Source organism: Mus caroli, unplaced genomic scaffold (assembly GCF_978045245.1).
Source record: "Mus caroli unplaced genomic scaffold, Mus_caroli_1 scaffold_3, whole genome shotgun sequence".
Classification (NCBI taxonomy): domain Eukaryota; kingdom Metazoa; phylum Chordata; class Mammalia; order Rodentia; family Muridae; genus Mus; species Mus caroli.
In genome coordinates, this window is record NW_028227258.1 from 74,118,963 (window position 1) to 74,189,218 (window position 70,256).

The 70,256-nt window shown below is 46.3% G+C and overlaps 2 protein-coding genes and 1 pseudogene across 5 annotated transcripts; 2 read left to right on the forward strand and 1 right to left on the reverse strand.

Annotated features, from left to right (window-relative positions):
- Positions 1-1,912: 1,912 nt before the first annotated feature.
- Positions 1,913-30,347, forward strand: Prcc (proline rich mitotic checkpoint control factor). Its single transcript, XM_085835783.1, has 7 exons — positions 1,913-2,705; positions 17,373-17,420; positions 19,554-20,120; positions 22,088-22,183; positions 26,644-26,787; positions 28,713-28,778; positions 29,924-30,347. Exons 1-7 carry the CDS (start codon positions 2,244-2,246, stop codon positions 30,008-30,010), a joined length of 1,470 nt encoding a protein of 489 aa, XP_085691909.1. The 5' UTR covers positions 1,913-2,243; the 3' UTR covers positions 30,011-30,347.
- A 6,380-nt stretch (positions 30,348-36,727) lies between these two features.
- On the reverse strand, positions 36,728-42,430 carry Sh2d2a (SH2 domain containing 2A). Of its 4 annotated transcripts, none has more exons than XM_021158925.2 (7): positions 42,342-42,430; positions 41,653-41,807; positions 40,904-41,085; positions 40,296-40,385; positions 39,969-40,137; positions 37,567-37,695; positions 36,728-37,351 (listed from the first exon to the last, which is right to left on the reverse strand). In XM_021158925.2, the coding sequence occupies exons 1-7, from the start codon at positions 42,373-42,375 to the stop codon at positions 37,010-37,012; spliced, it is 1,101 nt and encodes a 366-aa protein (XP_021014584.1). In that variant the 5' UTR covers positions 42,376-42,430; the 3' UTR covers positions 36,728-37,009. The 4 variants fall into 4 exon arrangements, with proteins under 4 accessions (XP_021014584.1, XP_085691462.1, XP_021014583.1 ...); XM_085835336.1 differs by having other exon boundaries at positions 36,728-37,342; positions 37,543-37,695; XM_021158924.2 differs by having other exon boundaries at positions 37,543-37,695.
- Positions 42,431-49,147: 6,717 nt separating this feature from the next.
- On the forward strand, positions 49,148-50,071 carry LOC110291618 (elongation factor 1-delta pseudogene; annotated as a pseudogene).
- The last annotated feature ends 20,185 nt before the right edge of the window (positions 50,072-70,256 follow it).

The window sequence follows — 70,256 nt, forward strand, 5'->3', positions numbered from 1 at the left end:
TCTTTAGAAAAAAACAAAACAAAACAAAACAAAACAAGTTGGGCAGTGGTGACATGTGCACTATGCCCAGGCAAGGATTTGTAGTTTTCAGAAGTTTTCCTAGGGCACATTGTCCTTATATACATTAAAATTTGTTTTTGGGGTGGCACAGAGAGATGGCTGGGTGGTTAAGAGCACTGACTACTCTTCCAGAGGTCCTGAGTCCCAGCAACCACATGGTGTGGCTCACAACCATCTGTAATGGGATCTGATGCCCTCTTCTGGTGTGTCTGAAGAAAGCTTCAGACAGGGGTTTCTCTGTATAGCCCTGGCTGTCCTGGAACTCACTTTGTAGACCAGGCTGGCCTTAAACTCAGAAATCCACCTGCCTCTGCCTCCCAAGTGCTGGGATTAAAGGCATGTGCCACCACTGCCGGGCTATAAATAAATCTTAATTTTTTGGAAGGGGGGGGACAGGTATCTGTGGCGTGTCAAATTCTGGATCATGTACATACGTGCATGCTAACTAAGCACTGTAATGTTGAGCTGCCTAAACTCAGTACAGTTTAAACACAGGTGTATACAAGTTATTCTGGGAGATCTAAGCAGATGTCTAGAGAAGGTAGTATAAGTTTGCGTATGAAGCCAAATGTTCATACACATGGCGAGGATGCTGGTGAGGAAGAGCCACATCCTTTCACGCTGTCTTTACAATCCTCATCCTTCGCTCAAAGCACCCTTTCCACGTTCTTTAGCCTCCTCCCTACCAAACTCCAGCAGCTCTTTTGTTGTTGGCTGACCTCAAAGGTTTTCTGCTTTTAGGAGCAGGGAGGTACTCACAGAGAGATGGGTTCATGTATAAAGGACATGGCAAGTAGAGGGCCCTCAGTTAGAGGGTGACAGAAGTGATCCAGAATCACAGGGAGCCAGGGAAGAGCAGGTGCATCATAGATGGGCAGTATGTGAAAAAGTGGGTGGATATGAGGGCCATACGCAGAGGCAGAGAAGACAGCACATCCAGCCAAGAAAATGAAAAGACACATGCACTGTAGGGTGGGCACAGGTGATCGATCCCTCAGAACTTGGAAGTGTACCGGGCCATAGTCTGTCCCTTTACTGAGGTAAAGTGATGAATCTCCAATACCTTGCCCTAGTTTCCCTAGCTTCTCACTAGTTGCTGCGGAAGGAGCCCAAGTCCCCACACTCATTGGGGATAGCGTTCATGGGAGGTGTGTACTGTTACTAGATGTATACTGGTGTACTCACTGGTTAAGAGCATTGACTAATGAGATCACATCCTTCCTTTTTTTTCCCCTCGAGACAGAGACTGGATTTTCTGTGTCACCTTAGCTGTTCTGGACCTCATTTCATAGTCCAGGCTGGCCTCGAACTCAGAGCTCCGCCCGTGTCTGACTTCCTAGTGCTGGGATTCAAGGTGCGTGCCACCACCCTGCCATGCTCTCAGATGCCTGCGGCCTCGTTTTCTTTCTGGCTTCGCAATCTTAATTTTATAAGGTACCCTAGAGCTTTGCCTTTCTTGGGGTGCTTTGTTCTAACACCCAGGTCGACTCGGAAGCATTACCGTTTTATTTACAGGTAACTTTCCCTTTAAACTATTTACTCATCCACTTTCCCAGACTTCATCACTTTCCCGACAACACTTGCAGTTTCTAAGGGTACCACAGCTCCCATAATCCTTAGGTGCTCTGAGGAACTTCAAGTACCGAAATGCTCTAAAAGCTTACGTGCTACCGCGCTGATCCATGGGGCTTGTAGTAACATAGGACTTGAAAGGACACAACAACAAACAAACAAACAAACAAACTACGAATCCCAGGAATCCCTGCATCAGAGGAAGCTTTCGCTCAGTCTTTCTGCGCACCCTTTACACCACCTTCAGACTGCAATTCCCGCCATGCTTTGCACTGAGTTCCCTGAGGTAGAGAATGGGGTTGTTGATAAAGTCTTCTCTGGGAATTGTAGTTCTTAAGTCTGTGAGGCGAGTAGTAGGCGGAGTGACTCGGCGGCCATTAGCTGTGTGTAGTTGCTTGGTGCTAGGAGCTTAAGTGTAGCGGGAATTCTTACTCGGTGGAAATCAACCCTAGCCATGGGTTCCTGCCGGGGATAGTTCTAGAGCACGGAGCAGGAGGCGCTTTTCGGTTCCCCGCCTTGCCCGCTGGTAGGGCCTACTAGGCCGCCCGGACATCCCGGGTCTCAAGTAGGCCTAGTCTGCCAGCAAGGGCGTCCCAAAGGCGGGAGGCGCCATGTCTCTGGTTGCTTATGCCAGCAGCGACGATAGTGAGCCGGATGAGCCGGAGCCGGAGCCGGAGGAAGAGGATGTGGCGGCTCCTATGCCGGGGCCCACTTTAGGAGGCCTGTTCGCTTCTCTTCCTGCACCCAAAGGCCCGGCCTTGCTGCCCCCGCCCCCCCAGATGCTGGCCCCAGCCTTCCCCCCGCCGCTCCTGCTGCCCCCGCCCACCGGAGACCCCAGACTGCAGCCGCCTCCGCCGCTGCCCTTTGGCCTGGGCGGCTTCCCGCCACCTGCAGGAGTGAGCCCTGCTGAAGCTGCGGGAGTTGGAGAGGGGCTGGGGCTGCCATCGCCTCAAGGCCCCGGGCTCAGTCTGCCCCCAGCTGTGGGCGGTGTCGGACCCCCCTTGGGCCTTCCCAAGCCAAAGAAGAGAACCGAACCGGTTAGGATAGCGGCGCCGGAGCTGCAGAAGGGCGATGTGAGTATGGGGGGGCACCTCAAGTCCCATTGGGCTGGAGTTTAGGGGTAGGAGGGACTTGTAACCATAATGGAGCTCAGCATCCGTTGACTCCGAGCCGCTGGAATCCTCTTAGAAGGCGGTTAAATTCACCTGAACTTGTCTGCTTTGGGGAGTTAGGGTATTGGCCATGAGGCATTCTGGAACCTGGACTTCCTTGCAGAAAGGGATGCGCGGTATCCTTGGTACTGACAGGCTAAGGCGCATGCATGGAGACAGTTCTTTCCTTTTCAGCATCTTCATCTCAGTTGGGCTTCTCTTCCCATATTGAGGGCAGGTTAAAAGTGGCGCCTGAAGTGACAGCTGGTGGGACTAAAGTGCTTCTGTTGAACATCCAGGACCAGCCTTATCCTTTGCCCCATCTCTAAAATAAGAAGGCTGGAAGGAGGTAAAGGACATGAGTGGAGTTAGAGAAGAGATAGAATGTTTATTTATTTTGAGATGGTTCTAGTATTGTAGCCCAGGCTTTTCTTGAATCACTGTGTAGCCCAGCTTGGGCTTCAACTTATGATCCTCTTGTCTCAGAGTCCTAGTGCTGGATTAAAACGTATATTACACTATCCCTGGTATAAGAAATTGAGTATTACCTCTCCCTCACCCCCCACACACAATGGGAGTTGGATTGTAGCCTCCCTCACACATAGTAGGTAAATGCCCTTCCACTGAGCTTTCCATTGTTTATTTTGAGGAATGGTTTTTCTAGATTGTCTAGACTGACTTGAATTTTAGATTGTTCTGCTTCAGTCTCCCCTGTAGCTGGGATTACAACCTATAGAAGCAGGGCTTGGTAGTCCAGGCTGGCTTCAATTTCAGTAGCTAAGATTGTCCTTAAACTCCAGATCCTCCTCCATCTCCTTCATGCCTGCTGTATGCAGCTTACATTCATGTCTAGGGCTTTGTGCACGCTAGGCAAGCATTCTTATCAACTGGGCCATATCCTCAGCCCTAACATACTGTTTACAGATATGAAAATGGAATCCAGCATGTAGTCTTACAGGAGATTGACAACTGGATCTGTGTAAATCTGTTTCACCATCTAGATACTGTCCAGGCTAGGTGAGCATTAGAGTATAGTTTCTAAAAGAGGCAGCTAAGATTACAGTGTTTTCTTGTTTGTTTGTTTGATGGTCTCTATGTAGTCCTAGATGCCCCCCTATAACTTGCTCTGTAGACCTGGCCTTGAATTCAGAGAGATCCTCTTGCCCCTGCCTTTTGGGTTCTGGGATTAAAGACTTGTGCCATCATTCCTGACTTAGGTTGTTTTCAGCTGTCTAAGCAGGAAAAGACAAGGCCTCTTCCATGAGGACTTCCATGATAAAGGAGGCAGCCTGTGACAGTTCTTTGCTTTCTATCTTTTAGTAAATGAATTGGTCCACCCTGGGATCCTTTTGCTAACTCTGCTTTTCTTTAGTTTTTCCAAGCTACCAAGGGCCATCTTTATCTTTTGTAGGTAAAGTTCTTTAACTCAGTTCCCCCCCCCCCCCCCCGCCCCCCAGTAGCTGTCTTGGTCTTTTCATCATGCTCTGTTATTCTGGCCCACCCCTCCCTGCTTTGATTTTTTTGGAGACAGGGTCTTACTATGGAGCCCTAGCTGGCCTGGAATTTGGCCTCAAACTCCTCCTGCCTCTGCATTGTGAGTGCTGGATCAAAGATGTGAGCCACTATATCTGGTCTTGCTTTGTTTTTCTCTGTAGTTTAACCACCTTACTACATTACATTATATATTTAGCTTTTCTTCATTCTCTGGTCTAGAAACTCCATGAAGGCAGAAGTAGGACCCTACATTTTGTTGTTGTTGTTGTTTTTACTTCTCTTACTTTAAAAATTATAATTATGATAGAATTATATAATTTTTCCTTTCTTCTCTCCAAATCCTTTCATATATATCCCCTTTTTGCTTTCTTTCAAATTCATGTCCATTTTTAATTTATTGTTGTTAATATGCATGCATGTGTGTGTATATGTGTGTGTTTGTATATATGTGTATATGTATCTCTAAATATGTAACCTCAGCTTGTATGTGGTTCTGTGTATATGTTTTCAGGGATGATCCTTCAGTATCGAACAACCAGTTGGTCTGCTCTTCCCTGGGGAAGGCTGCTACTCCCACTCTAAGCATGGTTGCCTGTAGTTCTTTAGGTAGGGTTGAGACTATTGTCCTTGTTCAGCTCAAGTTTAGGCAGTCATGTGGATGAGAATTTATGGGTGTAGTTTCTTTTTTTTTTTTTTTTTTTTTGGTTTTTCGAGACAGGGTTTCTCTGTATAGTCCTGGCTGTCCTGGAATTCACTTTGTAGACCAGGCTGGCCTCGAACTCAGAAATCCACCTGCCTCTGCCTCCCGAGTGCTGGGATTAAAGGCGTGCGCCACCACGCCCGGCTTGGGTGTAGTTTCTGATGTTACTAGGAGACATGGTGTCAGAGCAAACTGCCCGATTATCTGCCTGCCTCCTTTAACGTCACCTCAGCCTTGGGTGCAGGAGTTGTTGACAGATCAGGGTTCAGGACTCTGCATTTTAATTAGTTGCTGTGGTTTTGTTTTGTTTAAAATGTTTATTTATTTATTTATTTAATGTATGTGAGTACACTGTAGCTGTCTTCAGACACACCAGAAAGTGGCATCAGATCTCATTACAGATGGTTGTGAGCCACCACGTGGTTGCTGGGATTTGAACTCAGGACCTTTGGAAGAGCAGTCAGTGCTCTTAACAACTGAGCCATCTCTCCAGCCCCCATATTCTTACCATTTATACAAAGTTTTCTGCTCTTGTAGGAGCATGTGGCTTAATTATGGAAAACAAAGCTTTTGATAGTTTTCTGTCACTCTTATCCAGCCCCGCTGTGGTATTCTATGGTGGTTCTCCATCTGTTGTGAAGAGAAAATTTCCCTGATGATGGGGAGCACTCTAAATTTTTTGTTTGTTTGTTTTGTTTTTTGTTTGTTTGTTTGTTTGTTTTTTGTTTTGGTTTTTCAAGACAGGGTTTCTCTATAGCCCTGGCTGTCCTGGAACTCACTTTGTAGACCAGGCTGGCCTCGAACTCAGAAATCCACCTGCCTCTGCCTCCCAAGTGCTGGGATTAAAGGCGTGCGCCACCACACTCGGCTTTAAATTTTTTTCTGAATGAGTAAACTCAAATGGATTCTTTCTGGAAGATCTCGAGATCCTAGAGTCTCCAGTCTGCTTGAAAACTTTCTTTCATATCACCTGTCCTTTATTCTCACCTAAGTTTGTCATTTCTTAGTCTAAGATTTTACAAAAGCCTTCTGTTTCCCCATTGAAACTAACCTTGGTCTTGATTTAACTGTGGCCAAAGAAAGCCCATCCATGAGTGGATCAGAAACACAGTCTGCCTACTGCTGCTTTCCTCTTCTCTCATTTTCCCCCAAGACTTAATTGTTTTATTATATTTGCTATATTTGGGAATGCTCCTCTCCTGAGTGACAGATGTGGAGAGGCTCATCTCTTGCACAGAGAGATTAGAACAACTTGCTGGGATATATTTCTAATCCCTGCTCTTGAGAGGCTGAGGCAGGCCTTGAGTTTGGGACTCCCTGAATTTATATAGCCAACAGGGCTACATAGCAAGACCTTGTCTCAAATATCCAAAAAAGAAAAAAAGATGTGGGGTGGAGGTTGTAGTTGTCAAAGTGGCAGAAAACAGAAGGATTTTTTATTTGACTCACTGAGGTTCTGAAGTGTGAAGAAATTGTAGTCTATTGAATGCCACTCCCTAGCTGTTTGTTTCCCTGTTGTGTTTTATTCACATTGGTAGATTTGTTCTTTGAACATAACTCTTAGGGAAAGGCAGACGAAGAATATTGAAGAATATTGAAGATTCTCAGGTGTGTCAAGTGTCTCTGTCTGTCTGTCTCCTTCTCTCTCTTTTGAATTTTTTAGATAGGGCTTCTCAATCCAGCACTCAAGCAGATTTCTGTGAGTTGGAGGCCAGCCTGGTCTACAGAGTGAGTTCCAGGACAGCCAGGGCTGCACAGAGAAACCCTGTCTCGAAAACAAAAACAAACAAACAAACCCAAGAAAGACAAGGTTTCTTAATCTTAGAGGTGGCCCTGCCTCTGCCTCCTGTGTGCTGGGGTTAAAGGCTGGAGCCATCAACTATTTGTATTTTATGTGGATGGGCACTCTGCTTGAGTGTCTGTACACCACATGCATGCAGTGTCCATGGAGGCCAGAAGAGGACGTATAAATCCCAGAACTGGTATAGAGCTGCTTGTTAGTTCGTGTGGGTACTGGATGTTGAACCTGGGTCCTCTGGAAGATCAGCCAGTGCTTTAATTGCTGAGCCATCTTTCCAGCCTGTGACCTGGTCCTTAAAGAGCTATGTCACTTCTGGTTCTAATAGCTCTGGTTCTGAGCACATGTATGTAGAGAGCCCTCTGTGCATGTCTGCAGAATGTTTTAGGATTTCTATTACTGTGCAGAGACACCAGGACTATAGCAACACTTTTTTTTGTTGTTGTCTTTCGAGACAGGGTTTTTTTTTTTTTTTTTTTCTTTTGGTTTTTCGAGACAGGGTTTCTCTGTGTAGCCCTGGCTGTCCTGGAACTCACTCTGTAGACCAGGCTGGCCTCGAACTCAGAAATCCGCCTGCCTCTGCCTCCCAAGTGCTGGGATTAAAGGTGTGTGCCACCACTGCCCGACCATATAGCAACTAAAAACATTTAATCAGGGTTGGCTTACAGTCCATTATTGTCATAGCAGCAAGCATGGTGGCATGTAGGCAGACCTGGTGCTAGAGGGCTAGCTGAGAATTCTACTTCTAGATCCATTGGCGGCAGGAAGAGGCTGAGGCATACTAGGTCAGGCTTAGCTTCTGGGACCTCACATCCCACCCCAGTGACACCCCTTCAACAAAGATGCTGCCTACTCCAGAAAGGCAAGCACAGTACTGCTCCCATGAGCCTATGGGGGCAGGTTCTTTCAAACCACAACACATGGGCAAGCTCACTGCCTTAAAGAAAGTTTTTGTTTTGTTTTTAGAATTTTAGTGCTTCTAAGCTTTGTTTCGGGGGGGAAAAAGGAAAAAGCCACCTACAGCATCTTGTTTGTTGTTTTTTTAGGATTTATTCATTTATTTTATTTATATGAGTACCCTGTAGCTATCTTCAGACACACCAGAAGAGGGCATCAGATCCTATTACAGATGGTTGTGAACCACTATGTGGTTGTTGGGATTTGAACTCAGGACTTTCATAAGAACAATCAGTGCTCTTAACTGCTGAGCCATCTTTCCAGCCCTGTTTGTTTGTTTTTAAGTTTCCTTTTATTCATAATCTCAGTAAACTGTAGTCTAGCCCTTGATTTGACATCGGCCGGGTTATCTGTTGTTCATGGGGAGAGGTGTCCAAAGTCAACTGAGACATCTTTCCTTTTCCTTGATGACCATCATTTCCTCCCTGTCCCCATCTTGTGTGTGTGAGTGTGTGTGAGTGTTTGAGACAGGGTTTAACTGTGTGTATGGCTCAGTTTCCAAATATTCTTTGCCTCAGCTTCCCTAGTGCTGGGATTATAGGCATGTGCCACAAGCCTGGCCTCCCTGGGCTTCACTTGGCTTCTGACTTAATTGAGAATGATCTGTGGAGTGGTTGATTATCTCTTTTCTTCTTTCTCCTTTATTGCTCTTTTGGTTTGTTTGTTTGTTTGTTTTGAGACAGGGTTTCTCTGTGTAGCCCTGGCTGTCCTGGAACTCACTCTGTAGACCAGGCTGGCCTCAAACTCAGAAATCTGCCTGCCTCTGCCTCCCAAGTGCTGGGATTAAAGGCGTGCGTCACCACTCCTGGCACCCCTGCTTTTCTTGTTCTTACTGAAACTTTACAGAAGTCATTGGTTGATTTTCCAGGCTTGTGGGATGAAGATATTGAAAAAGACAAACTTAGGATAGCAAGTCTCATGTTAGAATTTTCAGTCTATTCTGACACAAAAAGAAGTTTAGGGTTGATTCCTTGTGGAAATTGGCCACACACACCTTTAATTCTCAGCACTCAGGATGCAAGAGCAGGTGGAGCTCTGTTTCTGGCTAGATTGATCTTCATAGTGAGACACTATTTCAGACAACATAGACTGATCTTCATAGTGAGACATTATTTCAGACAACAGATTCAGGGGTGGGCCCTGTAATGTTTGTGGGTCCCTTCTGAAGGTGCTGGCATAGCATTGAGCTCCTTTCTCTCCTCTTTAAAAAAGGTCTAACCTGGGCTGTCAGCAACTCTGTAGTGAAGGGTGACTTTAACTTCTGATCCTCCTGCCTTACCTCCCAAGTGCTAGGTTACTGGCATGCACATGCCTCCGTTGCTTTTAGTGCTAGGCTCTTAACTCTAGTTTACCTAGAAGGAAGTGGGTTTAGAGAACACTGACAAGTTTCCTCAAGCCATATAGTTTTTTTTTTGTTTTTTGTTTTTTGGTTTTTCGAGACAGGGTTTCTCTGTATAGCCCTGGCTGTCCTGGAACTCACTTTGTAGACCAGGCTGGCCTCGAACTCAGAAATCCGCCTGCCTCTGCCTCCCGAGTGCTGGGATTAAAGGCGTGAGCCACCACGCCCGGCAAGCCATATAGTTTTGAAGTGGAGGCAGAGGTTAGACTTGTGCTTAGCTCTGTTTTGATATTAATTGAAAAGATAAGGAGAAGACCCATGGGCAGGCACAAATCAGAAGGGAAGACAAACAAGAAGCAAAATAGAGAAAACAAAATCTTAACCATAGGGTAGATAAGAGACCCCAAAGAGTTAAAGAAGTTGATGAATCCACCTAATGAGATAATAGTATAATTCATTTGGAGTCTGGAGAGGTGGAGTGCCTGTTTTTAACCTTGATTTCCTACTTGGCTCCTGGCCCTGATAGCCAGTGATTGCTTTTTGGAGAGAGTCTCAGAACCAGAGCCTGAGAAGATAAGAGGAAGGCTGCCATGGGGAATGAGGACTGATAGATGCATAGATCCCGCTGGACTTGGCCTAATGGAACATGTCTGCTTCCGCTCTTGCTCAGCAGTCTCTGGGTGTGCATATTGTCACTCTTGGCAGCTAGAGAGGACAGTGGTGGCCACTGAGGTTTAGGGTTTTGTAAGGCTAAGAAGTATAACAATACCATCCCCGTCCCAGTTTTACTCAGTAGTCCAGGCTGAGAGAGACAACAGTGCTATGTGACATTATTCCTCGGGAGTTGTGAACAAATGTCTCCTTACCTCAAATAGGGGACCTACAACAGACCAAAAATACTACCAAAACCCACCTTGGTAAATCATGGAGTTTATTGGGGTTGTAAGTATTCACAACTGGGGACTGTTCTTTCAGAGGACCCAGGTTCTATTCCCAATACCCACATGGCAGCTCATAACTGTCTGTAGCTCCAGATCCAGGGGTCTGACATCCTCGCACAGATATGATATACACAGGCAAAATTACAGTGCACATAAAATAAATAAATAAATGAATATATAAATAAAAAGTATTCACAGCTCAGTTCACAACCAGAGTACCATTGGTGGCTGCCACAAAACTTCTGCAGGATGTGTAGACAGCTCTATAGGTTAGAGAGGATATCTTTGCTGCTAGCTGTGCTGTCTGTACTGCTTATATAACCTTGGGAAGGGAGAAAGTCTTGGTATATACCTGATATATTTTAGGGACTTCCTAAAACTTTTTTTTTTTTTTTTTTTGGTTTTTCAAGACAGGGTTTCTCTGTGTAGTTCTGGCTGTCCTGGAACTCACTTTGTAGACCAGGCTGGCCTCGAACTCAGAAATCCGCCTGCCTCTGCCTCCCGAGTGCTGGGACTAAAGGCGTGCGCCACCACGCCCGGCAAACTTTTTTTTTTTTTAATTTTTTTTTTAAAGATTTATTTATTTTTATTATATGTAAGTACACTGTAGCTGTCTTCAGACACTCCAGAAGAGGGAGTCAGATACCCATTACGGATGGTTGTGAGCCACCATTTGGTTGCTGGGATTTGAACTTTTGGACCTTCGGAAGAGCAGTCGAGTGCTCTTACCCACTGAGCCATCTCACCAGCCCCCCTAAAACTTTTGAGTTCTACTTTCTGAAAAAAAAAATTTTTTTTTTTGATGTTATTGTTTTCAAGACAGGGTTTCACTGTGTAGCCCTGGTTTTGAACTTACTCAGTAGACCAGGCAGGCCTCCAACTCAGAGATCCATCTGCCTGCTTCTGCCTCCTAAGTGCTGGGATTAAAGGCCTCCAGTACCAGGAAAGTTTTATGTATATGTATATGTGTATATATAAAACTTATGTGTGTCTGAGTGTGGTGTGGGTTTGAGCCCTTGTGTAGAGGTCAGAAGAGGACATCAGATTCTCCAGGAACTGGGGTTATAGGCAGTTGTGAGTCACCACTGTGCCCTTCCTTCCTTCCTTCCTTCCTTCCTTCCTTCCTTTCTTCCTTCTAAATCTAGGTTGTAGATATTAAACTCAGATCCTCATGCTTGTGTGGTAAGCACTTTATCTATAAAGTTACCTCAGATCTTCTTATTGTTGTTGTTTGTTTGTTTTTTAAGATTTATTTCTTACCAGTGTTCTACCTGCATGTATGCCTGAAGGCCAGAAGAGGGCACCAGATCTCATTACAGATGGTTGTGAGCCTCCATGTGGTTGCTGGGATTTGAACTCAGGACCTCTGGAAGAGCAGTCAGTGCTCTTAACAACTGAGCCATCTCTCCAGCCCCCATATTCTTACCGTTTATACAAAGTTTTCTGCTCTTGTAGGAGCATGTGGCTTAATTATGGAAAACAAAGCTTTTGATAGTTTTCTGTCACTCTTATCTGAGTGATAGAAAAAGTGACACAAGGATCAGATTAGCATATCTTAGTTTTTTGAGGGGAAAGTGGGAACAGTGTAGGCATACATTTTGTACAACCTACTTTAATAAGTGTTTAACCTTTCCTCTTGCCCACCACTCACCAGAGGCAGTGGAAGATAAAAGTTAATAGGCTCTGGGGGCCGGCCGTGGTGGCGCACGCCTTTAATCCCAGCACTTGGGATGCAGAGGCAGGTGGATTTCTGAGTTCGAGGCCAGCCTGGTCTACAAAGTGAGTTCCAGGACAGCCAGGGCTACACAGAGAAACCCTGTCTTTAAAAAACAAACAAACAAACAAACAAACAAACAAAAAACCCAAAAAAAGGCTATGGAGGAAGTGGACATTTAGCAAAGCTGCCACAGGAACCCCAGCTACAATGCAGTTTTAAGATTGTTACATGAGCCAGGCAGTTACATGGCCCATAATCTAGCATTTGGGAGGCAGAGGCAGGCAGATTTTTGAGTTCGAGGCCAGCCTGGTCTACAGAGTGAGTTCCAGGACAGTTAGGGCTACACAGAGAAAGAAACTCTGTCTCAAAAAACAAACAAACAAACAAACAAAAGATTGTTGCATGAAGGCCTGGAGTGGTGGTGCAGATATACCTGTAATCCCAGTACTTTGGTGGTGGACGAAGGAGGACTGGGAGTTGCTAAAGGACACCTTCCCTGGCTGTATACTAAGTTTAAGGCCGGATGGTGGTAGGCTTTAAGGCCAGCCTAGATGACATGAGATTCTGTCTCAAAATAGAAAAGAAAAAAAAATATAAATGAAATTTGGCTTGAGATTAGAATAGAATTTTCAGGGTTTTTTTTTTTTTTTAAGATTTATTTATTGTTATTTGTAAGTATACAGTAGCTGTCTTTAGACACACCAGAAGAGGGTATCAGATCAGATTACAGATGGTTGTGAGCCACCATGTGGTTGCTGGGAATTGAACTCAGGACCTCTGGAAGAGCAGTCAGTGCTCTTAACTACTGAGTCATCGCTCTAGCCCCACAACAAATGCTCTTTTTATTTTTGGTGTTTTGTTTTGTTTTGTTTTGTTTTGTTTTTTCGAGACAGGGTTTCTCTGTATAGCCCTGGCCTGGAACTCACTTTGTAGACCAGGCTGGCCTCGAACTCAGAAATCCGCCTGACTCTGCCTCCCAAGTGCTGGGATTAAAGGCGTGTGCCACCACTGCCCGGCTCAACAGATGCTCTTAACTGTGGAGCCTTCTCTAGGTCTTGAGAATTTCAGAAATATCTCTAATCATACGTCTTCCATTTTATATTACATAATATGTGAAGCTGTATTCATGGCATCCTACCCCCACCCCTTTCTTTGATGCAGGGTCTCATGAAGCCCCCAGCAGGCCTCAGAATTACTGTGTAGCCTAGGATGACCTTGAATTTATGATTTTCCTGTCTCTCTACCTCCTGAGTGCTGAGATTATTAACCTGCGTGTACCACCATGCAAGGTTTTAAAATTCAAGGCTGAGATTTAGGTCCTAGTGCCCAAGGTACTCCAGCAACCAAGCTGCAACCCCAAACCTAGTACTGATGCTTATAAAGTCAAAGTATGGATCAACCCTGAAGAAGATTGCGATGCCTACATTCTCAGAAGGTTGTGTAGGGTGGCTCTTACTTTTAATCCCAAAAGAGGCAGAGGCAAACAGATCTCTGTGGATGAGTTTTGAGGTCAGCCTGGTCTACAGAGTGAATTCCAGGTCAGCCAGGCCTACAGAGAGAAACCCTGTCTCAAACAACAACAACAACAGTAACCCCCCTAAAAGATACGTTTCTTCATGGCTTATTATAAAGTATTTTAATGAATGCTTTTTGTATACCTGTATACTTGGGAGGCCACATAAAAATTTCCCCAGCCAAAAGGGAGAAAGATGTTTAAGAAGCCCGGCTGTATTCTAATGAACTTACACCCATCAAACCCAGGTTCTCTAGTGCTAGGTGAGTGCTTTGCTACTGAGCTACAGCACCAACAGCACTAAATTTTCTTTTTTCTTTGGGTTGTTGGGATAATTTCTTTCTGTACTTTTGTTTTTCTTTAGTCTGTGGTCAGGTTCCTAGGTACCTAGGAGTTTTGAGTGGCACCGTAGCTTCTCTGCATAGTGTACAGTGGAGTCCCGTGTTTCCAGCTACTCCTGGGGTCAGATTGGTGAGGTTTGTGAAAGGGCCAGGAAGTGTATCTATATTCTGTAGTCATCTTTGTGGCTGTCACTGAGCCTTCTCCTGCCACCCTGTGAGATCTAGTGTGCTCCTCAGGCCTGGTTCTACCTGTTAAGCCATCTCACCAGCATTCCATCTTATTATTTATAACAAGGTGCCTCACAGAACCCGATACTGCTAAGCTGGGTTAGTTTACAAGCTCCCAGGATTTGCCTGTCTCTTCCCTACCATATTGGGGTTACAAGGTTACAAGCACAAGTAGCTGTGCCTGGGTTTGTGTGTGGTACTGGAGTTAGGAACTCTTTCACAGCAAACACTCTCACCCACTGGCATCTGCTCAGCCCCTCAGCATTTCATTTATTTATTTATTTATTTATTTATTTGCTTGCTTGATGTGTTGTGTCTGGGAGTTTGCCATAGTGGTCTATGTCACAGGATAATTTATAAAGGGCTCTCAATAGAAGCTCAGAGAAGAAGGATTGTGAGGAGTTAGACCAGAATTAGTGGCATATTTGACCTGGTGAGTCAGTAGAGATGATTGTGTTTGTGTTTATATAATAGACATCAGTTGGGAGTAGTTCACACCTTTAATCCCAGCATTCAGAGGCAGATGTAACAGATCTTTGTGAGTTTGAGGCTAGCCTGGTCTACATAGAGAGTACCAGGACAGCCAGGGGTAGGTACATAGAGAGATCCTCTTTAAATAAATACACAAAACCAAAAAAAAAAAAAAAAAAAAAAAACCCAAAAAGTTAGGTTGTCTCTACTATATTGAGAACAGTCTTTTTTTTTTTTTTTTTTGGTTTTTCGAAACAGGGTTTCTCTGTGTAGCCCTGGCTGTCCTGGAACTCACTTTGTAGACCAGGCTGGCCTCGAACTCAGAAATCCGCCTGCCTTTGCCTCCCGAGTGCTGGGATTAAAGGCGTGCGCCACCACGCCCGGCTCGAGAACAGTCTTTACATTTAAAGAGAAATTGAGTTTTCTTCTCACTGCTGATCTGGTCTTCATTTCTATTAGTAGAAGGACAGTTTGTTTCCACTGTGACTGTGACCCCTGTGTTTCACAGGATCTAAGAAAAGAGGACATACTTTACAAGGCATATAATCCCAGCCCTGGAAAGCTGAAGCAGGATTGCTGAGGGCTCAATGCTAGCTTGTGCTGCAGAGTGAAACATTGTCTCCAAAAAACAAACAAAAAATGAAAACCCACAAACAAAAAGACATGGTGGTCTTGAGTTACCTCAGAGTCGCTCATAGATCTGTTGTGGCAGATGCTTTGGTTTAGCTGCCCAGGACCAGGATAACACAGGGAACAAGGTGCTGGGGTTTCTTGAGCTCTCAGGATCAGAATGCAAGAGTGTGTGTGTGTGTGTGTGTGTGTGTGTGTGTGTGTGTGTGATGGTGGTGGGAGTGGTGGGGGTATAGGAAGGAGTGGGGATTGAAGAGAGAAAGAGTTACACATGCTCAGATGGTGATGTTTATGCCTTTTTCTTGGTTGAGTGTTTCTTGTGGTGTGGGAGAAAGAATGATAACCCTGAGCTCTGCTAGGAACCTTGGTTCATATGCATTTTCTTGGACAGTAGCCCTGTCTCAGCGTCACTGTGACAGGGGTAATAGTATTCTAGCTAGCATTGGGTAGGGTGAGTAGCTGCATTTCCCACTCAGTAAATGACATGGCTGCCACAAAAACCTGTGTTCTGATTTGTTGTCCCAGTGTGACTTTAGTGTGGTCCTCAGGCCCCTGTCTAAACTGAAATGGGTATGTTTTCTTCAATACACAGCTTTTGACTCTGGGGGGAGATCCCCAGTAGATTGATAATTAGGGCCATGCGCACACTGATGATGTGCTTTCCCCACACCCTGAAGTTTTCGTTTTATTAGAAGTCTCTGTAACCAGATGTGGAGGTGTGCCTCAGTAAAATCCCAGTATTCAGAAGGCAGGAGCCAGGAGCATTACAAGTTCAAGGCCAGCCAAGGTTACCTCACACAAATTCCATACACAATAGTACTGTACTCATAATGGCTATGCTCACTGAGGGAAGCTTGAACTACATCTGATTTTTCTATTATTATTATTTAATTTCACAGTTATTTGGGCATTTGTCAGGCTCGTTGGCATCCAAGTTCTTTGTGAGCAGATCACACAGAAGACCTTCAGGCACATTAGAGTAAATGGCCCAGGTTGTATTTCTAAAAATTAGTGTCTAATACTCTTGATGCCTAGGCCTTGAAAAAACAATACAGGGTCAGGTTGGCCTCAAACTCTTAAAGAATTTCCTCCCTTGGCCTCCTGGGTGCTGGGATTAAAGGTCACCAAAAGCTCAATCACCTTTACTTTACAAATGCCTAGACCAAGACCATGGAAAGGTGGATTTGAGAAGTCATTTTTTGTTAATGGTGGCAGTCCTTTTTTTTTTTTCTCCAAAGATTTATTTATTGTTATTTGTAAGTACACTGTAGCTGTCTTTAGACACACCAGAAGAGGGCATCAGATCTCATTACCGATGGTTGTGAGCCACCATGTGGTTGTGGGATTTGAACTCAGGAGCTTTGTAAGAGCAGTTAGTGCTCTTAACCGCTGAGCCATCTCGCCAGCCCCTCTGACCAATTCTTGTAGGAATGCTGGGGTTACAGATGTGCTCTATTGTATCTGGCTTCCCACGTGGTTCCAGGGGATTAATTTAGATTGTCAGGCTTGCATGCCAAGTGCTCTTACCTGCCGAGCCACCTCTATGGTTCTAAGAAGTACTTATTTAAAACAATTTTTAAACATTTTTTTCTTTTAATTATGTATGAGTATGGATATGTGTGCCTAAAAACAGTGTAAGCTCACAGAGGTCCACCTGCCTCTTGTGCTGTGATTGAAGGCAGCCACTGCATTTGGCAAATAGCTCAGGCATGTCTTTTCAATGTGGTCCAGTCCTGGTAAGTCCAAAGGCTAATATTAGTGGCCTCCTTTTTCAGTCAGGATCTCCGACCCATCATTTTCCTGTCTTCCCCAGCCAGGAAGGATGGTATTTGACACACAATAGATCAGACTTGGAGAGAGAATGGATTTCTCCAGCAATTTTGACCTTTAATGCCTCATAGAGAGGTAGTTAACCCACCACTTAATCCCACTGGAGCTTCCCGCTGTGTGGTCATGCAGGCAGTGTAAGTGGTTTAAAAGTGAAGCTGAGATTGGGTGAGATTGTGGGCCAAATTCCATCATCTAGTGAATGCAGTTATAAGACTAGGTATAGCGTTGCTTTGTACCAAGGATCAAATGGAGGAAATAGTCTCATTTTAGCAGAAACTGAGGTGATCAAGGTGTATTCGTCCTCAGTAGCTGCTGCAGTGCCCAGGGACTGCACTAACTTGACTAGGTCTGGTCTGGCTGCAGTTCTGCAGAGGTGCTCACGGGCATAAAGGCAAGTACACTGTAGCTGTCTTCAAACACCCCAGAAGAGGGCATCAGATCTCATTACAGATGGTTGTGAGCCATCATGTGGTTGCTGGAATTTGAATTCAGGACCTTCGGAAGAGCAGTCAATGCTGTTAACCACTGAGCCGTCTCTCCAGCCCCTCAGTCTTTTATAAATGTTTGTTGAGTAGGTTTCGTCTACTGTGCTAAGACAATTATGCTTTACTCTGGTTCTTTTTCTCTTAGTCAGATTCTGAGGAAGATGAGCCTGCGAAGAAGAAAGTTGTCCTGCAGGTAAGCTTGATTGCTATTCTCTCTCTCTCTTTTTTTTTTTTTTTTTTTTTTTTTTTAGATAGGGTTTCTCTGTATAGCCCTGTCTGTCTGTCCTGGAACTCAGTCTGTAGACGAGGCTGGCCTTGAACTCAGAAATCCGACTATCTCTGCCTCCTAAGTGCTGGGATTAAAGGCGTGGGCCACCACTGCCCAACCTTTAATCTCTTTCTGTATTGTTTCTAGAAAGATAGGACTTAAAGGGCCCTAAGGTTTTCAATTGAGGGCAGCACGTTTGCAGGTATTTGAGGACTGTTGTTGGTCTAACTTTGGTTTCCAATGTAGCTGCTCTGACTCTAATTCACCCCTCTTTTTCTCATTCTTTCCTGGCATTAGCACAATGACATTGACCTTTCTGGAAGGACAGGCAATGGTAGGAGTAGAGACTGTCACTTAATTCAGTCCATTACATTTCAGGTAGAAGAATTGTTTAGGGAGAGTTATGTACATCGGTGAGATGATGATTGGGACCACTTGTGTTGTAAAGTTGCCTGCTTTTCCTGTTGTGTTTCTAATCTGGAAATAGATATGCAGACAGCACTTACTTGGTACTAGGTATCATTCATTTTAAATGCCTTACTGGTATCTAACGGATTCCTTCTTCACTGGAGGGACTAAATCCTAGGTTATGACCATAGTTTACAAGAGGAAACCGAGGAATATGCCCAAAGTCAGACAGCTAGTGTGGGTGGAGTACACCTGTGTCAGGTGTTCTGACTCCAAAGGTCAGGTCTGGTCCTGGGGAGTCCAAGTAGCTGTTGTACTTGGAGAGAAGCAGCTGCAAGCATGAACAGAAGTCTCAACTGGTCCGGCAGTGGTGGCACACGCCTTTAATCCCAGCACTTGGGAGGCAGAGGCAGGTGGATTTCTGAGTGAGAGGCCAGAGCCTGGTCTACAGAGTGAGAGGCCAGCCTGGTCTACAGAGTGAGTTCCAGGACAGCCAGGGATACACAGAGAAACCCTGTCTTGATAAAACCCCCCAAAACAACAACAACAACAAGAAAGAAGTTCTAAGGTGGCCGGAGCAGGGCTCCTGACCTCCCACCCCCAGCACCTCACTCTGGTCCTCCTCCAAATGAACACCTCTCCTCTGCTTGGCCTGCTTATCTCAGAAATCCTGTTTCACTCACTCTTTGTGGGAATTTCTTGGCTGAGAAGATACCCTGGTGCTCCAGGACAGTGACACAGTAATCATATTCCACTGTCCTTTTCCTATTGGTACCTCTCTATACTTAGGACAGACCAGCCCTTTTGCATACAGAAAGCAAAATCCTGCAATTCATATGAGTAAGAGCAGCTCTGCAGGGGTGGGGCCGATTAGTATAGAAACCGATAAGCTAAGTGCTTGCTTATGGCATTAGTCGATGTACCACACAGAGGGCTTTCCTTGGGTGGGTTGGCAGAAGGAGCTTTTAGCAACAGGTACAGATATCTCTTAAGCAGAATAATGTTCTTGAATAATTACCACTTCAAGGGAGGGAGAAGGTGAATATTTGGTTGTTTTTAAGATTTATTTTTATTTTGTGTATATGAGTGTGTATACATACACACACATATACATATACAATATATGTATACATATGTACATATATGTGTATATGTATATATGCATCATGTGTGCCTGATGGCTGCTGAGGTCAGAAAAAGGTATTGGATCCCCTGGAGCTGTAGTTACTGGAGGTTGTGGGCTGCACTATATGTGCTGGGAACTAAATCCTGATTGCTTGGAAGATGAATAGTGCTCTTGATCACTGAATAATTTCTCTCAACTCAAGACTTAGGTTTTTAAGAAGGGCTAATGTGAGATTGAGGGCATGCACTGTATTTACTGAAGACTCTCGGAGTTCAGGTAGGATCCGTGTCAGATAATCATGGATCGAGACTGGGCAGAGCCGAGCCAAGATGGCCTTTCATTGTGGAAAGAACATCTATATAAGTCCTGGACAAGGAGGGCCTGAGTGCGTGATGTAACAGAGCATCAAGGGCCTCAGGCCTCAGAGAAGTGCAGAACTATGATCTTGTTTGTCATATTGCTGCTGTATAACATGAAGTCTCACTTGTCTTTCTTCCCTCTCATTCCAAACTTGGGCTCACTAGGGATCCGGCGAGGGGACTGGTTTGTCTGCCTTGCTCCCCCAACCTAAAAACCTGACTGTGAAAGAGACTAACAGGTTGCTCCTGCCCCATGCCTTCTCCCGGAAACCCTCAGATATCTCCTCAGATGCTAAGCCCTCTAGATTGGCTTCTAAGACCAAGCCCGCCTCACTTGCTCCTGTTTTGGGTACCACAACCACCACTCCATCACCCTCTGCCATCAAGGCTGCTGCCAAGAGTGCTGCCCTGCAGGTGACCAAGCAGATAACACAGGAGGATGACGACAGTGACGAGGAAGTTGCTCCTGAGAACTTTTTCTCCCTCCCTGACAAGGCTGAGCCACCTGGAGTTGAGCCATACCCTTACCCTGTCCCCACTGTCCCTGAAGAGCTGCCTCCAGGCACAGAACCAGAACCAGCTTTCCAGGACGATGCAGCCAATGCCCCCCTTGAGTTTAAGATGGCGGCAGGGTCAAGTGGAGCTCCCTGGATGCCGAAGCCTGGGGATGACTACAGCTACAATCAGTTTTCCACATATGGCGATGCCAATGCTGCTGGTGCTTATTATCAGGTAGGTAAGGACAGAGTGGGCAGCCCAGGAATATTGGAACATGGTGCTGAAGGAGGGTTTGAACCAGTGATATGGCCTGTGGGTCACTTTGCTTTTCTTTTTCTTTCTTATTTTTAAAGATGTATTTATTGTTATATCTTAAGTACACTGTAGCTGTCTTCAGACACACCAGAGGAGGGCATCAGATCTCATTATGGATGGTTGTGAGCCACCATGTGGTTGCTGGGATTTGAATTCAGGACCTCCAGAAGAGCAGTTAGTGCTCTTATCCGCTGAGCCATTTCTCCACCCCTGCTTAATATTCTTATATCTACTAGGTCTGAAAACACACTGCTTTTATTCTGAACAGATGTAAATTGTCTGAGTATTACAGGGTGACTCATGCCGCTAACCCTTCGTTCTGCACGTTAGCTTTCTGTCACTGTGCTGGAAGCCTCAGGTGATATGCTGGAGGGTACTAGGTTATTTTCACTCAGGGTCTCAGGCTTCAGTCCGTGGTTGCTTTGCTTTTGGGCCTGTGAGCATCTGTTTGCTGCGTTACTGCTGGACCGTGTGTCATGGGACTGCAGCAGAGGAAGCGAAGAGAAAAGAAGGCTATGGGATCCTGTGGGATTACACCACCATTGACCTTTGTTCCTTCCAGGAAACTCCACCTCCCAATAGTTCCTCTATCTCCTGTCCGAGTCTTTAACACAGGGATCAGCAAGAGACACTTACTGAAATAGAGAATTTTGAAAATGGAAGTTTATTGAGGGTTGTGGGAGATTTAACAAACATAGGAAAGGAGTGGTCTCTAATCCTAGAACTAAGAGTTGCTGCTTTGAACATAGATGTTGAGGAATGGGGACGTTTGGTGTAAGCTTCTGGGTACCAGGCAGTGTCATATAAGGGAGCACACGAACAGAGTCAAAGTGACTTGTCAAGACAACCTTTTTTTGCAAAACAGGTGCCCTAGAACCTCAGCTAGACAGCATGCAATGCCAAGATGGCCTCTGTCTTTCATCCTTAACTGGAGTAGTGACTTGTATCTTTTTTTTTAAGATTTTATTTATTATATGTAAGTACACTGTAGCTGTCTTCAGACACATCAGAAGAGGGCATTAAATCTCATTTCGGATGGTTGTGAGCCACCATGTGGTTGCTGGGATTTGAACTCAGGACCTTTGGAAGAGCAGTCAGTGCTCTTATGAGCCATCTTTCTAGCCCAAGAATACAGCTCTTAACCTAGTTCATTCCCAATTTTGTAGCATCTTATTTATTTATTTATTTATTTGACAGCATCTCACTATATAGTTCTAGCTGTCCTGGAACTTAGTACATAGACCAGAGTAGCTTTGAACTCATAGAGATTCACCTGCCTCTACCTCCTGAGTCCTGGGATTAAAGGTGTATGCTACCATGCCCAGCAACAAGTAGCTCATGGAGCATGTTTGTAGTCAGACTGCCTGTGATTCTTGAGTACAGGCAGTCCTGTACTGCAGGACTGCACATGACCAGGCAGCCCCCTGAAACTGTACAGCAGAGAGGAAAGGGAGTGGAGGGTCGGGGAGGAGGGGAAGCAGGGGAGAGGATGGCCTGGTCTGTGAAGGGATGTGGCTTTTGATCTAATAGCACTGCCTTTCCTCCCTGTTCACGTCAGAGGTTGTTGTGTCTGAAGAACAGGTCAGGTCTGTCTAAGGGCACTGGAGAGGTGATGTGGGAGTTACACAGGGAAGCAGCTAAGGGAGCAGGGCACAGCAGGAGAGAATGTGCATCCTTTGTCACCTTCTCTCAGGCAATAACTCTCTGCCTGGATGGTACTCATGAGGGAGCTGCAGGGACTGTTGGTGACCCAGAGGGTAGGCCCTTGAATAGATCTGGGCTGGTCCGTCTGAGGGGCTTTGGTGCAGCATCGGCCTTTTCCATGCACTTTGCTTTGTCTTGTCTTCATTATGCCCTCAGTCATTTGTTTTCTGTTCTGACTATAGGATTACTACAGTGGTGGCTACTATCCTGCACCGGACCCGGCTCTGGTCCCTCCCCAGGAAATTGCCCCTGATGCCTCTTTCATTGATGATGAAGCAGTGAGTTACAAATGTATTACTTACTTCTCTGTTGCTGTGAGACAATACCATGACAAAAACAACCTATAGAAGGCGTATTTGAGCTTATAGTTCCAAAGGGATGAGAGACCATTGCAGTGGGATAGGGCTATTCCATGCATAGGGTCAAGCAGCTTGCATGGCAGTAGGGACAGGTGGGAAGTTGAGAGCTCACATCTCCATTCACACACAGGAAGCAGAGAACAGAGAAAGTGGGGCAAGGCTATATAAACTCTCACAGCCCAGCACCAGTGTTCCAGCAGACTGGACCATCTCCCCAAACAGTGCCACCAGCTACGGACTGTGTTCAAATATCTGAGCCTATGGGAAACACTTCTTCTTTAAACCACCACAAAGGCAAAATAGCTTTCTATTTTCTGTGCTAGGGATCAAGCACAAGACCTGTGCTTGTTAGTCAGGTAGTAGACTACAGAGCCCTATCCTAAGCCCATAAGTGATATGTAAGCACACTGTAGCTGTCTTCAGACACACCAGAAGAGGGCATCAGATCTCATTTCGGATGGTTGTGAGCCACCATGTGGTTGCTGAGATTTGAACTCAGGACCTTTGGAAGAGCAGTCAGTGCTCTTAACGGAGCCATCTCTCCAGCCTGCCTTTCTATTTTTTTAAATTTAAGATTTATTTTATTTTTAGTTATGTATATCTTTATGTGTCTGTGTCAGGGTAAGTGCACATAAGTGTAGGTCGCTGCGGAGACCAGCGGAGTCAGGCCCCTTTGGAGCTGCTGTGGATGCTGGAGACTAAATTCATCCTCTGTCAGAGCAGCACTCACTCTTGGCAGAGTCTCTTCAGCCCATCAATGGCCATTTTTGATACCAGGTTTCAAATCTGAAGTTACAAGATTTGATATGTGGCCAGACTGGTTTTGAATTTGCAAGTTTTATGTTCTGTCTTCTGACTGCTGGGATTATGGGGAGTTTACTTTTATTATTTTATTTATTGTTTGTTTATTTGTTTGTTTGTTTGTTTTGAGGCAGTTTTTCTGTGTAGCCTTGGCTGTCCTGGAACTCACTGTGTATACCCAGGCTGGCCTTGAACTCAGTAATCCACTTGCTTCTGCTTCTTGAGTGCTGGGACGAAAGGCGTGCACCACCACGCCCGGCGGAAGTTTATTTTTAATTAAAAAGAATTTTACTACATCTTAATTTTTTGTTGTACGTATAACATATAGACACATTGTCTTAGCCTTTTTATTGTTGTGATAAAATACCATGAACAAAACCAAACCAAAACAAAGCTGTGGAAGGAAAGGGTTTCTTTCTTCTTTCCAGCTGTAGTCTGTATTATTCAGGGAAGGCAAGGCAAGGTAGGAACCTGAAGACCAGCGCTGACACAGAGGCCATGGAAAAGCACTGCATCCTGCTGTGCTGCTCATGGCCTGCCTGCATAGCCTGCCTTGTAGCACCCAGGACCACAGCCACAGTGAGCCTCTCACATCAGTCACCAATCAGAAAGTGTACCCCAGGCTTGCCCACAGACTGATCTAGTGGGGGTATCTTCTCAACTGAGGTTTCCTTTTCCCAAATGACTCTAGCTTGTGTTAAGTTGATCTAAAACTAATTAACAAACAAACAAAACCCCAACAATAGTTTGTGTAATAGCAGTTAAGTTTTTCCTTATGAAAGAAAGTTTGGGGCAGGCCAGGGCTGGTATCACAGCTCCACAAAATGGTTTCTGCTGAGTTGTGCTGCTATCTCTATGCTGTTGTCTTGGTTCTCATGCTGGCAGCTGGAATGTTTGCCATCCCATCTGTGTGGGCTCTCCGCAGGATGGAGAACACAGGAGAGACATTTCCAGTCTCCTTTGAGGACTTCTCAAACTCCCTAGGGTACTTGCCCTTGTGACTAGGCAAGAGTCTGCTCTCATGACCAGATCTGTTTTCAGTGAGGCTCATAGCTTAGTTTTTTAGTTGAGTGATCATCTGGCTGAATTACTGGTTGATTTACACTGAAGAAAGGGAGAATGTGTTTTTGAGTATTACCTTAAGGCAAGTGCAGCGCCATGGCTTCTCAGCTCAAGCAGCAGCTAACAATTCCCTGAGTAACCATGGTAGTTCCTTGTACAGGCCCCACCAGCTCCTGGGTCTCACGGAAGCTGATCAGTGCTCCCGGTGATCTGGATTTCTTCCTCCTTTTTTCCTTCTGTTTCCTCTCCTTCCCTACCCAGAGGTTCTGGCCTCAAAAGTCATGGCAGTTCTCCTGCCTTGCCCTCCTCACTGTAGGGATTACAGGTATGTACCTACCATGCCCAGATGGCGGTTGTCCTGTCCCGTCTTTTCCTTTTCCTTTTCCTATTTGTTAACTCCCCTGCCCCCTTTCTTCCAGAGATCAAAAGAACAGGAGTTTTATAAGAGAATTCTTTGACCTTTTTTTTTTCTTTTTTCTTTTTTTCGAGACAAGGTTTCTCTGTGTAGCCCTGGCTGTCCTGGAACTCACTTTGTAGACCAGGCTGGCCTCGAACTCAGAAATCTGCCTGCCTCTGCTTCCCGAGTGCTGGGATTAAAGGTGTGCGCCACCACGCCCGGCATTCTTTGGCCTTTTGAGGCTCCCTTACTATCCACCCAATTTTCTCTTCTTCATGAATTCTTTGGGGTGGAATTTGATGATGGCTGATACCAATCCAGTGAGAAAGACAAGGTGGAAAGAGAACTGCTGGGTTGTCTGTTTTTTGTCTGTCTTTGAGGGTGACCTTGAACTCGTGTGTAGCCAAGGATTACCTTGATTCTCCCATTTCTGCCTCCAGAATGCTGAGATGACACATGTGTGCCATACAGGGCTGGGGAGATGAACCAGGGCTTAGTACACACTTAATGTAAGTACATTAGTGAATCACATCCCCAGTCCTGAAAGAATTTTTAGAGGAGAAATCTTAGAGTTTTTCCCCTCTCCCCTTTATTTTTTGAGACAGGGTCTTGCTATGATTCTTCATGCTTCATTGGGCTTAGGAGGTGGGTACAAGGCAGTTGCTAAGCCTCGTGATTTGAGTTTTACTTACATTGTGAAAAAAGGGAAGCAATTCCCACAAGCTGTTCTCTGATTTCTGCCTGTGTGCCTTGATCTGAGTGTGTGTTGTCTTTGTCTCTGTCTCTCTCAGTCTCTCTCTCTTTCACACAAATAAAATGCAATAAAAAAGAAAAAGTGACACCAAGTAACAACAAAATCAAACAGAAAGCAAACAAACTTCTGAACATGAAGGCTTCTGTCTCTGCCTCCCAAGTAGCTGGGGCTACAGGCCAGACTCAGTTTACCCTCAGTTCCTTTAAAAAAAAAAGCCACACCCACCTACCTTTGATTTTATTTATTTTTATTTTATGCGTTTGGGTGTTTTGCCTGTATGTTTGTGTACCATATACATGCAAGTGTACATGGAAACCAGAAGAGGGCTTCAGTTACCTGGAACTGGAGTTAGATAGTTGTAAGCCATCATTTGGGTGCTGGGACTGGACCCTGCAGCCAGTGCTTTTTAGCTGCTGAGCCATTTCTCCAGCCCCTGACTCTCAATAAGTTTGTTTTGTTTTGAAGACAGAGTGTCTCTGTATAGCCCTGGCTGTCCTAGAACTTGATTTGTAGACCAGGCTGGCCTCAAACTCACAGAGATCCATCTGCTTCTGTTGGTTAAAGGTGTGCATCACCATCCCCTGGCCTACCCTCATTTCTTTATTCTTTTTTTCCCCCCGAGACAGGGTTTCTCTGTGTATCCCTGGCTGTCCTGGAACTCACTCTGTAGAGCAGGCTGGCCTGGAAATCAGAAATCTTCCTGCCTCTGCTTCCCAAGTGCTGGGATTAAAGGCAAGCAGCACCACCACTGCCCACCCTTCTCTCTCTCTCTCTCTCTCTCTCTCTCTCTCTCTCTCTCTCTCTTTCTTTCTTTCTTTCTATATATTTATTATATGGAAGTACGCAGTCGCTGTCTTCAGACACTCCAGAAGAGGGCATCAGACCTCATTATGGATGGTTGTGACTCACCATGTGGTTTCTGGGATTTGAATTCAGGACCTCCAGAAGAGCAGTTAGTACTCTTAACCGCTGAGCCATCTCTCCAGCCCCCTACCCTCATTTTGAAAGTTGTAATCCTAATCCTTGGGAGACTGAGGCAGGAGGATTTTGAGTTTGAGGCTTCATGGTTGTGTCCAAAACAGAAATGAAGAATAGACCTTTCAGGCAAGCAGTCTTCTGGTTTGCACTTATGGATTTCCACAAATATTCTTGGCCACCCTGGCTCTGACTCCAGGAGACCTCCTGAGCAGCAGCCCTCACCTGGCTCCATGGGAGCCGGTAGACATCTATTTCACAGAGAGAAACCAAGGGCACAGAGCCCTAGCACTGCTCTAGGCTAGCGGCGGGTCCTTAGCAGTGTCTCCTGCTCTCCTCACCCACTTCCCAGACACCTGCACTCCTGTTTTGATGACTTTTATTTTTCAGTTTAAGCGGCTGCAGGGCAAGAGGAACCGAGGGAGAGAGGAAATCAACTTTGTGGAGATCAAAGGTGATGACCAACTCAGTGGGGCTCAGCAGTGGATGACCAAGTCACTGACAGAAGAGAAAACCATGAAGTCCTTCAGCAAAGTAAGTGTGAAAGACCATTTGGATGGCCTACTTGGAAGGCCTGCACCTCATCTGACCTACTGTGATCTAAATATACCTCTATATTTAGCAAATACTATTGCCCATGGGAATGAAGTGTACACCAAGCTGCATGGCAACAACGCTTGCCTTCCGGACCTTTACAGAATTTAACAGCTATCCGGCTGCTGGTGCGCTCTGGTTGTTGAGAATGAACGATTGGTCGGTTTCCCAGCTGCTGTGTACGTCTCTTCCCACCGATCAGCCAGCATCTACAGATGCTCTCTAATCACACCAGTCTCCATGCTACTGATGTGGGAGCTGGCTCAGCCTGTCTTTGGGGAGTGGGCACAGCAGATCTTCAGAGGTTCTAGGCCCTGGATCCCAAGCATGCTGCTCTTCTTTTGCTACTTTTCCATAGATTGTTGTAGCTAACCTCTGTCTCTGGTTGTTCTTGTTTCCCACACCAAGGGCCGTCCCTGTGCTCATTTTCTTCAGTCAGTATGCTGAAAGTCTCTTCACTTAGCAACTGAGTAGTATGGATACTTATGAGCTGGCCATGGGTGGGGTAGCTGGATATGAGCTGCATGCCAGCAACACCAAGGTCGAGGTTTTATGACACCCCACCACCACCAACTTGGCTTTTCTTTGTTCTATGGTCACAGATGGCCTTCCAGGCCCCCATCATTTATTTTAACTGAATGTTGGCGGTCATACAGGATGGAGCAAAGGATTGTGGTTAGAGCAGCATAGATCTATCATTGTTTACTGGAAAAACCACTTAGGAGAAAGGGCTTTGCTAGGTTGGGCTTGAGAGGCATCATCACAGGCAGCTGCCGGTGTGTGCTTACTGTGGGAGGCATGAACGTCCGTGTGTTATCACCTTCAGTTGTAACATTACAATTACAGTTGTAATGCATTGAGTAGAAGCGTTAGAGTTGGTCTTTTCCCAGCTTCAGGGTGTTGTCCCATTTCATTTTGTTGAGCTTGCTTTTTAAGAGAAGAAAGGATAGAGTCCCCTCTCTCCCCAAGAAGTTGACAGCAGAATTGGGATGAGGTTTAAGGACACTTGAGTGTAAATGATTACAGTGCAAATTGATTACATAAGTGCTGAGGAGACTCTGGGGAGGAGTTCTGAGAGTTGGGTGGGGCTGGCGAGAAAGCTTCTAGCCCGAGACAGCTCTGGCAGAGGACAGAAAAACCACACAATGAAAGCTCAGACCAGTATAGATCTTGACAGTAAATCGTTTGCATCAACGTGTGGTTTGGAGTTGAATGTAGTTACTGATGGAGGTTGGAAGATAGATCGAGGAAGAAGGAGCTTGTGAACTTTGTTGTCCCAGGGAAGTGGTTGACATGTCATAGGATAGGACAGTACAGATTCGGCCAAAGATGATGGATGGATGAGGGTTTAGTAAGTGGTAGGTAGGAGCCAGACCAGACATTTGCCCAGGCTGGAGAGAAGAGGACAGAAATGAAGAAGGTTTAAGAGGCAGATGGATAGGAAGTCTGGAGAGAGGTCAGCAGATCACATGCCTGTGGTATAAAAGCTGTCCTAGACTCACTACAAGCCAGTGTCCACAGGCCGAGCCTGGAGCTCAGGCTAGAAGGAGAGTGGGGTTATCAAAGAGACTAACTCCTGCCCTGACCTCAAAGAGTAGCCAGTCTGCTGGGGATTAATGGGCTGCTTCTAGCAAGCATTCTCATTTTAGATTTGTTTTTCATAATGGCTCTAATAAAATGTTAGCTTTATAAATATACAGACACAAAAGCAGCTCCAAGTTCCCTTGTTCTCCCTAAAGATTTGGGCTGTATGTCTAATGCCTTGGTTTGTCAGCTTTATACTGTCTAGGCATATGAGAGATTTATGTCTTTCCATCTGTGAATTAAGGACTGCTTTTTGTTTTTCTTTTTACTTTCTCTTGTAGAAGAAAGGTGAACAGCCAACTGGCCAGCAGCGGAGGAAACACCAGATCACATATCTGATTCATCAGGTGAGGATGCTCAGGGCTCACAGCATTCCATAAACTTGGGAATGGGAGGGGAGTTAATGTGACCAGAGCCAGGCACCACCCTTTTGGTAGGCCTGCTCTCTTGTTCTCCATGTGGCCACTAGGGGGAGGCTGTGTTCTTAATATCATTCCCCCCTGCCTCTGGTTCACAGGAGTCTAGTCAGGTATTTATCATGTTATGTAAGAGGGAAGCTTTTTATAGGATTCTTTTGGGTTTTATAAGGCAGGATTTCAAGCATTCCAGGCCTAGGATGACTTTGAACTTCTGATTCCCTTGGGTCTGCCCCTTGAGTGCTGAAATTTATGGGCACGTGTCTCTCTGGTTTCTAAGGTGCTAGGGATAGAACTGAGTGCTTCCTGCAAGAACTCTACCATCTGAGCTCCATCCTTTTTGGTTTTTTTTGTTTGTTTGTTTTTCGAGACAGGGTTTCTCTGTATAGCCCTGGCTGTCCTGGAACTCACTTTGTAGACCAGGCTGGCCTTGAACTCAGAAATCCGCCTGCCTCTGTCTCCCGAGTGCTGGGATTAAAGGCCTGCGCCACCACGCCTGGCTGCTCCATCCTTTTTATTCTCTTTTTTTTTTTTTTTTGGTTTTTCGAGACAGGGTTTCTCTGTGTAGCCCTGGCTGTCCTGGCACTCACTTTGTAGACCAGGCTGGCCTCGAACTCAGAAATCCGCCTGCCTCTGCCTCCCGAGTGCTGGGATTAAAGGCGTGCGCCACCACGCCCGGCCCATCCTTTTTATTAAAGTTGATAATACATTTTATTTATTGTTTGTGTGTCTGTATTTACATAGATGTGTACCACAATGTGAGTATAGCGGTCAGGACAAATTTCACTGTTTTTGTTGTTGTTGTTTCTGTTCACCATGCAGGTCCCAGGGGTTGAACTCAGCTATATCAGGCTTGGTGGCTGGCACCTCTACTCACTGAGCCATCTTGCTAGTCCCCCAGAAGGCTTTTTCAATAGCAACTTTATCTGTTTTATTTAAAAAAAAAAAAAACAAAAAACCTCTGGGTCTGGGATGTTCAGTGGTACAGTGTGAGCTTAGCGTGTCCAAAGGCTGTGGGTGTGATTCCTAGTCTGTGTGCCCACTGTGACTCTCCCAACCCCTCCTTTGTGTTGTAGGCTAAGGAGCGGGAGCTGGAGTTGAAGAACACCTGGTCAGAAAACAAGCTCAGTCGCCGGCAGACCCAAGCCAAATACGGATTCTAGGGCCCAGGGACTGATGGCCCAGGATCTCCGTTGGCATAGAGGCCCAGCCCCAGCTTCACCTCCAGGACCCCAGCTGCTCTAAGTCCAGGACCTCTACCCTGAGGACTCAGCCCTCAGCTCTGGGAGAAGGAACATATTTGATAGATTTTTCTTAAGTTAGAAAATGCAGCTCCTTTCTGTGCTGGGCTGGAAAGACTGGAGCGCTGCCCCGAGGATCTACGGCCTTGGTTGGGAGTTGTGCTCCTTGTCGGGCGTGATGAGATGGTGAACTCCCACCATTTTTTTTTTTTTTTTTTAAAACAGGGATGTCTGTTGAAATAAAACATTGAGTGTGACAGATGCTGCCTACAAGGTGTCTGGATCTCAGTTGAGCTTGTGCAGAGGTCCTGCCACGCACCCCAGGGGCTTCTCTGTGTTTTGCCTCCTCCTCTGACCACCCAGGACCTGTTGGTGGCTTATCTGCGACAGGATGATATCAGGCGTTTGATCCCAAGTGCAGAGTATTGCTGGTCTCGGGTGTCTCAAGATGGACTTGTCAGTGTGGGTGTGGTGTGGCATGTCTGTGATTTTAGCAATCAGGAGTTCAGGGCCAGCCTGAGTTACAAGACCCTACCTTTAAAACACAAAGAAAAAGAAGCAGTAGATATAAAGGGACACCCAGCAGGTTGTGGCAAAAAACCTGTCCCCAGAGTAGATCAAATTTACATTGAGGTCAAGGGCATGGACTGGTTTGGAGTAAGTTGTGTTCATCACATGGCTAATTTGCAAGCTAGGCATCGAAGTTGAAGGCTAGAGAGCTCTCCATGGAGACGTCAAAATCTCTGTGTGAGGGAGGAATATGGAAGGGAATACAGGCTTAGGAGCTGTAGGGTACTATGTGCACACCAGGAACAATATGCAGTGCAGTATCTTCCTTTCAGTTCAGGCAGGGCTCAAGTAGGGAATATCACAAAGTGTACAGCGTGCATGAGTCAGCTGCCAGGGATCTGACAGAGCCCTACCTGCTCTCCAGGAATGGCGTGATAAAGACTCCAGAGCCTGTCAGTTCCAGGCAGAGGAGCTATGCAGGGCACCGGCTTTGGCCCACTGCAGATGGGGAATACCTGGTAGGGTTTAGTAGTGTTCAGCGTACCTCCACAGGCAAGCCTATGGCCAGAGGAACAGTTTGGAGAGGTTGTGGTGGGACCAGGGTCCAGTAGACTGAGACATCTCAGTTTCTGGTTCTGTGTGCAGAGGTAAGTTGAGGCGTCTGTTTCTCATTAAGTACATTGTAGGGTTTCATCACTTACAGGAAAACTACCAGCTTATCTGAAATCTGACCTACTTCGGGTTGGAGCCAGACAGGGCTCTGAGTCCCACAGGGACTGTAGTTGTTCCGATGTGTACATCCAGCCATTCTCAGCAGGGAGCATCAGCTATATCCTGCTGTCCACTGAGGTTCAGGGCCAGGACTGAGGTCCGCCTCCCATTGGGGATCCTGAGAGCCCTTTGTGCCAGGTGCTCTCTGGGCCTGGCATACTCTAGGTGCAGCTCTTCCCATCTGTGTTGTCACCACCCTGTCTGTTGAGTAGCTTCTCTTCAGAGTCTGTACTGTGATGTAGTAGGAAGTGCCTTACCCTGCAGGGAAGCAGGAGGTGGACCTTTTACCTTCAGTGCTCAAGGGGTCTGCATCTACCTTTTAAAAAAAATGTGTTTTGAGATAGTCACTACAGCAATTGGGTTGGTCTGGAGTTTACTGTATAGCCGAGGCTGACCAAACCTAAATCTTGTATCCTAAGAGCTGGGATTATAGGCATGTACCACTATGCCCCCCCTCTAGAAAAACATTTTTAAAAATTTTGCCAGATTGGAGAGATGACTCAGGTTAAAAGAGCCCTGGCTGACCTTTTGGAAGACCTGAGTTCAATTCCCAGCACCTTCAGACATACACACCAGCAAAATATCCATACACATAGAGTATAAAAGATTTATGCAGATGTACCTGCATGTATTCATGTGTGCATGCCAGGTGCCCATGGAAGTCAGGATAGGAATCAAGATCCCTGGAACTGGAGTTAAGGATGGTTGTTATCTACCATGTGTGGGTGCCAGGAACCAAACCCCAGGTCCTCTGCAAGGACAAGTGCTCTTACCTGCTAAGCCGCCTCACCAGCTCCTAGCCACATTTTTTGAAAGTCACTCTTTAATCCTACCAAAGATGACATTTTATTTGGTGGTTGGAATTTCTTTTTTTTTGTTTTTTGAGACAGGGTTTCTCTGTATAGTCCTGGCTGTCCTGGAACTCACTCTGTAGACCAGGCTGGCCTCAAACTCAGAAATCCGCCTGCCTCTGCCTCCCGAGTGCCGGGATTAAAGGCATGCGCCACCACGCCCGGCTTGTGGTTGGAATTTCTTAGTCACCAAGAGAAATGCTGGCACGTGTGTTAGTTCATACCTATTATTTCTGAACTTTAAAGGTAGAGGCAGGAGGATTACCATAAATTTAAGGCCTACAGTGTGAGACTTAGTCTCAAAATTCAAAAGGTAGGCCAGGTATGGTGGCACACTAATCTCAGTATTTGGAAGGCAGGGACAGGTGGATCGCTGATTTCCAGGCCACCTAGGGCTACTTGGTGAGACCCTTTCTAAAAGGCATGGGGTCGAGAAAAGGAGAAAAGAAAATAGGCCTCCTCTGATGAACAGGAAGAGAAGACAGATAATGGATCAGAGAGATAGCTGTAGAAATGATGTGTGCTTAAAACTGGACTAACAGCAACGGTCAAGGGGGAAAAGGAGAGAAGCACACAAGCATCCTATCTTAGCCCTTGGAAGGCAGAGGAAGGAGGTTTATGGGTTCGAGGCCAGCTTGGGTTCTAGATCCTCAAAACAAACCATCAGTGTCCTTGAAGATAAAGGTGTACTGTCACTGGCCAGGACAAGAGTGGAAGAGACTGACGTGGCTGAAGATCTGACTCAAACTGCAGAAAGATGGAGAACTTTGAGTGAGGGCTTCTCTCTATCCAGCTCCTCCCTGCTGTTGGCCGACATGGCACGGGGCCCAGGAAAGTGGCTGGGTTTGGTTTTAGCTTGCATTTGGGGGAGGACCATATAGAGGTAGCTAAGGATGATCAGCCCTTTTGAGTGCATCTGTGGAGGGATCACTGCTTCCCACTCTCTCATCCTCGAGGCAGGTACAAGTGGCAATACTGAAACTTTCTGCTGTATTCCCCCAAGGGGCAGGGAATGGCAGTCGTGTGAGGATCAGTCACTGGCGAAAGGTTGGGTCTGGAGGACAGCTGGATCTACAGTGTGAACAGTCTGACTGTTGGCAGATGTGAGAGCAGGCCGGGCCAGAGGGCCTGGGCCGGGGAGAAGTGCTATCTTAGTCTCTCTTCCTGTTGATGGGATAAAATATTCTGACAAAAGCATCAGCTGGGAGAGAGGGTTTTTATTTTTTGTTTTTTTCCTAGCTCACACTTTAAGCATGTCACGGCAGGGAAGTCAAGGCAACAGGAGAGTGTCAGATACCATGACCAAGGCAACTCTTACAAAGACAACATTTTATTGGAGCTGACTTAGAGTTCAGAGGGCCAGTCCATTATTTTCATTTGTTTTGTTTTTTTGTTTTTGAGACAGGACCCAAAAAGCACATGTTACCTTAAATGAGCTGTAGTAGAATCAGGGTAACAGCTGTGTGGGGAGCTACACAGAGAGAGGAACAGTGGCAAAGGCCACCTCCAGAGACTTGGGTGACTCTGGAGTCTCAGAAAGCCTCCAGTGAGATGAAAGTGGGACCTAGCACAGACTGCTCCCGGGCTAGGACTCTAGAGGAGTTTAGCTCTAGGGCAGGAAGCCAGCCCTGAAGTGAGTCTGGGCAGAGAAGGGAGAAAGGCCTATAGAATGGGGCAGGGAGGGGGATGGGCTCCTGAGTGAGGTAAGGACTTAAGCTGCCTCCTCTGAGGGCTCACAGATTGCTAAGGCACCCTTCTCCCAAGTCCTGAGTTGCCCGTCTCTATAGGCACCCACTCCTGTGCCCGGGCTGCCCATCCAGCCTACCCCAGCTAAGGGAGAAGCACTTGGCAAAGGGAGTCCGTGTCCTTGTCCTCATGGTTTTTAACTTTCAGCCAAAAGATCAATAACTTTGCCTAAGTGTCTTTGACCCTCTAGACCCCTATGAGCGACAGTGGGAGAGAGAAAAGAGCTGGGGAGGAGCTGGAAGGACATAGATTCCCGAGGAGGGAGATTGTTGCTAATGATTTATTAGCCAGACAAGGACCAACAAACAAATCCTAACATCTGTTCTCACCAAAACATTTCTCAGACAACAGCAGCCATTGGATCGGGGCCCAGATGCGAAGGCTCAGAGTGCCAAGGCTTCCTAAAGTCCAGTTTCTTCAGGAGGAAAAACCAGGGCACAGGAGGCAGGATGGCTTCCCTAGTACATACAGTTCCTTGCCTTGGTTCCTGGTGACTTTCAGAAGGGAGCAGTGTGTGTGTGTGTGTATGTATGTGTGTATGCAAGTATGCGGGTGTGTGTATGCAAGTATGCGGGTGTGTGTATGCATGTGTGTGTGTGTATTCCTGTGTGTATGTGTGTATAATCATGTGTGTGTATGTGTGTGTGTATGCATGCATGAATGCCTGTGTGTGCGTGTGTATGTGTGTGTGTGTTTGTGTGTATACATGCATGTGTGTGTATGCATCTGTGTGTGTATGCATGTGTGTGTATGCAAGCAAGTGTGTGTATTCGTGTGTGTATGTGTATATGTGTGTGTGTATGCATGCGTGTGTGTGTGTGTGTGGTATGTGTGTTGTTATGAGGAAGCACAGATCCCACATTTGGTCCTCTGACTTCCAGGCTGCTTTAGAGCAAGGAAGGCAGACTTGTTAAGGGGACAGGGAAAGGTGGAGTGCAGGGAGGTCCCAGTGCAGAACTCTGGAGAGCAACCAGCTTCTTAGCTGAGGAAATCTCTCTGTCCCTTGTGGAGAAGTGAGGATTCAGAGGACGGATGGGGAATGCTGAAGAAGGGTTTCAATCCTTGACCTTGGCCCAGGCTTTCTCCTTCTCTGGCTTGTTTCTTGATTTGCATAATGAGAGAACTGGACTTAATTGATAGGAGAGAAAGAAACGCTGCTCACCCTTCCTTCCCGCACCCACAGCAGACGCCACTCATCCGTCACCTTCTCTTTTCTGCTGAGCTTAGATCTGACCTTAATATCCTTCCAATGCTGCACGCCAGGCAGCCGAGACCAATGGATTGGAGCTGGCACGCGGGGTGACACCTCCTCGCCATCCGTGTAGCAGATGAATCTTTGCTCACCTGTAGTCTATCCCACCTGCCTTCCCTAAGAGAGGACCCAGGGGTCTGTGAAGGTCTCAGGACACAAAATGCCCCAAGCTACCCTCCCAGATCAGACTTACCCCTAATGAGGCCTGATGGGGAGCCATGAGTGCTCTCTGTCTAGAAAGGGCAAGCCTCTAGGGCCAGAGGGGCTCATGATGAAGGACAGGGTCTTACTCTGCCACACAGTCCTCCGAGTGCAGCTCTGGACCATCTGTCCTCTGCAGACAGAAGGACTGCCCTGGGTCATACCCTCTGCCTCTTTGGCAGAGCTACAGTCTCTAGGAGAAGGTATACGGTCTTAACCCTTTGTCCTCCAGAGCGGATTTAGGTTCCCACCCATCCCTCTGCCTCTCCTCCCTTCCCCCTCCCTCCCTGAGGCAGTTGCTTCATGCCAAGCACTGGGCCAGTACTTTAGAGATAGCTGAGTATCCCCCAGGGCTGCCTCTAGTGAATCAGGCTCTGCAGGAAGGGGAGATAGAAGAAAAAAAGAGCAATGGGAGTCTGGGCTGACCAGGAGCCTGGCAAGGGTGTGTTGGGAGGTCAGGCCAGGGAAGGCTTTGCAGGGGGAAGGGCACGTGGTCTTGAGTGGGGTTAAGGGTTGCCAGGCAGCAGGAGGGCAGGCTTGTAGGGACTGCTGTGGGCAGGACTGACTTGGTAGCCTTTGGTGAGTTTGGAGAAATATGGTGTGGGTGCTTGAAGTGGGGCTGACGAAGTGGGACCTCGCCTCAGTATGGAAGAGCTGGAGGGCCAGGCAGCTGTCTCACAGAGCCCATTTTGGCTTCCCAGGGGAAGAACAGGTCAAAGCTGACAAGCCTGGTACTAGGAAGGCAGTTAAGCCACTCAGCGAAATCACAGTGTGGCTCAGACATAGAGCTTGTCTAGCACGTACCAAGCCCCAAGTTTGATCCCACACACTGTAGGAGCACACAGTGGTAATCCCAGAACTCGGGAGGTAGAGGCAATTGACATTATTGACAGAGACTGAAGCAAAGGGGATGGAGATGTTTAGGGACCCCACATTTCTGGCTGGATAGCTGGGTGCTGGGGGTTAATCAATCAGGGTGTGGAACACAGGACACTGTGCGTGGTGCATGTGTGTGTGTGTGTATGTGTGTGTGCGCGCGCGCGCCCACACAGGGGGTGAGTGAGGTTGGTTCAATTGATGTTGGAGTGGCTTTGGAACCCTGGCAGAGCCTGGATGGACCCAGGGTTAAGAAGGCTGGTAGGGTACAGGTGAGCTGGACTGGTGAGGGCCAAGCAGGGACCTTTGGTGACAGCAGAGAGGAAGCCTGAAGTAGGACCTGAGGCGGTACAAGGGAAAGAGTCTGACTCCTTTAATAGTAATACCACATTCAGACATGACTGAAACTCTGTGGGGAAACTGTGAGGGTGAGCACACAGTGTGGCAGCCTCTTCCTCTGAGCCCATTGGCAGTCACGCTCTCCAGGGAGCTGGGTCAGTGTCACATGTGTGTGAGGAAGGCCTTACCAATGAGAGGCAGCCTGGGATGGAGAGTGGTTGAAGGAAACCTGAAGTAAGGGCAGGTAGGGCTTGACAAAGCTGAGTCCACGTGAATGTCCAGGAAGAGCCTCAGGCCTGGAGCTGGGCAAAGGTTTTCAGCAGCGTGGAACACTCCATCTCGCTTCAGCCCGCTGACCTTCACCTTGCCCGATATTCAGGAGGGGCTCCCTTTTTCTGCTTGCCTCCTTGAGCTTATCTTTCCCTGTACCTCCCTTACCTGGCCTCTTGAGATAGGCCTGGACCAGCACTTTCGGAGGATGGGGTGTCCAATGGGCGCCGTTCCCGATGGCCCTTCCACCTCAGCATAGATATTACTAGGAGCGTCCCCAGGGCTGCCCCGCCCCATGGCATAGAAGGCTATGGGTTCATCGGGCTCCTGGTAGATGGGGTTAATGGGTGGGGCCTGATGAGGTCGTGAAGCAGGACTTGTATAGACTTCAGGAGGAAGCTGAGGCTTGGCGGGGATGGGCGGCCTGGGTCTGGATGCCTGGGATGTCTAGGGGGAGAAGGCAAGACCAGGGAAGAGAATTAATGAGAACTGTGAAGACAGGGTCTAAGGCCAGGCCCATCTCAGCCTGAGCCTCTACCTATGAGAGCCTGGCTTCTTCCTCTGTCCTGGGTCCGCTTCTCCAGGCCCTGACACCCCAACACCCCCCATCCCACAGGTTGAGTTGACCAATACAGTACCTCCTTGTGTTGGGAGGCCCATACTTTCTCTGTGTGTCCTGAGGCCTGGGCCTGGCCCTGTTGGAGGAGCAGGCTGAGCTGGGTGTCTGGGTCCTGTCTTTTGCTTCCAGAGTCTGAATCAGCCCTTAGGGAAAGTCCAGCAGGCTCAGCTGTCTACAGGAAAAGAAGGAGACCTGAAGGGTTGGGGCGGGATGGGGGCATCAGGTGATCCCGGAACAGCAATTAGGTCGGAGAGGATGGGAGTGACTGGGGAAGAAGTGCGCTGTGGGCTGGGCTCTCTGTGAGAGAGGCGGGGTGGAGGCGTTGAGGGGGCCTGGAGACTGTGGACAGAAACAAACTCTTCTCACCAGTGTGTCTAACAAAGAACTATCTGGAATTCAGGGCTAAGACAGTCTCATTTGTACTCATGGTTGCAAAACTAGGAGGCTTTAGGCTTTTAGAGTTTTTGCCTTCAAAGCAATCGGTCTGGGGACCAACCTCTATGATTGCTGGATCTTTTTTCTTCAGGTTCAAGAAGCTTAATATATGAAGACAGGAGCTACATGTTTAGGGGTAGAGACCACCACAGGAGAGACGAACCTTCCCTTCTAGCTATCCCACAGTAGTTATGTTTTTAGCTCAGCATTAAGGCCTGCTTCACGAAGGGCTCCATGTGCCCTCCACTTCTGGAGACCTACGATCTACTCAAGGCTTCCTAGATCCAAATGAGAATTCTTTCTCCGGTGTCCATCCTGTACTTCACCTCTCCTTGAGAAAGCACTAGGTTCACCCTGCTGCCCAAACAGCAGGAAGGTCAGCTTCAATACCTCACCCTTCTCCATCCAACCAACCCAAGCTGTGCTTTGCCCACCGCCTGTGGCTCACATCTTCTCTGAGGCCACACGCAGCCAGCACCACCAATCAGGTGCACACACCTCCCCACTGGTTCCCACTCTCACCATTCTGCAGCCTCTTTGCCCAGTCTCTCTAGCCCATGCCAGGGCTTCCTGCTCTAGAAGGATCCAGACCTTCAAGCTTGATTGTGCTGGGCCTAGTTCCTGTTCTGACCTTTGTTCCCGACTGGATCCAGTCCTGTGGACTCTAGTGGCCTTTTCTCCTGGGGATCTGGCGCCTGAAACTGTAGTCTGGAGCTGGACAAGCCCCTCCAGCTACTTCTGAGCCCCCAGCTTCCAACTTGACACCTCAGCCTACAAATGTTTCCACACCTGGCTCAGACAGGCTCCTTCTCTAGCCTTCATCTAGACGTCTTTCCGTTCCTCATTTGTTCTGCAAAGACCCTGCTCCACTTTCTAAACAGCCAGCAGGCCCTCTCTTACTCCTTCAACCTCCCTGTGCTAGCCATCAAAGGCTTGGCTGAAACACTGACATAGTGGCTGTCTTCATCTCTAGTGGCCTTGTTTGGCCCTGGCCACCCATCACCTTCTGAAACATTGTAGCCATCTTCATCTCCTGCCGCCTGGTCAGGCCCTCACCACCCTGTCAGGTGAGATTGTTGCTTCTAAGTCCCCAGTGTAATCAAATCTTATTCAGAATAAAACCTTAGAGCCTTGTGAGAGCCACAGGGCCCCCTTAAGTCACGTCACCCTTCTGACCTCACTTCCGACCTCTCCATCCATCAGTCATCCAGTGAGGCTGCTTCTTCACTGCTCAGTCTTCAGACACATCAAACATCCTCCCATCTCAGGGCCTTTGCCCCTGCTGTAACTTCCAACCCAAATGCTTTCCCTCCAGCCGTCTGCACCGCTCCCTCTTACACCATCCAGGCCTCTGTTCAGATGTCCCCCACCTTCTCTGCTGTCCCTGTGTGACATACTGCCTACCCTGTTGCTCTCCATCTCTGCTTGGCTTCCTTCCTAGCATGCATCCTTTCTGTTATCAGTGTGCTCTCTGTATCACTTATGGCATCTGCCTTGTCCTAGAATAGATGCCGCACGAAGGCCAGGAGATAAATATGGGTATATTTGTCACTGTTTATTTCTTCGGTATTTAACCTCTGGCTCAACACACAATGGTCTTAAGTGTCTGCACTTTTTGAAAGTGGAGGTCCCCTGAGAGCTTCTCTTAAGCTAAGTAGCATACACCACCGCCACCACACATGATCATCCCACCACTGGATTGTCTGCCATTGCTACTTGTAGTAGGGTTTATGAGCGAGATGTCCATCTGTCTGGGGACCTCTCCCACTCACCCCTGCTTTGGAGACTCAGTAAACTTCACTTAATTTGACTGCCTCTCTGCTGCCTCTCGTTACTCTGCTGTTTGTGGCTGGTCTGGTCGTGAAAGGAGACCTTTTTAGAAGAGGTGTGGGTAAGCCAGTGTGGCCAGTCATGGATTGGGATGAGAAAGGCAGAGAGGCCAGTAACTTGGACCTGGTGGGGATGCAGTGGCAGCGACACTTAGTTATGGGATTTGGGTAAAGGGCTCACCTGTCGAGCGAGGGGTTCGGTGAGTATCTCTCCGTAGGGGCTGAGGGGGCACTCTGTGTAATGTTGAAGCAGGTCCTGAAGCTGCGCATGGGCACTGTCTTCACCCAGCACCACGTGGCGCCCATCCCCTAGCTGAGCGAGGAGGAAGTGACGGCAGCAGGTCTGGCTCCTGGAGGGGCCACTTTGAGTCAGACTTGCCATTTCTTCCCCCACCAGGCTGAGGAGGGGAAGAACCCTGAGCCCTCCTTGGAGAGAGTGGGTAAGCACAGGGGCTTGCCCCTTAGCAGGAAGCCCGCCTCCAGCTGGTCAACAAGGACTGCCCCTCACCTGTAGGACAGCACGAAGGTCACAGCACTCTCGCTGAAGCGCACCAGATAGCATCCTAGAGGCTGGGGCTGTAGCAGCCTCTCGGCTTCCCTGGAGAGAAAGTGTAGGGCTGGTTTTGACTCTTACGACCGACCTCGGTTCTGTCTCCTCTCTTAAGGGACCCCTCACCTCCACCCCAAGCAAGCCTACCAAGACTAAATGAAGACGAGGGGACAGGGGTCCTACTCAAAAGACCCTGGGCTTCATCTGCAGGGTAGCATGGAGGGGGAGCTGCAGCAGCAACAGACATGGTAGTTAAAGAAATAGAGTTTAGAAGTCGAAAGCTGGAGATAATGAGAGAGAAAAGGATTGAGAAATGGAGAATCCGGCTGGAGATAAGAGCACTGACTGCTCTTCCAGAGGTCCCGAGTTCAATTCCCAGCAACCACAACCATCTGCAATGGGATCTGATGCCCTCTTCTGGTGTGTTTAAATAAGTAAACCTTTAAAAAAGAGAGCGAGGAAATGGAGGAGAGAGCTGAGAGAGACGGAGGCCTGGGAAACTAGAGTCCTCGCTGTCAGGATTTCCCTGACTGACTCAGGACCTTGTGCCTTCCTCTGTGACTCACCTTCTGGTGATGAAGCCATGGAACCAAAGAGGGGCAGTCTTGAGCAAGAGCCAGTGGGCCTGGGTCTTCTGGACCCATGCTCTGGTCTCGGCTTGCAATGACAGGTCACCTTTCCCAGGCACCTCTTCTGCCCTGTCGGCATTCCCTAGGACCCAGGCAGCTCCTGGGGCTGAGGCAGAGGCCTGGACATGAGAAGTCAGGGACAGAAGCGGCCATGATTAGAGGACTTCTGACCCCAAGCTGCCTCCTGTTTATCCTCATTCCAGCCCCTCCCCCAGTCTATTTTAGGGGGAGAATGCCCAGAAAGTCCTTTCCAAGGCCACTGACTTAAATTCCTTCTGTATCTTCCATACAGGCCCCAGAGGGCAGGAGATGGTACAGGAAGTCACCTCAGGCCAGGGGAGGGTGACTTCATCTCTAATAAAGGAGACTGAGCTGGTGGGTGAGAGGAAAGGGGACTGAAGAAAGATCTGGAATGCTCTGGGCAAATGGACGTGCTGGCACAGCATGTAGACAGTTGCATTTGGTGTCAGTGTACTGTGTCCTGGTCCCCTGATGACTGGGCCTGAGATTTTTTCAGGGCCAGAGGAACTGAGGGGAAGTGGGTAGCTATGTACAGGAGGAAGGAACTCCCCACTCCCTGCTTCCGGTCCCCAGCTTGCATCTTGACATGGGTTCATGCGCACGCCCTCATCCTCGAGAGGATGGAGGTGGATGTGGCAGCTGCACCCACCTAGGTTTCTACTCACCACCGTGTGGGTCGCTCTGGGGCTGAGCTGAACCCCCTGTTCCTTCAGAGCCTGCATGCTGGGCCTGCTCCCACAATTCAAGTCCTGGCATCTCCCCTGGGTCAGGTTCATTGGCTGGAAGGTGCTGAAGGTTGATGAAGTAGCTTCATGATTCCCTGTTGGCACAAGGGAGGCTGCTGGGGTTTCCCAGAGGCAGGCCATCTTTCCCTCCCTTCTGTACTTCAGGCTCTTAAACATCTTCAAAGGGGCTTTTCCCAACAGGGACAGTCATGAGGACAGGAGAAGTGCAAGTGTGTACCAGGGAGGTAGCGGGTGGGAATCCCAGGGATAGGAATAAGGAGTCAAGGTGTTTTAAAGGGACTGGTGGCAAGAGAAGGGTTGTCAGTAAAGGGAGAACCCTGGGGTCTAGGCTGAGGCTCTGAGGCCTGGAAGCCCCGTAGACAGGTAGTCCCTTAGGCCAGGCCTTCCCTTGATCTAGACTCCTCCGTCTTTCACCCTCCCGTTCTAGGCTCCTAAAAATCTCTTGGGATCCTGTCCCCTGCCCTCAGGGATGCAGAGATGTGGATCCCCAGAGATAGAGCAGAAGCAGTGGACACTAAGGCAGCTCTGGCTTGGGTCAACTGCTTAGCTGTGAAGTGGAGGCTGAGGCTCAGGAAGGGCCTCAGCCTTACACGTACCTTTACACGTACCTTGGGGGCATGGCTGGGCCAAGCAGAACTCCATAGAAGCAGGTGTGGGTGCTCTCAAAGGAGGTGCACACTCGGCAGCTGCTCATCTCTCCTCTCCCTCCTTCCCCCAGGGACAGGAAATGTCGCTTTACCCACCTCCTTTGTCTCGAAAAGGACCCACGTCATGGAAAGTGCAGTAAGACACCGGTCCTGCCTCTGGAAGCCAGGCACTTGGGGTAGTGGTGGGTTACTCTGTTAGGTGTGAGATGTTCTTGCTATCTGACTTTTGTCCCCTTCTCCAAAAGCATTACAAGGCTTCTCAGAGATTCATACTCAGAAGTTTGCATTGAGAAGATACCTGAGGCGAGTGGGGCAGAGCTGCAACAGGAAGGATGTGGGTCAGACCTCTGGAAGGACTTTTGTGTATATACCTATATGTGTGTGTGCTTGTTCAACGTATGTGTTATACCGTGGGTGCACTTGCCTATATGTGTAACAAGGAAACTAAAGGTTGAGGCAAGTGGCTTCCCCAACCATTCTCCACCTTATTGAGAGAAGGTCTTTTGCTGAGCCTTGAGCTCATAATTTCAGCTAGGCTGGTAGGTCAGTTAAACTGGCAGGACAGTTAACCCCCTGGGATTCACTCATCTCCTCTTAAACCAGCACTGGGGCCACAGACATGTGCACACCGAGGTTCCTATCTCAGGCCCAAATGCTTGTATAGCAGGGACTTTGCTCACGGAGCCATTGCTCCAGATGCTGGGGACTCTGTTAGCTATGTGGGACCCAGGAGACCTGGGTTAGAGAGGAGGAGCCTGATGTCCATCTTTGAGCAAATGGTGGATTTAGATTAGGGCAATACTAAGCAACCTTAGGGGATTCTCTAACTAAACAGGTCACTGCTAGAAATGGCAGGATTGGCTGCTGGGGTCGACTTTGAGCTATCTCACAGCTTTGTCCATTGTGTGCTTCCAAGCAAGTAGTTGCTATCTTGGGAGGCTGAGGAGCTTGTAAGAGGTAGGACTTGCATGCCAGAGGCAGGGTACACTGGACAGGCAGGGTCTTCTGCATCTTTTGGCATCTACCCAGGAAACCAGATTCTATGACCCACATCATAGTACTTAACAGTATTTAGAAATGCAAAAGACAGCATATCTTTTATCCTAGGCCCAGCACTCAGAAGGCAGAGGCAGGGGGATATCTGAGTTTGAGGGCAGCGTGGTTTACAGAGTGAGTTCTAGCGCTGCTAGGGCTATATAGAAAAAAAAACGTGTCTTGGAAAACAAACAAACAAACAAACAACAAAGACCACATCACAAGAGCCAACACCAGACATAGCCATGGTGATAAAGGCATCCTGGTGCTGGCATGAAAGGAGAGGGTTATGCCAGTGCAAGAGAGCAGAGACCATGGAAAGAAGCTCACAGAGCTATGTCCCCTTCATTTTTGACAAAGGAGACAAAAGCATATAGGCATACATTTTTCTTAGCCTACTTTAGTAAGTGTTCAACCTTCCCTCTAGCCCACCATTCACCAGAGGGAGTGGGAAAGAAAGGTTATTAGGGCATGGGGAAAGTGGACCTGTTTAGAAGTCGTTCTTTGGGGGTGATTCCAATCTCCATTGTCAGGATATCAGCAGTGCAGTCCAGTGGCAAACACCAAACACGAATCAGCATCTGCCCTCCATCCATTCAGCAATCACCACCACTCATGAATCAGCAACTGAAGCTCAATCCCGAAGAATCCGAAAGGGTTGCCAACCTGCCAGAGGCCGAGGAAATGGCAAGAAGCTGCAGGAACCTCAGGACAAGTCCTTTGGTGAGTTTCTTTTTATGACGTCACCACAGGCAGAGCTCAGCAATGCAATATAGGGCAAACCAATACATGCGTGTTGTCAGCAAAGAATAGTGAGGCAGAGCAAAGCAAAGCAATGTTCTAGCTCCCACTGTCGGGGGGGGGGTCATATTTACATCCCTTCATCACGCATCCTTTCACCTGTGTCTGCTTCAGCAAAACATTCTTTCACATGTCTGTCTAGCAAAACATCCTTTCACCCGTGTGCCCTAGCAAAACATCATTTGACATCACTGACTTTCCAGTGAAACCAAAAGTTTCCACTTCAAAAGCATGTGGTGAAAAGAATCCTATGCAACAAACTGCGCTGGCAAAGTTAAATATCCACGTGCAAAATAATAAAATTAGATTTACATCTCTCCTTTTGAACACAAATCGATTCAAATTGGATCCAAGGCCTTAATTTAAGAATGGAAACGTCTAGAAGAAAACATAAGGAATCCTCTGCAAGACACTGGGGTCGGCAAGGACTTTCTGAGCAGAATACCAAGGTGACAGGAACTCGTCCTGAGCGTTAAAGATGGCACAACACACAAATAAAGAGTTTCTATACAGTAAAAGGAACTACTAGAAGCTGGGCATGGCTGTACCAACCCCTTGAGGAACACACAGATCTCAATGAGTTCAAAGCCAGCTGGTTTACATATATCAAACACAAAACAAAACAAAAATCAACCCCCCCCACACACACAAAACAAACCACCAAGGGACTTATATATCCAGGATTCACAATGAACTGCAGGAATTACATATCAAGGAAAGAAAGCTACCAGTCAACAAAGGGGCAGTAAGTTGACTAGAGAGTTTTCTGAAGAAATACAATGGACAATAATTGCTTTTAAAGATGTTCGGTATCCCTAGTCATCAGGGAAATGCAGTTTAAAACTACTCTGAGACACGTCTTGGCTCCAGTCATGGCTGTCATCAAGAGCGTGGAGGATGTGGTAAGGACGGGGAGGGAAAGGGACTCTTACTCACTGTTGGTAGGACTGCAAATTAATACAGTCATTGTGGAAATCAGTTTAGAGAGTCCTCAAAAACACCAAAAAAAACCCCACCCCAGAACTACCATATAATTCAGCTATCTCACTCCTGGGCACACACCCAGGGGGCGCCATCCCCTGCTGTGAAGATATTAGCATCCTCATGTTTACTGCTGCTACTCCATGGGGACCCCCTTGTGATGGTGTGTATATGCTTGGCCCAGGGAGTGGCACTATTAGGAGGTGTGGCCTTGTTGAAGTAGGTTTGTCACTGTGGGCATGGGCTTTGATACCCTCCTCCTAGCTGCCTGGAAGTCAGTCTTCTCCTGTTTGCCTTCGAAACAAATGTAGAATTCTCAGTTCCTCCTACACCATGCCTGTCTGGATGCTGCCATGCTCCTGCCTTGATTACAATGGACTGAACCTCTGAACCTGTAAGTCAGCCCCAATTAAATGTTGTCCTTATAAGAATTGCCTTGGTCATGATGTCTGTTCACGGCAGTAAAACCTGAACTGAGACACCCCTAAACATCACAGCTATTGCCAAATCTATTGGTGTTCTCTACAACTTGATGGTAAGGCTCTATAACTGTTCAACACTTATTTCTGGCATTAAACATGGAGAAGTTGATTGGATGCCCAAGTAGAAGCTGGACCCCTATTGACTTTCATGCATAATACTAGAATATAATCTGCATACTACTGGAGGAGAAAGGCCATTCTAGTATCAATCAGCTACAAACCCTGTGACCTTCAGTAGTGACCTGCCTGCAGCTATATTGGTGTTATAGTGGTACAAGCGTTATGGGAATAACCAGTCACTTTATGATTGGATTTGAGGTTCACTCTGTAAGACGGAACTCACACCTGATACGGTTAAAGTGGTCAAGAACTTGAGACTAGATACTTGAGACTAGATAGGTCAATGGGCTAGGGGCAAATTTACTGCTATTATTCTTCTCAAGGAATATAGCAATAAAATGACACCCCCCCCAGGTTGGGAAGTGTTACAAATCTTTAATTGCAGCACTCAGGAGACAGAGGCAGGTGGACCTCTGAGTTTGAGGTTAGTTTGGCCTACAAAGCCAGTTCTAGGACAACCAGGGCTACACAGAGAAACCCTGTCTTGCCGGGCGTGGTGGCCTTTAATCCCAGCACTTGGGAGGCAGAGGCAGGCGAATTTCTGAGATCGAGGCCAGCCTAGTCTACAGAGGGAGTTCCAGGACAGTCAGGACTACACAGAGAAACACTGTCTTGAAAAAACAAACAAACAAACAAACAAACAAAACCCTGTCTCACAAAACAAACAAAACCTAAAAGAACCTTAATTACACACTGCTACTCTTCTACATAGATCAGTCTTTGGAGTAACCACATCAGAGAAACTTTTTCTTGCAGAAGATGGAAATTAATATGGAGACCCATAACTGGAAAAAGTACAAAGAGAGAAACTTTGGAGCACTCAGTGCTAAGTGGAATCCCAAGCCCTAAAGGCTCAGGGTCTACTGGGAAGGAACAGTGGAAAGATTGTAAGAGCCAGAGTCAATGAATGTCTCCAAGGGAACAGTGTATTCTTGACATAGCCTTCAGAGACTGTGGCAACATACGCAACATACACTAGACCTGAGGAAATTCAAGCTAGACAGGTCCTGGCTAAGATGGGGAAGTGAACACAGGCTTCTATCCCTAACCAGGAAGCTGTCTGCAGTTGATACCTTCTGACAAAGGGAAACTCAGTTTTCTCCAATGGATATCACTGGGTATATCAACCACACCCCAGGAAAGGCCCCATGCCCACAAGTAGTCAGTTGGCCAAAACAAAATGAATGCAATGGTACTTTTGTGTGTGGACTTTATTTTATTTGCTTTATTTTTGTTTTTTTTCCTTATTGGTCTTTTGCTTGTTTCTTTTCTTTTCTTTTTTTTTTTAAAGGTACGAAATTGTATTTTTTTTTAAGATTTTTATTTATTTATTATATGTAAGTACACTGTAGCTGTCTTCAGACACTCCAGAAGAGGGCGCCAGATCTCGATACGGATGGTTGCGAGCCACCATGTGGTTGCTGGGATTTGAACTCTGGACCTTCGGAAGAGCAGTCGGGTGCTCTTACCCACTGAGCCATCTCACCAGCCCCGCTTGTTTCTTTTGATTTTAGTTTTGTGGATTTTATTTTTATTTTTTGGTTTGTTTTTTGAAAGAGAAAGAAGAAAGAACATAAAGTTGGGTGGCTAGGGAGGTGGAAGATCTGTTCAAATGGAATCAAAATACATTGTATGAAAAATTTCATATTAAGAAAAGAAAGAGGGTGGCCAGGAAGGATGCAGTGCAGGCAGAGGCCACACGAGCTGTGAAAGAGGATATGAGGGCAATCGTTCTGGTGTCAACTACATCATGGTTTTTTTTTTTTTTTTCTTTTGTTTTTTTTTTTGTAGTGGCTAAGTGCATAAAAGTGTAGTTGACCGCTAATGCTTAAAATCATGAGGGAAGCCCCACAGCTTCAAAGTGGCCATTCTAACTGCAAGATCTATCTGCAACTGACACCTCAATAGAGACCTGCCTGCAAGGTACACTGGTGTAACCCTGGCACAAATGTTATGGGACTAGCCAGTCACTTTCTGATTGGATTTAAGGTTCACTCCGAGAGATGGAATTTATACCTGGTTCATAGAGTTTGGGGTTGGGCAAGGGTTTATTTGGACGGCTACTTTAATTTAGCAGTGTGATATTTTTCTTTGTGAGTTCATTACTATATAATGATTTTAATTAAAAAAAAAAAAAGGAAAGCTGAGCCAGGCATGGTGGCACACACCTTTAATCCCAGCACTTGGAAGGAAGAGGCAGGTGGATTTCTGAGTTCAAGGCCAGTCTGGTCTTCCACAGAGTGAGTTCCAGGACAGCCAGGGCTACACAGAGAAACCCTGTCTCAAAAAACCCAAAAAGGGAGAGAGAAAGAGGGAGAGAGAAAGAGAGAGAGAGATAGAGGGAGAGATAGAGGGAGAGGGAGAGGGAGAGGGAGAGGGAGAGGGAGAGGGAGAGGGAGAGGGAAAGAGAAGAGGGAGAGAAAGGTGACAGAAAAATTAGCTTCACACATGGAGTGTGAAGACTGTCATTCTGAAGACTTCAACTTGTGAAGTTGTGGCAACAAAACCAACCAAACAAAACAGAGGGAGGAGGGAGGCTCTGATAACTGTGGTAGAGAGACCAGGACCAGGCATTCTCTTTGAAAATGAGTCAAAAGATAGATATTGAGGGGGGTGTGGATGTGGGCTCAGTTGCTAGTGTGGTTAGCTAGCATCCATGATGTCTTAGGTTACATCTCCAGCACTAAATAAACCCGCCGTGATGTAACTGGAGAGCTGGGCTGGGCCAGTTGTGCCTTTAATCCCAGCACTCAGGAGGTACAATCAGGGGGATCAGAAATTCAGGGTCATCTGTGGGCTACATGATAAGTTCCAGGCCATCCTGGGATATCTGAGACCCTGCCTTGCAAAAAAGATTCTTGTAGCCTGCAAACTGCAATGAGCGCCCCCCTCCCTCAAAGAATATAAGATTCTAAAGCAAACTGCAAAATTGATGTTTGACACAGTCAATCCTTGACCCTTTCTACAATTTCCATTTAATTTAAATGTGTTCTGTTAAAAACTACAATTTAAACGTGTTCTGTTAAAAACTAAAAGACATTCTCACTGGGCACGATGATACACATCTTAGTTCAGAGAGGCAGGATCTCTGTGAGTTTGTGGCTAGCCTGATCTACCCAGCAAATTCCAGAACAGCCAGGGTTACTGAGGAGAGGCCCTGTCTCAGAAAGGCTTTTGTTTTTAAAATATAATCTTAACTTCTTATCCCCACTTCCCAGAAGGAGGGAGCTAGAGACCTGGACGGAAACAATGTTCCCGTTCAATTAGTAGTTATGACAATTTTCTTAGAGAGTAACACAGAAGAGTTAGTGAGCAACGGTTGCTGCGTCCTTGGCTGGCGTCAGAAAAATGGCTACAAACTTTCTAGTGCACGAGAAGATCTGGTTTGACAAGTTTAAATATGATGATGCAGAAAGGAGATTCTACGAGCAGATGCACGGGCCTGTGACCTCGGCTCTCGCCAGGAGAATGGTGCCAGCGTGATCCTCTGAGACATTGCAAGAGCCAGAGAGAACATCCAGAAATCCTTGGCTGGAAGCTCAGGCCCTGGAGCCTCCAGTGGACCTGGTGGAGACCACAATGAGCTCATTGTGAGGATTACCAGTCTGGAAGTGGAGAACCAGAACCTTCGAGGCATGATGCAAGATTTGCAGCAGGCCATTTCCAAGTTGGAGGCCCGGCTGAGCTCTCTGGAGAAGAGTTCACCTACTCTCCGAGCCATGGCCCCACAGACCCAACATGTCTCTCCTATGCGTCAAGTGAAGCCCCCAACCAAGAAAGGAGCCACACCAGCAGAGGACGATGAGGACAATGACATTGACCAGTTCCGCAGTGACGAGGAGGAAGAAGATAAGGAGGCTGTCCGACTACGGGAGGAGAGGCTACGCCAGTATGCAGAGAAGAAGGCCAAGAAGCCCACACTGGTGGGTGGCCAAATCCTCCATCCTTTTGGATGTTAAACCTTGGGATGATGAGACTGACATGGCCCAGCTAGAGACTTGTGTGCGTTCCATCCAATTGGACGGGCTGGTTTGGGGGTCCCCCAGCTCGTGTCTGTTGGCTATGGTATCCGGAAGCTGCAGATCCAGTGTGTGGTGGAGGATGACAAAGTGGGCACCGACTTGCTCGAGGAGGAGATCACCAAGTTTGAGGAGCATGTGCAGAGCGTCGACATCGCAGCTTTCAACAAGATCTGAATGTCCGAGAGTGTGTGGTTTCATGTGTGTGAGGACCTGCTGAGATTAAAGACTGAGACTCTGCAAAAAAAAAAAAAAAAAAAAAGAGTTAGTGAACAAGGCGGCAGACTGTGACTGGTCCAGGAGCTGTAGCTGACAGTCCTTGGGTCCCTCCTCACCACCCGTCTCCAGCAGCACTTAGGTCAGAGCTGTTTCCAGTAAGAGAATCTGAAGCTTTATTTCCTAAGTGTCTACATCCAGAGCTGCCCTGGCCCTGCTGCTTAGCAGCGTCATCCCTTAGGTCATCAGTAGCTGCGGCAGTGTGAAGGGACACCTCAGGGAGTCCCTGCCTGTAGAACACTCTCCTCCTGCCACTGTTCAGTCACCATCCCACTAGCAGAGAGAAAGAAGAAAAGTAACAGCTTTGAGCATTCGGAATGGGAGAAGCCAAGTCCAGAAGTGCATTACATGGCTGCTGGCTTCGGGTATTTTATAGGCCCTGGTTTCTTCTTCTTTGCCCTGTTTGTCTTGTTTGGATACAAGCCCCATGTCTTCACAGCATTTCTCCTCCCCATGTTTTCTGCGAGCAGGAAGCAGTCATCTCAGGGAACCAACTTACATTTTCTTGACGTCCCTCTAACTCTGCTTCAAAATACAGGAGTGAAGCGTCTAAAGGGGACAAGGACTTACTTTAGCTCCCAGTTTCTGATGTCAGTCCACTGTGCCGGGAAGGGCAAGGCACAGCAGAGCAGCCTGGAAGCAGAGAGCTGGCTTTGCTGGCTAGCTTTCTTCCATTTCTCCAGGGCCTTGGTCTATTCTATGGTATAATCTATGTTCAGGGAAAGCCTTCATCCTTTATTTAGTTCTCTCTGGGAACACCCTCTCAGACCAGTCCAGAAGAGTCCTTTAGTAATCTACGCATCTATCAATCCCATCAAGTTGACAATTAAGATTAAAAGCACAAGTCTATTCATTGGCAACTTGACACCTGCACTCATCTGTCTTCCCCACCCCCAGCAAGATGCATTCTGTCCGTTTCCAGCAGTACCCAGTCTGTTAACATTGTTTAAAAAGTCCAAATTCAAAGTGTCCCCTGAGATGCAAGGCAAACTCTCAGCTGCTGGTCCCTGTAGAATCAAAACAGAGCCACACACTTCCAAAATACAACACAGAGCAAACATTCTCGTTTCAAAAGAGAACAGGGATTTGGAGGGACCTGACTAAGCAAGACCAAAAACCCACACAGAACATTTAAAACCCTGTAACTCCATTTCTGACATTTGGATGTACAGCATCCTTTCTGTGGCCTTGCTGGTTGTAATCCATGTGGCCACTCTCTCGAGCTAGCTCTGCTCACTGTCTGCAGTCCCGATCCTGGCATTTCTACCTTTCTGGGTTTGGTAGGGAATCTCTGGCTCCACTCTTACACGTTCACCCATGACCTTCTCATGGCTGCTCCCCGGGAATCTGCTCCTTCTATATACACGGCCTGGCACCCCAGGTTTTCCTCCCAAATCTGAGTGGAAGCTCCATCATCTTTCAATTCTTACATCCTGAGTGCCATCAACACCCATGGACAATACCAAGCTTTACCGCTAGGAGGGGCTGTAGCCAGACACCCTTGTCTTTCAGCTGTATGGCTGAGCCTGGAGAGGTGAATTCCTGGGAGCGCAGGGCCCCAGCAGTGGTCTCTCCTTAAGAGGAAGTCTTAGCTGACACCTTTATCCCTTACTCCCTGGAGTCTGATGATTCCTGAGATGTCTTCAAGACATCTTTCCTATTGTTCTGGCTCATGGTTCTCGACTTTCTTTTCATTTCTTTCATTTTTTGTTTGTTTGCTTTTTGAGACAGAGTTTCACTACGTGGCTCTATTTGGCCTGAAATTTCTGTAGATCAAGCTGCCCTCAAACTTATGGAGATCTGTCTGTCTTTGCCTCCCAAAGAGGGCTAGGATTAAAGCAAGGCACATGCCTGGCACTTGGTTTCCTTTTAAACATTGGTCATCTCTTCATGTGGTCCTTAGCCTCAGCCCTACGTGGGCTTTTCTGCCCAAATTGCAATGTTTTCAAATCTTCCTGCTTTGCTTCTGACTTCTATACTGGCTGTAACTTCATTAAAAGTAGCCAGTGACATTCATGCTGCTTTCTGAATGCTGGGGTGCCTTGAAATGGTCCCTGCCACATTAATTACTCTATCACTGTAAAATAATCAAGTTTTCTTCCCGTCCACTTAATTCCCAGAAATAACAACCCCGAGACTAATTATTTGTTAATAAGTGCCCAGGATAAGCTTCCGCTTGTTCTTTGACTTGCTCTTAATTTATTATCCCTTTTATTTTAATTCTGATGACAGCTCAGAAAACTCAAATGGCTGAAGGGTGCCTGTGGCTCCTCACAGGAACATGGGTTGTATTGGGAATTGAATTAGAGCCCATTCATGTTACATTATAGCAGAAAGCCTGGCTATATTTTCTCCAAGCCCTGAAACTTTGTGCTAGGCTATTTAAAAGTGATACATAGAGAGAATCTCTTATAAGCATCACCTGTCAATAAAAAGAAAAAAAAAGCTTATGGCCAATAAGCTGAGGCAGGAAATAGGAAGTGTCCCACAGGGATAAAGAGAATTCTGGGAAATAGTCAGAGATGGGCATTAAAAACAGCAACAACAACAACAACAAAACCAAGGAGAAGAAACCAGCCATATAGACTAAAGGTGTGTCTTCCTACCTCAAGGTCTGAATCAGAGATATGTCTTCCTACCTCAAAGGTTAGGACTAGAAGTGGACTCACTGTCTTCAAACCAAGCAGCCTATCTCTCACACCTATTCTCTCCATATCTGGATTGTAGTGGTAACTACAGCAGTAGAACTCTTCCCTTTTCTACCCCTTGATTCCTGGACCTGTGGATCCTGGCTCTGGGAGAAACAGTATCATATATCAGATGCTGATTCAAAGCATATACTGCCTTTCGAAGAACTCTACCCCAGCCCTCCATGCTCCTGCCACCTAATTGGTGCTGTAACTGTGTCTTCAAAAGGCCATTCCATCTTTCTATCAGACCAGTTACTTCAGGATGGTGGGGAACATGGTAAGACCAGTGGATTCCACGATCGTGGGCTCACTGTTGCACTTCTCTGTCTGTGAATTGTGTTCCTTGGTCAGAAGCAATACTGTGTGGAATACCATGATGCTAAATAATGCATTCTGTAAGTCCATGGATGGTGGTTTTGGCAGACGCATTGCATGCAGGAAAGGAAAATCTACGACCAGAGTAAGTTTCTTCTCCAGTAAGAACAAAACATTGTCCTTTCCACGGAGGAAGTGGTCCAATGTAGTCAACCTGCCACCAGGTTGCTGGCTGGTCACCTTAGGGAATGGTGCCACATGTGGGGCTCAGTGAGGTCTCTGCTGTTGGCAGATCTGGAACTCAGCAGCAGTTGTGGCCAGGTCAGCCTTGGTGAGTGGAAGTCCATGTTGTCTAGTTAGTGCATCACCCCCTTCTCTGCAACCATGGTCACTTTGTCCATGGGCCCATTGGGCAATGGCAGGAATGGCTAGGGAAAGAGGCTGTCTCGAACAAATCGTACAATCTATTTGCTCATTGAACTCCTCTTCTGCTGAAGTCGCCTTTTGGTGAGCATTTACACGAGACACATGTACCTTCACCTCCTTTGCCCATAATGTTTCAGTGTCTACTTCTGGGTAAGGCCTATAACATGCAGAACCTTAAGTAAATCAGGCTCTAGTCTTGTCCTCCTCTGTCAACCAATCATAGGCAATACCCCATAAGGCTGTAGGTGCATGCCTGGCAGAAGATGGGACATTGTAACAGGAGTAGAAACCCTAGGCATTTGGGAAACTTCTTCATGGTGCCTTTAGGACCCAATGGCATATACATTTAATACATTTTTGCTGTGCATATCCTACTTATGACTTGGCAGGGCCAATAACACCCAGTTCATTATGGGAAGCTCAGGTTCCCTGGTAACTTGATGGCTCATTGTCAAATGTTCAGTTTCCACTAAGGCCCAACAGCAGGCCAAGAGCTTCAGAGGGAGAATAGTTGTCTATAGATGATGGTAGAGCCTTGCTCCAAAATCCCAAAGGTCTCCTCTTGATTCACCTATAGGACTTGCTAAAGGCTCCACACAGCATCTCCATCTGCCACTGACACCTCAAGTACCATCAGGTCTTCTGGCTCATATGGTCCTCTTAGCTCTCCCCCTCCCCCCGGCTGGCAGAAGTCCCGTCCTGTTCTCTTTTTTGTCCAGCCATTGGGTGATCAGCTTTTATTGACAGGGCAGAGCATTGCTTACACAAACTTGGGACAGGAAATTCTTTTTTTTTTTTTTTTTTGAGACAGGGTTTCTCTGTATAGCTCTTTTTATTTATTTATTTATTTATTTACTTTTTATTTATTTATTATATGTAAGTACACTGTAGCTATCCTCAGACACTCCAGAAGAGGGCGCCAGATCTCGTTACAGATGGTTGTGAGCCACCATGTGGTTGCTGGGATTTGAACTCTGGACCTCTGGAAGAGCAGTTGGGTGCTCTTACCCACTGAGCCATCTCACCAGCCCTCTTTTTTTTTTTAAAAAGACATATTTTATGTATGTGAGTATGCTGTACAGATGTACAGATGGTTGTGAGCCTTCATGTGGTTGTTGGGAATTGAAATTTTAGGACCTCTGCTTGCTTCAGTCAACTCCGCTCATTCAGTCCCTGCTTTCTCCGGCCCAAAGATTTATTTATTATTATACATAAGTACACTGTAGCTGACTTCAGATGCACAAGAAGAGGGCATCAGATCTCATTACAGATGGTTGTGAGCCACTATGTTGTTGCTGGGATTTGAACTCAGGACCTTCGGAAGAGCAGTCAGTGCTCTTACCTGCTGAGCCATCTTGCCAGCCCCTCTTCTTTTGTTTTAAGATTTTATTTATTTTATGTATATGCGTGCTCTATCTGCGTGTATACCTGCATGACTGAGGAGGGCATCAAATCACATTATAGATGGTCGTGAGCCATCATGTGGTTGCTCAGGATTGAATTTAGGACCTCTGGAAGAGCAGACAGTGCCATTCATTAATTGCTGAGCCATCTTTCTAACCCAGAGATAGGAGATTCTTTTTTTTTTTTTTTTTTGAATTATTTATTTATTTTGTGTATATGAGCATACTTCTTTGGGTATTAGAATATACTGAAGAACAGCTGAGACATCCGGCCTCATGAACTGAACACTCTTTTCAGACATACCAAGAAGAGGGCATCAGATCCCAGGACAGAGGTTGTGAGCCACCGTGTGGTTGCTGAGAATTGAACTTAGCACCTCTTGAAGAGCAGTCAGTGCTCTTAACCACTGAGCCATCTCTCCAGCTCCAGAGAGGAATTCTTGACATAAACATTATAATACCTGTCTGGATTGAAACAAGATATGAGGGCAGAGAAATCAGCACTTGAATAACACAAGGATAAACTTTACACAGCTCAAAAAAAAGCATTATGCCCACTTAGAACCATTCAGGCTGTTAAACTCAGCATGCAGACAGCACCACCTGTAAAACAAAACAAAGGCCTACTCCATCAAAGCCTGCTCAGGGAGTCACTCATGTTATCTGATGTATGCCAAGCCAGGATATGTTTAGTTTGTTTGTTTGTTTGTTTGTTTGTTTTGTGCTGCGTCATACCTTCTGCTGGGAGCAGGGAAGGAAAGAAGGACGCTTTGGCACTTTGCCTTCTTGGTCTCTGCTTGCTAGCAAGTCCATTCCTTCACAGGCCTACTTCTTTGGGTATTAGAATATACTGAAGAACAGTTGAGACATCCGGCCTCATGAACTGAATAATACTGTTTACTTGGACTTTCAGTTCATAGCCAGCCATTGTTGGATTATCTGTACGTCATTCTCAATCTCTCTCTCTCTCTCTCTCTCTCTCTCTCTCACACACACACACACACACACACACACATTCTATAAGCTTTGTTACTCTAGAGAACTCTAATACACACCATGATTGGCTAGTAAATGCTAGAGGTCTGTATGACTCATGCCATGGTAAAAATCACGTTGCTTTTGCTTCTTGCTGTGGACCAGGGCTTTAGGGATGTGTCTTTGCTCATGCTGCCCATTATAACTTGATCACCTTGTCTCTGATGACTAAGTGCTGCCACCTGGCTCCTGCTACCCTGGACCCCGTTAACCTACCACATTTAAGGAATCCATCTGAGTGTCTCTGATCCTAAGATCTGACACAAGGAAACAACAACAACAACAACAACAACAAAGCTCTTCAAACGTGCTGGTGCCCCGTCGTCATTTTGTATCTTATGAGATTTTACTGAAGGACATGTCTTCAGGTCCTTCCTATTGTGGAGGATTAGGTTTTACACAGCATACTTACTCTTACATGGTGTTGTCCCCGAAATCATCAACACTAAGCCAAGGGACATCAGTCATCTCTAGATTCTTTTCAGTAGGCTAGCTTTTGAAAAACGCTTCAGTCAACCATTCAAACAAACATTAAAAAAAAAAGATTTATTTATTTATTTATTTATTTATTTATTTATTTATTTATTTATTGTATGAGAGTATGCTGTTGCTGTCTTCGGACACACCAGAAGAGGGCATCGGATCCCATTACAGATGGTTGTGAGCCACCATGTGGTTGCTGGGAATTGAACTCAGGATCCTTGGAAGAGCAGTCAGTGCTCTTAACCACTGACCTATCTCTCCAACTCTCAGGCACTTAAAACCAAACAAAACCAAACAAAACCAAATGATTTGAGCTTTCATGTGAGAACCAGGATTTCCCCTCAGTGGGCCCACATCAATAACCCCAGTCTGACAGAGTTTGTGTTTCTTCCACCATTATCCTGCACATATATGTCTCAGATTTCTGCTAGAATGAATTAGCAAAGTTCTTAAGCTTTTTAATAGGTAGTGTGTAGGCATTTTTTCAACCTACTTTAATAAGGGTTCAACCTTCCTTCTATTCCACCACCCACCAGAGGTAGTGGAAAAGAAAGGTTATTAGGATACGGGGGAAGTGGGCCTGTTTAGAAATAGTTCTTTGGGGGCGATTTCAATCCTCATTGTTCTCAGTCCAGTCCACTACAAACACCAAACACGAATCAGCAGCTGCAGTCTGGTCTACTTGGCAGACAGCACATACAAATCAGCAAGGGCAGCTCAATCCAACTCACCAATCTGTCGGAGTCTGCCGAAGTGGCAAGAGATCACAAGAACTTCACGAGAAGTTCTGTGGCGAGTTTTCCTCTATGATGTCACCACAGGTGAAGCTCAGCAGCGCAATGTAAGGTGAACCAGTACACGTGTGTCATCATTGAAGACTATCGAGGTAGAACAAAATGAACAAATGCCCAAGCTTCCAGTGTCTGCAGGGTCATATTATATTTCTTCTAAACATCACGTGTCTTCTCTCATGTCTACTTTAGCAAAACATCCTCTGTATGCCCCAGCAAAACATCATTTGACATCATTGACTTTCCAAAGAAACCAGAAGTTTCCACTTCAGTGGTTCACTTTCTCATTGTCTACGCTTTCCACCTCTCCTCCAGGAGCTTGCTTAAAGCCTTGAGTCTGGTTATAGGTCTAGAGGCAACTCCTGGTGGGTTCTGGGGGACACCAGTATTCTCTTGCCTGGCATCTTCTTCAAGGAAAGTTACCTTTGGTTCAGCAGTCAATGAAGAATTACTTCCCCAGGCAAAGGTGAAGAAGTCCGTACTGCAGGAGGTAGGAATTGGAGGTGCATCTTCTGCTAAGGGTAGAGAGACTTCTCTAGAATTCAAGTGTCCAGAATCCTCAGCCTCGTTGAGACACTCGCACACACTTCCACCCCAAGTTACAGGGTGCCAGTGTTTTTTAGTCAGTGCCCTTACCCTAACTGCCAACACCATCCACCACTGTGACGGAGATTCTCATTATAATTCAGCTACTCTTAAAATCAGGGCTTCTATTTGATTTTCTGTAACTTGAGCTCTGTGGCTGATAAAGGGATAATTCTCTTCCAGGGCACAGTTAGAAACCTTTATAGTGTATATGTGAATCTAGAGCTGGTCCACTTTATCACTGTTTTCCTTTGTCCATGGATCCAGTGATGGCAAGAGCAATCATCAGCTTCATTGTTTCCCTGAATTCCTTACTCCTCACCCTTGGTGAATCTGGATAATCAAATGCATTTATTTCATAAATTGATTAAATAATTCACACCATAGCATTTTAGTGCTCTCTGCGTTTCTAGAAGAGGCTTCAGTAACCGTGGGTGTCAGTAAATTAGAAAGCCTGTTCCAGATACTTTAAAAAAATCCATTCTTTTAATTCTGTTTCTCTAGAACCACTCTCCTTGTACACAGTTTGTATCAGTCAGGGTTCTCTAGAGGGATAGAACTGACAGAATGGATCTATATTAAAAGAGGATTTATTAGAGTGGCTTACAGGCTGTGGTCCAGCTAGTCCAACAGTGGCTGTCGACCAATGGAAAGGCCAAGAATCCAGTAGTAGTTCAGTGCAGGAGGCTGGATGTCTCAGCTGGTCTTTGGTATGCTAGAAATAAGTTCAGGATTCCAAAGAAAGAGACCGCTGTTCCAACTGAAGTGTCTGGACAAAACAAATCTTCTCTTGGTCAGGAGGGTGAGTTCAGCAAAGCTTCCAAACAGGAAGTGTATCTAACTCAAGTTAACTCAAGTGGTGGCATGTCTGTTTTCCATCGGCTTGTTACTTCTTCACAGTCCTATTCAGTTGTCTAGTCTGTAAAGAATTGATACACAGTAAATGAAGGAAGAAGAGAGAAATGGTTATTGCTCCAGGCCATCAGATTATTAGAATAAAGCACTGGGCCTTTTATAAACAAATGTTAAGGTGGGAGAGATAAAAATTTTAATTCCTTGTCCTAAACACAGGTTTTATACTATTTAAAAGATAAGACTCATATTTGACATTTCTTACAGATATATGTTAGAATCCTGAAGTTCTGACACCACTGTAGGAATTTATCATGTAGGACAGATGAACTTGCTAGACAGAGTGAAAGCAAGCAGGCAAAAAGCAAAAGTGTGTTTCTTCCATGTCTTTCTATGTAGCCTGACTCCAGAGAGTATGGCCCAGATTTACAGTGATTCTTTTCTTCTTAAATGATCCAGATGTAGTGTGGATCTTCCCATCTTAAATAATCCAATCAAGTAAAATCCCTTACAGTTTTGCCCAATGGCTTGGGTTTTAATATAGTCAGGTTGACAAACAAGATTAGCCATCACAGATTCTGTCAAGTATGGAACCATTTCGCCAGCCTATGACTTCTGGTTTTTTTTAGGCCTCCTTGTCCATATTTACAAATTCCTCTTACAAGCAAATTCCAAACAGTGTGGGATCCTTCTGCAATTATCACTCTGATACCAATAAAAGTGAAGAGAGGAGATGTCACCAGTGGACCAAAGCCAGACCTGAAATGGAAAGAAATTTCTGGCTTCTTTGAAGACTCAATTGTGTCATGTGGTATTTTCCTGGAAACTGTCTTATGAGAGGATGTTTTTGCTGAAGCAGACACATGGTGTTTTTCTGGAAGCAGCCTGGGAAAAGGGCATGTGATGTTTTGGTAGAGCAGACGCTTGATGTTTGGAAATGGTATAAATATAACAACAGACACTGTGTGGTATTGGTATGTCTTACTATTCTTTGCTGGTTATTGTTGGGCTTTGAAGATGCTGGTCTTTGGTGACAATGCTGTGTGGTATTGGTTTGTCTTGCCATTCTTTGCTGGCTATCATTTGTCATGACTTCATAGAAAGAAACATACCAAAGAACTTCTGGTGGTATTCCAGCAGCTTCTTGCCACTTCTTTAGACTTGGCAGAGCCTGGTGGTTTCTTCTGGATAGAACCGCTGTTGCTGTTTCATGAATGGTGTTTGTGAATGGATTGAGCTCCTGCTGCTGGTTTGTGTGAACTGAATTGCTGATATCCTGACAACACAGACTGGATTTGCTTCAAAGAACCATTTCTAAACAGTCCACATCCTCCTTTGCCCTAATAACCTTTAATTTTTCATTTCCACTACCTCTGGTGGTAGAAGGGAGGTTAAAGCATTTAAGTATACTTACTAAAGGTAGTTTTTTTTTTTTTTTTCTCAAAAGACAGGTTTCTCTGTTTAGCCCTGGCTATTTCTGGGATTCATTCTATAGCTCAAGCTGGCCTCGGAGATCTACCTAACTCTGCCTCCCAAGTGCTGAGATTAAAGATGTGTGTCAGCTCTTGAAAGCCTTCAGAGTGCTAATACCAGAAATGTCTTTGAAATCTTTCTGGTGGCCACAGTGAGATCTTTACAGCAAACCGAGTTGGTCTAGGGAGGCTGCTGCTCCTGGGCCACTCACCCTATCAAAGTTCTCTGGAGCTGGGAAGCACATACCCCTGATGGGGTCCTGGTGTGCCCACAAATTAAAAAAATTCCAAGCCTTCTTTAGTACAAAGTCAAGTGTAGTCACAGCAATGACTTTAGTTCTCCAGTACTGATCTCCTTCTTCCCTTCCTCCCTCCCATCCTTCTTTCTCTCCTTATTTCCTTTTCTGTTTTTGAAACTATGTTTCTGTGGCCCATCTTGGCCTGCACCTCAATATGAAGCTATGCATGGTCTCCTGCCTCGCCTCTCCAACTGCTAGGATTATAGGTGTACATGGCAACATCTATTTCAAGCACCAGTTTTCTATGTTTTGTCACCATGACAAATCCCTGTGATAACTTAAAAGCAGGAATGTTTTATTTTGGTTCATGGTTTCAGAGTTTTTAGACCCTTGTTAGGAGGATGCACAGGAGCCGAGAAGCTTTCGTGGTTCCCAGAGGAACTGAACTCTGGTTCTCTAGAGCAGGGAGTAGCTTAACCCCTGAGCCATTTCTTTAGCCCCACATGTTAATCTCCTAATGCCTCAATTTCTTATGAAAGGGGAATAGTGACAAAAGAAGCAAGTGAATAATTAGAAAGGGATCATGAGCCCGAAGTGACAAGCTGTTGACCTTCATTTCCACTGATAGACAGATGGGTCTCATGGACTGGGTGAAGGTGTGGGTGAGGGCAGCTGAGCTCAGTGGTAGCACCCTGCTTCTCGAGGTTTCCTTCCTTGGCTGCCACTTAGAAATGGTTGACGAAAATCATGATAAAAAAGCCAATAAAGAACAGTGACATGGAAGGCAAAGAACAGGTTTAGATGCAGCCAACAAAATATCACTGTGCACCCTCAGTGGGAGAATCGGCACTTTACATGAAACCAAGAGCCACAAGACTAGGCATCCAGTGTCTGAGCATATTGATGGTGATCGTATAGCTCAGCTTGCATTATTACATACTTTTTTTTTTTTTGACACAAGGTCTCACTGTATAGACCAGGCTGGCTTCAAACTTACTGAGTGCTGGGATTGAAGGTATAATCTTGTGACAGTAAGAGACTTCTTCATGATTTCTGGAATCTAGCATGATGGTTGGGGTCTTCTTTTTTGGGCAGCCTGCTTTTTTGGGTTAGCATTCTTATTGCTTCCCAGAAGACAGACAGCAGATACAGCAACAACAATCTGACAATAATCTGAATGCCAAGCAGAGGCATCTGGACAGCCAGGGCTACACAGAGGAACCCTGTTGTGAATTCCCCCAACCTCTACTCTCCCTCCCCGCCCCCCCCCCCCAAAAAAAAAGAAAAAGAAAAAGCTACAGAAGCCACAAGTGAATGTTAGAATGTTATCTGGTTTTTAGACCTTCTGCTTTAGTATCTTTACTAAGAGAAGCCAACATCTGTTGGGGTAATCTTGTTTGTTTGTTTGTTTGTTGCTTTTTGTTTTGGAGACAGGGTTTCTCTGTATAGCCTTGGCTGTCCTGGAACTCACTTTGTAGACCAGGCTGGCCTTGAACTCAGAAATCCACCTGTCTCTGCCACCCGAGTGCTGGGATTAAAGGCGTGCGCCACCACACCCGAAGGGGTAATCTTTTTATTATTATTATTATTATTATTATTATTATTATTATTATTAATTTATTTCATTGTGTGAAGGCGTGTCTCTGTATATTCACTTGTTAATTCTGTACCTGCAGAGATTCTGGCATTCTCATTTCTGTGGCCATCACTGGGTTTCCTCACCTGCCTAAAGGCAATCGAGAATTTTATCAGAGACTGTCTCGCTGCTGATTGGTTGCAATAAAGAACTGACAGCCAATAGCTGGGCAGGAAGTAGGGGGCGGAACTTCTGGGAAGAGAATGAAGCAAGGAGAAGAAAACAGGTGCGGGAGAATGGAGGGAACAGAGCAACAGACAGATTGCAGCAGAGTAGAGCGTATAGAGCTAGCCACATGGCAGCTGGTAGTCTAGCTAGTTGGGCTAAGTTAGATGAGCTAGCGGGGAGACTGTCCAAGGAAAGGCCTAAACTTAAACCTAATTAGTACCCTCTTGTGTTATTACTTATATCACTGCTGGGTCTGAGAAAGTCTCGTTATAAACATCTACCTTCTGAAACAAATCAAGAATATATAGAAATTTAGAAAAAAGAAATGATCTAAAGAAAGTTTTACCTTTTGGATATTTACAATGTTAAGACTGCATTGTCAACTAGATGGAATGTGGTTTATGATCACCATGGTTTTCTAGAGAGGTTTAACTGAGCAGAAAATCCCAACCTAATTGTGATTAGTGTCCTCTCATTCGTTACTCCGGTTGGAGTCCTAGACTAAAGGAGAAGTGGAGTCTAGCACTCCCGCCCCCCCTCCCCCGTGGAAACAATGTAACCAGCTTCCTCCTGCTTCTGACCCCATGCCTGGAGAGATTGGCAGCAGATAAGAGCGCTTTTTTTTTTTTCCCCCCTCTCTTCTAAAGGACCCAGGTTTGGTTCCTAGCACCTGTGTCTGGCAGCTACAACTGCCTGGAACGGAAATTCCTGGGGATTAACACCTTCTTCAGGCTCATAGGACACACACAAGCACACACTTAAAAAGTCCCTTTTTCTTTTGTAAGATACTTTTTACCACAACCACAGAACTAATACAATGTTACTATATTATTTTGTTTCCTATTATGAGTTGAAAATTGTATTGTAAAAAATTTTAATTAATTATTTATTTATGGGGGGGGGGAGAGGGAGGGAGGGAGGGGGGTCAGAGAACAACTTTCAGAAGTTGGAGAAGGTATTGAAGCAGGGTTTCTCTTTTTGTTTCTACTACTGCCCTGTGTCTTCCAGGCCAGCTGGTTTACAAGCTGTCAGGCAATCCGTCCCCACCCCACCTCACTGCAGGAGTACCTGGTCCTGTGGATTCTTGTTGCCATTTTCAGCTTTCTGCCTGGGCCCCAGGATCAAACTTGTCAGACATGTGTAGCTAGTACCATTAACCCACTGAGCCGTCTCCCTAGCCTCTGAAAATATGTAGCAATGATAAAATTTCATATGATACTTTGTGGTATTCATACTAACTTTTAATTTTTAAAATTTTTGACAGCTTTGCTGAAGAATATAAAGTATTATGGCCATATTCAACCTCTATTAATCTCTCTTATCTGACTCCCTTCTGCCCAGTTGGATGTGTGGAGATCAGTGGAAACTGGCAGGAGTCGGACCCCCGCCCACCATCCTGTGGGTTCCAGGGCTTGAACTCCGGTCTTAGGCTTTGCAGCAAGTGCCATCACTGAGCCATCTCACCATAATCTCTCTTTTTTGGCTCACTAAATTTAAATAGGGTTGCCTGTATGGGCTTGGGTATGAACAGCAGACTGTGAACAACTTACCAGTGGCTATACCCCTGAAGAAACATCTCTCTCAACATCTGGATTAGTTTTAGGTGGTTTTTGCAAATGGAGCTCTGCGTTAAAAGTCTATGCCTGCAACGGTTCCAAATTCCAGGTGCTTAACTAACACCTGAATTGACATTAAAAGTCTGGTGGCATTAAGTATTGCTTTTGTATTGGTTTATTTATATTTTCCAAATTTTATTGCTTTATATGAACCTAAATATACTTTATTAGAAATTTAAAGACTAGATGTATTTTATTTTATGTGTATCCTGCGTGTGTGTATGTATGTGCAGTGTTCATGTTTGATGCTCAAGGTGGTCAGAGAAGGCATTGGATCCTCTGGCATTGGCGTTACGGGCACTTATGAGCCATCTTGTGGATGCTGGGAATCTAACCTGGGTCCTCTGCAAGTACAGGTGCTTTTAACTGATGAGCCATCTCTCCAACACCTATTTAATTATTTTGAGATATGGTTGCCAGGATGGCCACAATGCACAATCCCTTTGCCCTGAGTATGTAGAGATACAGGCTGTGTGGAAAGATGTAGGTCGATACTTTGGCTACTTCTGTAGCTATCATCGGTGTTTCATTATTTTTCAATTTTCATAGTGCTATCAGGCAGATTTTTATTTCCTAAGAATTGTAATTATAAGAAGTAATTTGTAGTTCTTTCTTCACAGATAAATGTTTTCCCAGTTTTTAAAATTTTTATGGCATTTTTGTTTTGAGACAGAGTCTCACTATGTAGCCCTGGCTGGCTAGAACTCACTAAGTAGATCACCCTGGCCTTGAACTTGTAGAGATCCATCTGCCTCTGCCTCCTATGGGCTGGAATTAAAGTTGTTCATCACCACACCCTGTAGATTTAGATTTTTCAAAACCTACTATAAGAGAGTTCTTAATGCTTCAACCTCCCTTCTAGCCCACCACCCACCAGAGGTAAGGGACGAAGATGGCTAATAGGACAAGGGGGATGTAGACCTGTTTAGAAGTAGTTCTTTTGGGGTGATTCCATTCTTCGTTGTCAGCAGTTCAGTCCACTCAAATCAGCAGCAGTGGCTTGATCCAGAAGAAACCATGAGGCTCCACCGATTGGCATAAGTCTGTTGACACCAACGGCAAGAAGCAGCCGGAACACCTCCAAAAGTTCTTTGGTACATTTCTCTCTATGAAGTCATGGCAAGCAAAGATCAGAGAAGAAAGCAAGGTGAACCAATACAATAGTGTCATCCATTGTCTGTTGAGTTATACGTCTACTCTTTCCAAACATCACATGTCCTCTCAAATGTCTGCTCCAGCAAAACACCACATGCTCTTTCAGCAGACAGCTTCCAGAAGAACACCACGTGTCTGTTCTCAGCAAAACATCCTCTCACTGTGTCTGCTTCAGCAAAAGATCCTCTCATAAGACAGGTTCCAGAAAGACATCACATGACACAACGGAGTCTCCAACCAAACCAGTCCAACTTTTCTGCTTTAAATTTTTTTTTTGATTTTTGCTTTTTTATTTGCACATGTATGAGTGAATGTGCTTGCTCATGTGGAGGCCAGAAATCACCATCAGATGTTCTTTGTCACTCTCCTTAATTTTTAAGATAAATGACATGACATTGATCACTAGATTGGCCAGCAAGTTCCTGGAATCCTCTTGTCTCCACTTTCCAGTGCTGGCCTGGCTTGTTGTGTGAGCCCTGGGGATTGAACTTGAATCCTCAAGTTCAGGCAAGTTTACTCCCTGAGACATCTTCTCATTTCTTTCTTTCTTTTTCTCTTAAAAATCCACCTCTGATTAACTTTTAGAGAACAGCCTTCCTTAGGTTATAGACAAGTTCCAAGTTCTAATACAAAATCTTTCCCTCTAACCCACCTGAGGTTGGTAACGTCTGCCGTCCTCTCCCAGTTACTTTAACATTTTCTGCAAGTTGGAACCTTCCACACAACTATGACGTGACATTCAGAATTGGAAGGAATTGGAGCATTCCTCAGTCTTTTTGGACTCCTCATCTTAAAACAATTTGGATGTAGAACATCTCTCATTTGGGATTTCCTGACGCATCACTGTTATCATAGCCAGACTGTTTGTTTTCAGCCAGGGGATCACAGAAGGGACTCTGGTCCTTCTCACTGCTGCGACAGGGACTATAATTAGATAACCCGTTAATGACGCTCACATCGACCCCTGAAGGTGTCTCTTGGGTTCCTCTCCTCTGCTGCTTTCCTTCGGCAGTTCTAGTGCTTTCAGGAGTGGGGGAAGACCGCATAACTGTCTGTCTTCATTAAACATTCAACTTCTTCAATAAATAAGGAAAAAACCCTTTCCTCCGTAGGTCAGGTCATTTATTTACTAATTTTGGAGATGGGCAGCACTTGTGATCTGCCTGCCTGAGCTCCTTGAGTGCTGTTTGACGTAGATGTTTTCTCTGATTTCTGAGGAATTCCCAGCATTGGCAAACTGTAGGCATACAGGACATGCTCAATAGCTTCGTATTGACGTTCTAAGGAAAGGAGAGAAAATTTTAATAAATAGTGGCCTCATGGTGATTCGCATCCTTTATGTTTGTCTTTTACAGGCCACCTCTGAGGTTCCATGTGTCATACAGGCATAGATAGCAAGGAAGAAGGGACTATCCGTGTGTGTGACGGGGAGAGAGAGAGAGAGAGAGAGAGAGAGAGAGAGAGAGAGAGAGAGAGAGAGAGAGAGAGAGAGATTAGGTGTTGGGTTCTGATGAACTGCTACTAGTATAGCAGTATAGCCCTGTGCTGTGGCCCTGAGCCTCCGTGCTCACCTCTGTAAAAGGGAATAAGCCATCCTAAGTCATCATGTGAAGGAGCTGAGTGGTGGCTCAAGGCAAGGCTCTGCCATTCCCGGGGCTGTGATACTCCCGGTGGGTGGGGCTGGTATCATCTATACATCATGATGTCAGTATATACTAAGAAATGATGGCCTGTGCCAGCCTCTCATCCAACATGCAGCACAGGTGGGCCCTCCTGGAGTGGGGCAGGTGGGGATGAGTGCATAGGTGGGGTGGGGTGTCCATCCCAGGTCAGATGTGCTGCATCCTCTCTGTGAACCTTCTGGGACATAGAGGGAATCTAGGAATGAGAAAGGTACTTTAGTGGTGTTAGGAATGATGAGGTTGGTGGGGCCAGGTGCTTGGGGGTGAGGAATGCATCTGGAAGGCCGCTTGAGGAGGAGGAGGTCAGGTGAGTGGCAGCTAGCCTCTAAGGGTCTGGGGACTATGGCCGAGAGCACTGTAGTCCTCGGTCCTCGTGGTCTGAGAGCCACTTGGGGCCTCAAGTGGCTCTGCCAGCCCTGTTTTTTCTCTTAGTCTCCTGCTGCTGTGGTTTTCTTATCCCAAGCCAGGGCTGGGGTGATGGGCAGGTATAGGGCAAGCTGCAATGTGTCAGGGAAAGCATGAGGAGGGGAGAGATGTAGATTAGGGCCTCAGCAACTCCAGAACCCCAGTTGGCCTGCCTCCACATTAGGACCCGGAACAAGGACTGCTTGGTCTTCAGCATCCACCTCCCACTCACCTCTTGGGCCACAGTTGCTTTCCATCTGTAAAAAGAGAAGAGCGAAGAGTCTGCATTTTACACACTAGATGTCTGGTTGTGACCACCGAAGCCAGGAATCCTAACATCCCTCACCAGGCAGCAGGGAGCCCCAGCACAGCCTCTGTCCCTCCCCGAGGGCTGGCTACAGTGCTACACTGCATAGCCGCCTTCCCAAAACTGTCCACCTCCTGCACACAACAGGAGTATTTTTACCTTTAGAAAAGATGACAGCCGGGCTGGAGAGATGGCTCAGTGGTTAAGAGCACTGACTGCTCTTCCAAAGGTCCTGAGTTCAAATCCCAGCAACCACGTGGTGGCTCACAACCATCCGTAATGAGATCTGATGCCTTCTTCTGGGGTGTCTGAAGACAGCTAAGGGGTACTTACATATGATAAATAAATATTAAAAAGCAAAAGACGACAGCCTTCTTTCTGGGAAGCCTGGATGTGGCTACCAAGGGCTCCCGTAGATAATGGCTAATTTTCGTCTAAAGGGCAGTCTGCACAGAGAAGAATGAGTATGGGCCTGTGTATGTGTTCACAGGCTGTGATGTGGTTAGTCCAACAATGGCTGCCCTGACAGAAACACCAAGAATGGCGTGGCTGTTCAGTCCACAGCTGGTCTTCAGCATATGTCAGAATCCCAAAGAAAAAAATGGGTTCTGATGCCAGCACAGGAATGCCTCAGCAGCAGGTTAGATGAATTTGCCAGTAAGAGCAAAAACAAGCAGGCAAAAGACAAATTCTTCCTTCTTCCGTGTCCTTTACATAGCCTGCCACCAAAAGTATAGCTCAGATTCAGGGAGGCTTTTCCACCTCAGATGATCTGGAATTAGGGTGGGTCTCCTACCTCAAATGTTCACTCCGAGAAAAATCCCTCCTAGGGGTGCCCAGCTGCTTTGGCTGTAGTTGATTTCAGATGGAGTCAAGTTGGGCAGCCGCAATTAGTGCCACGTTTGTCATCCTGGCACTTGGGAGGCTGATGCAGGAGGATCAACATAGGGTCCAGGAAAATCTGTTCCAGGTCATCCAGGGTTACACAGTGAGACCTGTTTGGAAAAATGAAACAAAGAAGAACCTCAGGCAGAAATGGCAGGGCTCAGTGATGGCACGGGGCCCGGTGAAGGCCAGAAGTCAGGTGGTCTCTTCCATCCATTGCCAGAGCACGCTGGCCCTTCCTCCCCTTTCCCCTTCTTTATTTTTTTTAAATATTAATTTTTATTTTATGTAAATTGTATTGTATGTGTCTTGCCTGCATGTATGTATGTGGGAGAGAGTCATATCTCCTAAGAGTGAAGCTATAGACAGTTGTGAGCTGCCATGTGGGTGCTGGGAATTGAACTCAGGACCTCTGGAAGAGCAGTCAGTGCTCTTAAGTGCTGAGCCATCTCTCCAGCCACTTCTCTTTCTTCTCCCTTCTGAGATATTTTGCTTATGGAAGTTTCCAGAGAACTAATTTGCTGTTGGAGAAAATTGCAGAAAGCCACAGGAAGATAGGAACAGGGGTTGGGGTGGGGGGTGCGGTGCTGCTGTTAGAAGCTAGAGCAGTTGGAGCTCCTTGCCTGAAGGCTAGGTCGGATGGTGCTAGAGCCAGGAGTGTCTGGAGAGGTGGAGAGGGCTCAAAGAGACATCCAAGAAATCTGAGTCTGGAGAGAGTAACAGATTCTTTGTTACTTGAGTGTGAGATGGAGATGATGGGGACCAGTGGAGACATATAGAAGATCCTTGCCGGTTCTTCAAAGAGTCTAAAAAACTTCTACATACTCTGAAGGACTCTGTGATGCTAAGTCCACAAAGGATCTCGAGGTCAGAGAAGGCAGTATTAAAAAGATGGGGATAGGGCTGGAGAGATGACTCGGCGGTTAAGAGCACCGACTGCTCTTCCAGAGGTTCTGGGTTCAATTCCCAGCAACCACATGGAGGATCACAACCATCTGTAATGGGATCTGATGCCCTCTTCTGCTGTGTCTGAAGAGAACAGTGGTGTACTCATATACATAAAATAAATAAGTAAATAGAAGAAGAAGGATCTTGAAAGCCCAGAGGATGAGAGACTCCAGGGCTCCTACTTTTTGTCTAGCCTGGCTCAGTGTGTAGACCAGTGGATTGCTGTGGCCCCTTAATATTGCTCCTATATTTTGGTCATCCCAACCATAAAATTATTTCATTGATACTTCATAGCTGTAATCATGATACAGTTATAAATTGTAATGTAAATATCCGATAAGCAGGTCTAGTATGGGAATCACCTAGGGGGTCGAGACCCACAGGTTGAGAACCACTGGTGTTGACGTTGTTTCAAGCTGTAAAAGTCACACTGCAGATTCCTTCCTGCAGCCCTGGGGCTGAGAGCTTTACATCTAGCTTGAGCAACACCTCACAATGCCTCCCAAAGCCCTGAAGATGACTTGGGTGATGTCACTCCGTGAGTTGTGGAGTAGACTTTCAACGGGAAGATGTGGTCAATGGTATAGTAAGTTACCATGCATTGTTCTGTACTCTGCTTTTGGCTCAGATTGGCTTCAGCTCGTTGTTTAGTTTTTTTCCCCCTCATGGATTCATTGAGCACCTATATGTACTGTTTGGGAGGGATAAAAGATGCAGGAGACACATGAGGGCAGAGGTGTGTACACAGGTCAATAAATACAGATGTTTTAGGGTGACAGCTGAGCTAGAAGCATGGGTGAAAGTCAAAGCATCCAAGGAGTGGTCCTCTGTCCAGGGATGAAGTTACTAGAGGGGTGGAAGTCAAGCCGCCTGTCCTCACAGCTTCCTGCTGGCAGCCAATAGTCAGCGTGATGGGGAGTGGGGGTGAGGGGGGAGGACAAGTGTCAACAGACTTTACTTTTTTTTTCTTTTTTTCTTCCTCTCTCTCTCTCTCTCTCTCTCTCTCTCTCTCTTTCTTTCTTTCTTTCTTTCTTTCTTTCTTTCTTTCTTTCTTTCTTTCTTTCTTTCT

Excerpts from the sequence above, each read along its gene's own strand:
- Sh2d2a (XM_085835335.1), bottom strand. The coding sequence starts at position 42,375 with ATGGAGTTCTGCTTGGCCCAGCCATGCCCCCAAG. Across the intron at positions 41,086-41,652 it reads CCAGAGCGACCCACACGGTG|GCCTCTGCCTCAGCCCCAGG; the intron begins GTGAGTAGAAAC and ends TCTCATGTCCAG. Across the intron at positions 37,696-39,968 it reads CCGAACCCCTCGCTCGACAG|ACAGCTGAGCCTGCTGGACT; the intron begins GTGAGCCCTTTA and ends CTTTTCCTGTAG.
- Prcc (XM_085835783.1), top strand. The coding sequence starts at position 2,244 with ATGTCTCTGGTTGCTTATGCCAGCAGCGACGATAGTGAGCCGGATGAG. Across the intron at positions 2,706-17,372 it reads CGGAGCTGCAGAAGGGCGAT|TCAGATTCTGAGGAAGATGA; the intron begins GTGAGTATGGGG and ends TTTTTCTCTTAG. Across the intron at positions 20,121-22,087 it reads CTGCTGGTGCTTATTATCAG|GATTACTACAGTGGTGGCTA; the intron begins GTAGGTAAGGAC and ends TTCTGACTATAG.